Source organism: Cavia porcellus, unplaced genomic scaffold (genome assembly GCF_034190915.1).
Source record: "Cavia porcellus strain 051 isolate PalLab524CR breed Dunkin Hartley unplaced genomic scaffold, mCavPor4.1 scaffold_5, whole genome shotgun sequence".
In the NCBI taxonomy this organism is placed as follows: domain Eukaryota; kingdom Metazoa; phylum Chordata; class Mammalia; order Rodentia; family Caviidae; genus Cavia; species Cavia porcellus.
In genome coordinates this window covers 77,287,734-77,359,822 of record NW_026947488.1, presented here as the reverse complement: position 1 = coordinate 77,359,822, position 72,089 = coordinate 77,287,734, and the positions used below count along the sequence as shown (strand labels likewise).

The 72,089-nt window shown below is 36.2% G+C and overlaps 1 protein-coding gene across 2 annotated transcripts; it reads right to left on the bottom strand.

The window, feature by feature from the left end:
- Positions 1-23,234: 23,234 nt before the first annotated feature.
- Positions 23,235-47,179, bottom strand: LOC100722472 (arylacetamide deacetylase-like). 2 transcript variants are annotated; one of them, XM_003476297.3, is made up of 6 exons: positions 46,902-47,178; positions 40,171-40,393; positions 37,122-37,191; positions 33,924-34,095; positions 29,436-32,550; positions 23,235-25,725 (listed from the first exon to the last, which is right to left on the bottom strand). In XM_003476297.3, exons 1-5 carry the CDS (start codon positions 47,037-47,039, stop codon positions 31,954-31,956), a joined length of 1,200 nt encoding a protein of 399 aa, XP_003476345.1. In that variant the 5' UTR covers positions 47,040-47,178; the 3' UTR covers positions 23,235-25,725; positions 29,436-31,953. The 2 variants fall into 2 exon arrangements, with proteins under 2 accessions (XP_003476345.1, XP_063105266.1); XM_063249196.1 differs by lacking the exon at positions 29,436-32,550 and having other exon boundaries at positions 46,902-47,179.
- Between the last annotated feature and the right edge of the window lie 24,910 nt (positions 47,180-72,089).

Sequence of the window (72,089 nt, the reverse complement as noted above, 5' to 3'; positions counted from 1 at the left end):
GCAGAGTACATTGTTAATAGTGTATAGGGAATTAAAAGCCACATTACTCTTATTGCTCTGTTTAGTTTGATTCTATTTTGTTCTGGTATGTCTACACATACTAGATTTGAGGACACAGACAGCAATCCAAAAAATAGCAGGATATACTACCGTAAATATCCTTAATTCCCTGTTAATTTAAACTGAAGCCCTGTGTTACTTACCATAACTAATCTTATTTGAATCTGGTTTGTTAGACCACTGTTTTGTCTTGACTGATTTTATTCTAATTTGGTATGCTTTGATAGTATTAAATCTAAGAGTAGAGGCAGCTACTCTGAAGATGACAAGATATAATAAAATATCCACCTTGGTTTGATTATTAACTGCTTTTGAAGTCCTACAATGTCTCCAATGTTGTGTTTTTATTAAAATTGCTATGTAGTGCTATGTTCAATTATATTATGTCTGATGATATAGACAATTCTATTGAAAATAACAAGAGAAAGCATAGTAACTACTGTAGATCACCTAATATTGTGGCTTTATATGTCTTTTTCATTTCATGTTTTTCTAGGAATTTGTTTTGTTGTCTTGTTTTGATCTGTTTTTCCCTATAATAAAAGGATAGGCATCCATGTAGAGATTCACACATGTGAAGAATCTCTAAACAGTTTATGGGAACAGATTATATAATACACAATATAATGAACAGATACTCTGAAGAAGAAGAGACACTAAGATACCCAGTGTTAATTCTGTAGCATTATGATATACAATCTAGCAGTATTATCATATACTGTTAAGAGTGATATTAGTCTAGTCTCTTGTGTTTAATTTCAGCATACATAGATACGGAAAGCTCTTTCAAAGAGAATGAGAGACATTATTGTAGCCATTGTGTATTTTCCTAATGTCAAATCTTGAAGACCTAAAAAGCCTTCATCATCCTGTTCTGATTAGATTAGTACTATAATGTTCAGTATGCACTCACTGTGTGTGAAAGTGGGGACAACTATTTAGAAGAAAACTAGAGACAATATGATAGACAGTGAAGATCTCCAGTGGACTTGCTTTGAAACCTGTTTCTTAAAGTTGTTTCTTTATGATCTGTTTTGTTCTGTTTTGTTATATTTAGTCTTATCCTCTTTATAATTAAAAAATGTTAAAATAATTTTAGCTGTGTAAAATTTAATTATAGAAATTCTTATGAAATAATTCCAAGTTTCTTGCTATGGATAATATATTTTGGTTGTCATTTATTTTTTGTGTTTATTAATTCATGAATAGAGTAAGGTTACAATATTTTATTATTTTCAAAGAAAACAACTAGTGCAAATATTTTAAATTTCTTCTTAGCTCTTGGGTGACTCAGAAGTCAATGTCAAACTCAAGGTCCAGCCTTTCTTTCACTTTAGTTTCTTAACTTTGATTCGCCATCATATTGAGAATATTCACGTATTGCATTGGTGTACAAGTCACTTAGAGTCAGGCTCACAAGTGAGTATATTACAACAGACATCACCATAACTCATGTATTTCTCATTTTATTAGTTTCCTTCTAGAAGTATAGGACTGGACGCTTGTCAATCCTCTCTAACTATTAATGAACGTAAATTATATTCTTCAGAATATTTTTGCTCATAACTGTGAAAAACTCAGGACTCCCAATACTATACATATCTTGGACTGTCATCCACTTGATGCCCATAGTGATCCTTTGCTTCTATCCATTAGTCACTTTTATCTACCTGAATTATTCTATTTTGCATCAAAAATCATAGCTGGTAAATATCTTTCACCTTTGACTTTAAATTTACCTTTAGAGATTTCTGTTGTGAAATCTTTGGTGTTTTCTCCCATTTTAAAGTGCTGTGGCAGTAACTTTAGATTTTTCTATTCATTCTGACTAGGAATAAATTGTGGCCTTGCCAAAATTAAGAAAAGTATACAGTGTGGGGCAGAAGCATGGATGGAAGTAGATAAAATAGTGAGTGAGCCACTCATGAACTAACATAAATGTATGATTCTGACTTAAAGGCCTCCATCACATACAGTTGTACAACTGAAGTGTATCAAGTCATGGACATCATAAAGCTTACCAGCAGATGTAGCTGAAATGTGACTTGCTACTCTGATAGTTTTAATATGATTGTATAAGCAATTGATTTATTTTGGGCTCTGTGAAGTCAAACCTGTCTACCAAAGTGAATCTGCATTTCTGGCTGCAACCCAAAACAGGCATTCATACTTTGGTCTACCTCAGATCAGTAGGCAATAAATTTTCATACAGAATGTGCAACCCTTGAGTCTGAGACACAGTGCCTGACACCCATAGATTAAATGAGGAGAGATTTATTTTGGCTCAAGTTTCAGTCCATAGTTGTCTGACTCCAAGACAGAACAACCTGACAACATGCAAAGGGGCTTAGCAGAGAAACAGTTGCTCACAGGATGCCAACAAGTTGCAGTGAATCAAGGGAGGCTCAGGATTGAGATAGACTCAATCAAGTCAAGCCTACATTGACCCTCCTCTTCTCACTAGATCTGCCTTCTAACAGTAAATCAACTCTAATGCCCCCATAATCCAATCTCCTTCTAAACACATAAGGCTTTAGGGCCATTATAGATCTAAACCATAACATTTCACCCCTGACCTCCAAAGATTCATGCATACCTTTTATATAAAATATATTTAGTCCATCTCTAAGAGTCATCAAAGTTTTAACAGCTTCAACACTGCTGCAAAGTCAAAGTCCAGTGCCACCTCTGAGTCTTAAGGTGAACTTTTAGCTGTAAGTGTATATAAAAATCAAAAAGTTCAATAAATGCTCACATAAATGGCACCAGATAAGCATTTCCATTCAAAAAAGGAGAAATAGGGGATGAAAATTAATGAGAACAAAGCAATACAAAAACTCAGCAGGGTAAACAATAAATTCTGTAAGTTCAAAGCTATAGTGAATGCTTCTGTGAAATGTTATACAAAATCAGAGCCTTGTAAAAATATTGCGGCTTGTCCTCATCCATTTTATTCATGAGATCTGGCACCAAACTCAAGGCACAGCATTGAGAAAGCAGAGGGGGATAAGGGAGAAGTCTTGGAGGAAGATACATCCTTCCAGGCCATCCTCCAAGTGACCTCTTCCTATTAGACCCAAATTCTAATACTAAGCTGTAATCCAACACTTTCTCAAATGCCCACTTACGTGCATGAGGCTCTTGGGGACTATCTGGATCTAAACCATAACAATATCATTTTACTTTATGCATTTTATAGGTTCAGGTTACTTCCCTCTATTTCTTTTACATATTTTATATATTACATATTTGGAGGGAAGGAGTAAAATCTTTATTGAATTTTTAATATGTTTGAATTACAATACTTAACTTTATTGTGACTACTTCTAGCTAAATAATATTAAGGTATGGCAACCGTCCTACAGGCAGACTCTATATTTTTCTGTCTTTCTGCCTAGCAAGATACATTTTATATACAGAATAAACACAGTTTAAGAGAAAAGTCACTATAGTGCATAAACAAATAGCTTGAATCTAAAAGAATACAAAAGATAAACCATAAAAAGAGCAGTTATAAGAATATCACATGCATTTAGTAGCATCAAGCAAAATACATTTTCAAAAATCAGCATATTTAAAGAGAAGGGATCTAAACAATCTTTTATGAAGTGAAATAGTTTATCATTTTTAATTTTCCTCCTTACATCTCATGTATTTCAAGTATCTTGTTCTATAATTTCCATTCAGCATAAAGGATTTCACTGGCATTTTAAATGAAGTTTTACAAATTCTACATCTTTTATTTTTACTTATAATATGAGGACTCAGCCTTCATTTTGAAGAAGAATTTTTTCTTTCTTTTTTTTTTTTTTTTCTGGTCTTTTTCGTTTTTATCGGTACCAGGGATCGAACTCATGACTGCCTTCTTGCAAGACAGGTGCTTATGCCACTGAGCTAAATCTCCAGCCCCCGAAGAATACTTTTTTCTAAATTTTATTAAAATATTTTTCCTAGAGAGTAAGTTTATTTTATATGTATTTCCACAACACTCTGGCATTCAATATTTTTGATGAAAATCTAGCATTATCTTTGAAAATAAACTTTATGTGAACTTCATCAATTAATGTCTGCTGTCTTTTTAAAGGATTCCAATATGAAGTAACTTGTAACATACATTTAAAAATACGTCGTTGTTTAATACAAAATATTATGATTTCAAAAATCTTTACATGATTCCACTATATAAATGAAGAAATAAATCTGACATGGCAGAGAACAGCTATAATCCCAGAATTTGAGAGGCTGAGGCAGGATGATCACTGAGATTTCAAGACCAGCCTGGGCTATATAATGAGTTTGAGGGTAGCCAGCACTTCTCAGGAGAAAGAAAGAGAGAAAGAAGGAAAGAAAGAAAGAAAGAAAGAAAGAAAGAAAGAAAGAAAGAAAGAAAAAAGAAACTATGCCAAAGTGATATTACTTAAATTATACAAAATCAACTACTCCAAAGTTAATATTTAATCCTAGGTTTTCATCTCCAAAACCTTCCTTATTCACACTGGTAATTAGAAGTGAGTAGAAATCTCATGGAAGTTATTGTGTAATTCACCTGTTATATTTTAATTTTAGTGGCTTTCACTTAAGTTACTGTACCACAGTTTTTTGTATACTCTGCACTGAGATGATTATAAGTAACTTTTTATATCCTCTCTTACACAGCTTCATAAAGTTATAAAACTTTCTGGGAAATATTTCCTGTGCAGTTGATTTTTGTTCAGGAACTCTGTACCTACTTCTGTGTTTTCAAGATTTCCACCTACACCATCTTCCAACAACTTTAATGTTTTTGTTTTAATATTTAGATCTTTGACCCATTTTGACTTTAGCTTAGTGCATGTTGATTATCCAGAGAAATCAGACAAGAGAGAAATAAAATGAATGAGTATAAAAAAGGAAGAAGTTAAATTTTCATTATTTGCAAATGATACGATACTTTACATAGAGGATCCCCAAAACTCCATTGAAAGACTTCTAAATCTAATAACCAAATTAAGTAATTTATCTGGCTATAAAATCAACACTCAAAACTCGATAGCATTCCTGCACACAAACAAGAAACTCAGTGAAAGAGAAATAATGGAAACTACATTGTTCACAATAACACCCCCCAAAAAGAAGTACATAGGAATCAATCTAACAAAGGAAGTAAAAGATCTATGTATTTAAGGGCTGGAGGTTTAGCTCAGCGGCATAAGCACCTGCCTTGCAAGCAGGCAGTCGTGAGTTCGATCCCCGGTACCAATAAAAAGGAAAAAGACAAAAAAAAAAAAAAATCTATGCAGTTTAAAATGACATTACTCTGAAAAAGGAAACTGAAGAGAATTTCACAAAATGGAAACACATTCTTTGTTCATGGATAAGAAGAACAGGTATTATGAAAATGGCCATGCTCCCGAAATAGTTATGCAGATTTAATGTGATTCCAATCAAAATACCATTAGTATAATCTAGAGAAAACATTCCTAAAATTTATGTGGAATAAATTATCAAAGGCAATTGTGGGCAACACAGGCAAGGCAGGTGGCATCTCAATCCCTGACTTGAAATTGTGCTACAAAGTTACTATAATAAAAACAGCATGGTACTGGAATAAAAACAGACCTGAAGATCAATAGAATAGATTAGAAGATACAACCACAACTACAAACACACTCAGTCACCTTATCTTTGACAAAAAGGACAAATAAATTCACTGGAAGAAAGCCTCTTTAATAAGTGGTGCTGAAAAACTGATATTCCATATGCTGAAAAGGCCATTATCTAACTCAAGTGGTTGAATTTAAGGTAGAAACATTCCGTGTGGTAATTACTAATATTAGTATTGATATTTTGACATTTTCATATCTTGGTGTAAATCAAACATGAGATAATGTCAGCAATCAAATTTTCAGTGTATCAGGAGACTAATGATATATAGTTTATGGTTGATGAAATACATGAAAATACAGATTGTTTTCTTCTGAAGAGAAAGGTAAGACAAAGATATAATTCCACATTTAATAAAGCCTTTTAGTAGCATGGAAAGTTATGGATGAAGATGATAATTAGCTCTGTGTCTTTGATCAGTTATATTCTCTATTCAGTATTCTTCTTATTTTTGTAAATAGGATCAATTAATCCTCACAAAAAATGGAAAGAAATAACCATAGAATATCACTGAAATTAACTCAAATTATTATTTTACTTTATTCTTTGAAGAAAGACCACTGGTGTGTCTCTTACTGAAAAAGTTCTAACGAGACTTTGTCAGTTGTGAAAATATATCTAAATATCAAACAGAGAAATTTAATGCCAAATAAACTGGATTTAAACCATTTTAGGTGTTGTAAACATTACAAAAAATAAACAGAAAACAGTGTAGTAAACTATAAATAAAGGAGTAACCAAGCAGGCATAATTGAACAGCACTCAAGTTAAATTTGTCAGGCTGGTGGATGACAGCTAGTTTGATGCGTTAAACTTTGAGTCATTTTAATGTAAATTATGTTCTTTTACTTCTAAGAGGAGTGCATACAAAGGAAGTTCCAATGGTAACTGTGAAGTTTTATCCCTTTTCTCAGAATGATGCTCTCAAGCAATGTATTCCATGAAGTGCTTTGAAGCATTTTTTTTTATGGTAGTGCACACCTGTAATCTTTTTTTTAAAATTTTATTTAAAAGGAAAAAGAGAAAAACACAAAACAAAACAAAGCGGTGTAAGGGTACACGCAATACAGAACTACAAAAAAAAAAAACAGTAAGAAATCACCTGTTAATAGATTACATATTATCATCTCAGAAATAGTTGCTCAAATCACAGTATCAAAGAATACAAAGTGGACATTCAAACAGAGAGACTGCAAACAGCTGTGTTCAGTGATCCAAAAACATTAATATAGTCAGCTATTTAACACCCCTAAACACACTTGCTGTTACATCTGTTAGAGCTCTTTTTTTTCCCCTCTCTTTTTTACAACAAAATTTACACATTTTGGATTTTATTACTCCTTAGTTCTTATTACTGTTTTGGGGGGGAGAGAATAAAGTCAAATATGGCAAAACAAAGCTGTCAGTCAAAACCAAGGATAGACATAGCACATGGTGTAGAACAGAGTACAAAGTTATCAACAATGTTTATCAACGATGTCTCTTGTTTCCTTAAAAAGAATTGTCTATTTCATTAGATATTATAAAGTTGAACAAAACAGTAGAGAACAAGACCAATAAAACTTAGGCATTGTAAACATTACAGGACTTCCAAAGGAGACAATAGTCAAACCAGAATGGGCATCTTAGTGAATCTTATTGCCTTCAAAGTAGTTGCCTATACCCTCAAACTTGATACTATCATACAGAATGGAACAGAGTCTAATCAGTCAAAACAAGATTGTGGGAGTATTACAGGACTTCAAAACAAGTTAATAGGAAATCAAAAAGAGTTACTATTATATATCATGCTAATTTTTTAAATTTTTCCCCTTAATTAAAACAAACATAAGAAATAACAATAATTTTTTTAAAGAATAAGGGAGAAATTGAGATAAAACAGGACATAACAATATAACAATACAGGCCAAATCATGACTGTTTCAGCAACCTAGTGCTTCACCACCAAATAACCCGACTTAATAGTAGTTACCATAGTGTCTGTCTTTTTCCTTGATATATTTGGATAAAACTTCATATACTATAGCTTCAAATATTTCCATATCAAGAAGCCCAGAATAAAGCCTTTACAATTAATAAGTGAAAACTTTATAAGGCTTCAAGGCCACATAATTGGGAATCATGATTACCACATATTTTTATATATTTGAATCATTGCTTACATTAGGGAAACTCTTTGGTATTCACACATGCAAGATTGGTTTATTTCACTTATGAGTATGGTCTCAAGCTGCGCCCATTTATTGATAAATATCTCAATGTGATCCTTCTTTATAGCTGAATAATACTTCATTGTATAGAAATACCACAACTTTTTTATCCATTCCTCAGTTGATGGACGCTTGGGTTGTTTCCAAGATCTGGCAATTACAAATTGTACTGCTATAAACATAGGTGCACATATATCACTGTGGTATGATGCTTTCAGTTTTTCTGAGAATATGCCTAGAAGTGGAATAACTGGAATAAATGGGATTTCCAATCCCAACTTTTTGAGAAATCTCCAGACAGACCTCCACAAAGGCTGTACCAGTCTACACTCCCACCAACAGTGCAGGAGAGTTCCTTTTTCCCCACAGCCTCTCCAGCATTTGTTGTTGTTGGTTTTCTTGATCCTGGCCATTCTTTCAGGAGTGAGATGGTATCTCAGTGTGGTTTTAAGTATTTTATTTTCCTTTTTAGATCTCAACATTTTCTAATCTTGTTACAACAATACATATGATGTCAATAATATAAAATGAAAATAAATTAGTCACTTTGAACACGCCGTTTAACACTACAAGTTAAGAAAATGAGGAACAAATTTGCAATGACAATTTAAAAATCATTATGAGATCATACTTTAATTTTTTAGTCTAAAGAAATGCAGAACTCCTTCAAGAAATGGTTAACTGCTAGTATCTGGCAGAAATACGTCAGAGTACAGAAAAGAGATAAGATAGGAAATGCAGTAAACTATCAACAGTATCGTTCTCAGCCTTGTAAGGACATGATTTATTATTTGATCTTTGTAGACACACACACACACACACACACACAGAGATCATTGTGGAATAAAATTGGTATCAAAACTTTGTATGTACTACCTTAGTTAAATTGGTCTGTACCCAGTAATTAATTATTTCTGAAACTTGGACAAGCTATGTAACATTTTAAAACTCATTTTATATACTTATAGAGAAATGTTATTGATCTAATAGGTTTATAGTTATTTAGATTACATATGTAAATTACCATAAGATCTGGATTTTAGAATAGATAATTAAATATTCACTGTTAAACTTCCTTTTACTATCATTATTTTTTATAATTCTCAAATTTATTCTCAAAGAATTTCTCAAATTTATTATAACTCACTACTAGCATTTATCTCTGTTAGGTGATAATGTAAATTCTATAGAAACAATGGTTATTTCTTATACTCTCAATGCTTTAAAAACATATCTATTTGTTCTTCTGTTTACTATGGTGAACTTTAATACAACAGTTTTTACATTCAAAGAACAAAGATAAGCATGTGATCATTCACAGAACTTGCTTGGAACTTTAAACTTTGACTTATAATCAACATGATTGTTGCTGGATAACCTATGAAATTCCAAGCTTACTCTGACAATTCTAAAAGAAAATAAACAATTCTCAATTCAAAAGGGAAAGTAAATCTTTTGGTGAGGCTGGAGCACACTAGTTATTAAAGTCTTAAGGCACACCTAGGAAATTTATTTTTGTGTTCTGAAAGCAGAGAAGCATTGGAATTATAGCATGGGAAGCAAGTCACAGTGTCTTCTGATTGTGGTGGTCCTTGTGGCGTCTTGTATTCATAAGACTATCCCAGAAACTTTTTGAAGGTAGAAAAATACAACAAAACAAGGCAGAACAAAGCCACAAATAATGTGGTGAAATGGATACAGAACTTCAGGGCAGGATACCGAGATAACAGTAATAGGTATCATAGTATGTTTTATCATCTTTGCAATAGTTGTCCCTTGAATCACGTATAGCAAAATCAAACCAAAAACAGAACGTTATAAAACCTATCAAAACAGAATATTGAATAGAGCAAGACAATTGATCAAAACAAAGCAAAACAGTGAAAATAATATTTGACTTCAAAGAGAAAACAGAAGGAAACCCTCCCCTATTTTCTATATTGCATATGGTCACCCTCCCAAGAGATGCTCAGATCTCTGGCCTCAGGTCAGCATAATCAACCCAACAATATAAGCATTTAGTTGCTTTATGTGCCTTAGTTGCTATCAATTCCAGCTGTCCTCAACACCTTCCAGTTGCTAAAAGGGGATAGGGGTGGTGTAGGGGAGATGGGACCTTTGATTCTCAGTGCACACACTACACTGGTAGGCTCATGGGAGACGCTGACTTGTTCCCTGCCTGGCACGCCCACTGCTTGCCCACATCACCACCACCTCTTATCAGGAGGAAAGACTTGTCACTTTCTTCTATCCCAGATTTTGAGGAACCACAGTACGTGGTGCAACAGTTGTCTGAAAACTTTTGTACATTTGATAAATCTGGAATTTTATGAATTCAGATTTGCATGGAATTTTCTAAACTCTGGCTTGTATATGATGTGAAGTTAAATTTCTAGAATTCTGTTCATTTATTGATTCACTGCATTTATTGATTTAAAGTATTGTTATAGTAGTTGATTATACTTAGAAGAGTGGATTTTTAAAATTCCTTTCTACTTTATATTACAATTATAAATGAGGAGCCATTTCAGCAGATTATATTGCTGAATTACTTTGTTTAGATAGCATTAATATCATGATCAGAATCATCTTCTATAATTATTGTCTTATGTGTTGGTTGGCATGTAAATTCTGAAAATAATTTGGGGATCATCTTACATGCAGCACTAGTTACATATTTTTATGCACTATTCTCTAGGTTTCAGAGTACATAACAAGGTCACATCAGTAATTTTCAAAAAAATGTGAAGGCAGCATTGTTGGCACATGCTCAGTGCTACCCAAGAGAGGCGAAATATGCAGAATTACAAAGGTAAATCCTGCTGTGTCACGGGAGCTGGCTGCTTCCCAGAGTAGCTCTGGCACAAACAAGAAAGGTGTGGTCTTCCCTGGCAACTTTGAGATGTTTTTTTAGTATTTCAGTCACTTCACATTTAAAGTTTCCTTTTCAGAATTTAAGCAAGGTAGTCATATTTCTTTTATTCTCATTTATTAACTCTTCGATTCTTTGTTAAATCTTCCTAGGCAAACAAGGAATCAACTCCCAATGAATAGACAGATATTTTAGTGGGGGGATAATAAGCCAAAATTAAATGAATGAATTTCAGATGATAAGAAGTGACTCGCAGGAGATAAAAACAGGCAAGAAGAGGTGAACTTGGGCAAATAATGTAGACAGGGCTTCTGCATACATGTTTCGAGGAAGGAGTGAAAAAAATGAAAATATTCTATCAATACTCTAAACGCTGAGGAAAATATTTCCAGGATAGGCAGCAGCAAATACAAAACTCCTAGCTACACAATATTGACAAGATGGAAAAATAACATAAAGCATTTGTAATTGATGGGACTATTGTTGCAATTTAATTTGAAAAGGTAATATAACCTATTGTACAGTGTGTGTTATGCCCAAAGACAGTACATTTTGATTTAATCCTGTGTGTAATATGCTATCAAGAGTTTTAGGAAGTGGTTTATCTTTCTAATACTTGCTCTATTTGCCCTTTTGTTTAGGAGATATCTTAGGGGGTTTTGTTTTGTTTTGCTTTTTGTTTTCATTTTTTTGTTGTTATTTGACCATAGCTATAAATTTTACATCATACATCTATTTACTTGTGATTTTTTTCTTCCTCTGTAACTCTTTAGTTTTATGCTTTGCCTTCTAATCTTGGTTTATACATATATTTTCAGGTTTCTAAAAGGAGACATACTTTAAAAGTAATTTTAATGCATTTTTGTTCCTAAAGTACTTACTTTATGTTTACTGTGTTCAATTATTTCCTTGATCCTTGGGCTTTTTCTGATTAGTTTAGCTGCCTTCCTTTAAAATCCACATCAATCGATGTGAGTTTCTACTTACATGTTTTATTGAAGAATTATTGTATAAATGAAGAATCAAAGTTCCGAATGAATTCTGTTGGACTTATAATATCTGTAAATATCACTTCCTGGTTATGTAAAGTTTAGGCTTTTTACCTTTCTTGGGTTCCTTTTACTTATCTCTCAAAGGATAATGATAATGTTATCTATTTTAGATACAGCTAAAGTAATTTTACAGAGACCAGCATATACAGAGTGCTTGGCAAACTGTCTTAGTCTTGGCTAGTATAGAATGGCAGAAGGCAGACTGGCTTTTTCTTTCTCTCCCATTCATCCCTTTACTCTCAAACTTGAGTCCCTTCATACATTTTCCACTATAGCTATACCTTCTGACATCAGCAAGTGTCCCCTTATCTACAAAATACAATAGTACTTTTGCACAGAATAATTTTTCCTCAAGTATGAGGACCATCACCCCCAGAAGCATTCAGAAAAAAACACTTCAGCCTGAAAAGCCCAAGAAAAGCTACATTAAACACTTAGGGGCTGTGTGCCAATGAAAGACTTAAACAAAAAATATCACGAGGTAACTAAATACAATCCATGGTTTCCTCAGACAGGCACTATAGATATTGATATTTGGGAAACAATTGAGAAAAATCTTAAAATGGTACATGATAAAGAAAAAAATTATTCATCCTGAGATTGTGTCCATTTGGTATCTAGTCCATTCAGTAGTGGATCCCTTACACAGTTCGGTCATCAACTCTGCCCAGGCAAAGAGAAAGCAAAAATGTTCCCAGCAGAGGCTTCCACCCTCAAGAGGGAAGTTCTTCTCAAAGAGCTGACTTTCAAGGGACAGAAGTCTTTATGAAGTGGTTAGTTACCATCACCAGGAATACTGTTAGAAGAAAATAAGGTTTGAATAGGTGACAGAGTGCATAGAGAAGACTAGATTGGATGCTGTACATGAAGGAAACGGACATGAAATTTACAGTACTAATAAGATGAAATAAAATACAAAGAATTAATTGTAGGTAAAAGGTTTTTATTCCTTCCAAATTCCTATTATAAGACATCTTTGTTAGACTAGAACAAAATGTTCTAACTAGTCTGTTTATAATTACAAACAAAAAATTGTAAGTTATTATAATTTGATTTAGTCAAAATATATCTGACTGTACTCTGATACTATGAACAAATTATCTTACGTGTATTTGTTTGTCTTATGTGTATTTGGTTGTTTGTCTGTCCAGTCAGTAAACAGTTGTCTTATTTGAGATCAACAAATTTTTCTTTTTCTTACAGTTTTGGATTTTTGAAACATTTGTCTGTAATTTAAATTGCCTTATTGGTAAATGTCATTAAAATTAAGAACATGGTTCCACCCAAGTGGCCAATGGACTAAAGTAATATCAAGATTGATTTTATAAATGTAATGCATAATTTTGTCTGTGTATAGTAATGTAAGTTTTTTACTTGTCAAAAATGATGTATTAATTGTTATTATGTGGTTCTCTTAAGTTATAAAAAATTTTAAGATAATTAAACAAAAATTTCTTGAGCTATGGAGAAACTACTGGACAGGACTCCATTTGGTGACTAAGGCATTTGTTGCCTGGAAATAATTATTTCATCTTATTTCTTATTAAAATATACTTGGCCAAAACTAAACAAAAGTTTTCACATGGTTATAAGCATTATTGCTAATCTCACAATAAATTAAATATAATCAGGGCTTCAGATGTACACGTCTTCTAGGATGTAAAATTGGGATTGTTTTTGGTGATAAATATTTTCTGTCAAGCTCAGATGTTTGCCTTTCTCTTGTGATCTAGCTACTTATGATAGGAGGTCATCTGTCTTAGTTACTTCTTACTCATTGCTCAGAACAAAATAACACTCAAAATGAAGGAAGAAAAGATTTATTTGTTACAATTCTTGGAGGTTTCAGTCCCTACTCAGTTGGATCCAAGAGTGGCATGATGGAGCCACAGTTCATGGCAGCTGCAAGCAGCAAGGTAGAAAACCAGCAAGAGAGAGACACACATATTCTCACTGTTGCGTCATATCCTGGCTCCATCCCAGGCAGGTGAAATGCTTACAGCACCAATCCAAGTGCTAGACAACAGACTAATCATAAATGCTAGATTTGGTCAAATTGCATAAGATTTGGGGGCCACTGACATAAACCATGACACCAGTCAAATAATATTTTTTACAAAAGTTTATATGATGTGTATGATATGTATAGATAGATAGATGTCCGATATGTAGACATTAAACAGTCCAGATAATGTCACAAACTTCTTCAATTGCATCCTATTACAGGACAACAAATTAGATAAAAGCTTCTTAATGTATAAGAGATGATTGACTAAAAAGGTGGTTCTATACCTTTTGGATGGAGATTTCATATGCTACAAAAAATCTCATTATGATTTTTGTTCTAAAATATTGTGTGTGGTTTTTGATCTCAAAGTTTCTCTGAAAAACTATATAACTTGTCTGTTAACATTCTATAGGAATTCAATTACTAAACTATCTATAGTTCTTAACAGTTTTTTGCCTATACTTTATATTTCAAAGTGCTTGATATTCAAATAAAATTGTATTAATTAAGTTCACTGCTCATATTGCAATGCTAATTTCATTAATTTCTCTTCTGGATTATCACCAACTGAGGTGATAGGTTTAGAGACCAAAACTAAAAAGACAGATGGGCTAAGAGACAGCCAATATTTTGGGCCTGGCCCTCCAAGTTCTATGAATACTCAGGACATGAGGGAACCTTCTCTGTGACATCCTATAAGTTGGTGAGTCCCCAACCTCCTGACCAGGGAGATTGTTAGACCAAGGAGAGTGAAAATCAATGGTGTATTGTGTACGTAAGGAGAATCACCAATAGAGAAATGTCTTCCTTGCTTTCACAGAAGGTAACTTGGTCAAGCAATGGCCATGACTCACACAGGTAGCTGACACTGACAGAAGAATGGAGAGGCACTTTACACAGTTCCAAGGTAAATACTAAGGAGACTTAATTGACCTTGAGTGATAGCAAGATGTTAATTTTAATTAATTGAGTCTCATGTTAAGTTTATCTTGAAAATCCATCAGAAAAGTATAACCAAAGTTATATAAAATAGTGTCATAACAATAAGCTAAATACAGGAAGGGACTCCAATCACTAAATCCTTTTGAGAGTTTCCAGTTGCACTGGTAACTGACCACTCCTCTGGATAATTAAGAGCAAATTAAAATTGTAAAATTTATAAAGGTTCATCAAAAAAGGAAGATCATCAAAAATTAGAGAACCTATGAAAAAATACAAGACTTCAACAGTACAGAAATCTAAGAGACAGTGGGTTACAATCGTCATTCCAGTGCCATAAAACCAACTTGACTCGTTCCCCAAACTGCTTTTCCATTCTGATGCTCCTGTTTAATTTCTCAAAAATGCATTTAAACTTGGCTAGAGGCTGCCAAACATGAGGCAATGAGGCAGTTAAATCCAACCATGAATATGCTAGATTCTTTCTACTGGGATCCACCAGATCAACCTCATAAAGAGAGTCCATAACTGGTAACCTACAACAGGACTTTTACCTGAAATCATTAGATTAGCTCTCTGGAGTAAGCCTCTCCCTTTACATTGAACCTTTTCATGTTGAAGCACTTATGATAGAAACTATACCCAGTCTCTAATAACTGCAGTTAGGGATAGCTTTTCAGAGAAAAAAAATATTGTAAACATAACTGCAGTTAAGGATACCCCTTGAGAGGAAAAAACATTATAAACAACTATAAATATCACACTTAGGCAAGGATGATCGTTCAATATAAAAGACAATTATGATAAAAGGGTGATCCTACAACACAAGACAATTATGACCAAAGATACATTCACAAAAGGCCAGGCAGTAAGAAAAAGAGCACATCAATCTATTAAAAATCAAATAAATAAGAAAAAAGGAGGAATATGATTGCACCTCCACAAACATAATTAAACTTTGATACTTTAAAATATTTTTTTTTTAAAACTTGCTAACCAGGTACTTGGGATCGCCACAGGTCATCGGCTATCCTTCCTCCTCACCTTGCCAGTCCTGGGGCAGCGACAGATCATCAGCTGTCCCTCCCTCTCATTTCCTGGACCTGGGAAGTTCCTGGATTATCAGCGGCCCCTCCCCTCTCAAACTCCTCCCCTGAAATGGCTGCGGATATATAGATGGCTGTCCTTTCTCCTCACCCCATCCTGGACATGGGGTTGCCACAGATGATCGACTGTGCCTCCCTCATGACTCCTGAACTTGGGATAGCTCCTGATCATCACTTGCCCTTCCTTCTCACCCTTCTGGACCTGGACCAGTTGGGGATTATCAAATGACCTTCCTGCAAGATTCTCAGACCTGGGATGGCCACAAATCTTTGGCTGCTCCTCTCTCTGCCCCAGATATAGGATGGCAGCAGCTCATTGGCTGCCCTTTCTCCCACTCGACCCCCAGACCTTGGATAGCGGTAGATTAACCTTGATGGAGACTGAGTAAACATTCATCCTAGGCCAAGACCTTCATGAGAATACTATCGCAGGAGAAAGAAATTAGATGAATTATGTCACTAGAAGTAGTCTTTGGAGGATGAACCCAGTTGGGTCTTGCATGTTAGAAAATGAGACGTCTCCTCCAAACTTGGAGATAGATGATAGGCTACTCAGGGTCATCTTGGAATATACTGTCAAACAGATATTTTTCTGTATGAAGTACAATAAAATCTAAGTGTCTATACTATCATCAATCCTGGCCTTGTTTTTATCAGGATCTCATTCTATGTTTCCAAAGTGTGGCCTCTTAAATGAAAGGATGACATCAGATGATAATTAGAAAATTCCTTGAAATCTACTCACATACAGAAAAAATTACCAGTATATTTTACAACCACTTTTTACCTTGTGTGGGATATATTAAGAAAAAGTTGAACTTTTGAAGACTTAGCTTTAAAATCATCATTTTATTCCCATTAACATGCAATAATTTTAGGTATTGATGGAATTCATTGTGTTATTTCAAAACATGGGTACTACATGGTATATTCCAATCCCACAGCCTTGATTTAAGGCTTTTCCACATCCTATTAATCACTATTCTATGTTCTGATTGACTTCAATAGCTTCCACATATTTAATCTATCAAGTTTTAATCAATGATACTTGTTTAAATGTTTAAAAAAAAGCAACATAACTGAAAAATATCTTATAATAGAACTATAATAGGACTACAGTGAATTCATCAGATCAAATAAAGTAAAAATAATTATATCAAGAATAACAGAACAGTAATTAAATAATGTTGTAACTAACTATATTTCCTCCTATAAATGAAAATAATATGTTTGAAAATTTTTGAATCCTATTTTTTAGTAATTTACAAAACAATCTGTGAAATCAGCATTTTTACTGTGTTAGTGATCTGATTAAAATAAACTTGTATTAAAATTTGATTGATGTTATTCTTCATTTGCAATCGATTTTCTTCACTGTGGAGTTATTCCATTTACCTGATTCAAATACCCTGAAACTATGCTTTCCCTCAGAGTATGGTTATTTTGAAATCAATTATAAAACATTATTTTGATACACTGGTCCTATTAATATTCAGTAGATTCATCTTTTTATTTTAGGAAAAATAAAACAAGATTTCTTAACAAAATAATAAGGGAATATCATTGTTTCATATATCCTATATCATGATCTTCAAAGTAGAGTATCAGACATAGACCAAAAAGATTTTTACAAAGAAAAAACAGATAATATCACAAAAATTTCTTCATTATGATCTAAGGTAAACTAGTAATGTAAATGAAACAAATTAGCGCATATAAAATACTTTTGAAAGCACTGAATAGATAATTCTAAGAAGCATTTGAACTTCCTTGTTTGTATTTATATCTCTTCTATATTTTGAGTTTCTCACTTAAGAGAAATGATTCATTTATAACTTCATCTTTGCCTAAACTGAACTATTTCAAAAGATTTCTGGAGAAAATTTGGTACTTATGAAGAACAATTCTTTAAAATTGTAAGTTTTTATTGCTTTAGTATTTTTGACGTTGTGCACACATTTTATTTTTGGTTTTTATATTCTCTCAGAGTTGATGACATCCTTTCATCACATCTTAACAAAAAGCAGTACAAATTGCTATCATTAGAAATTCATCATGCACTTCTTGGTTGTTGACATTTTTGCCTCAAAAACCCTGTTACAGCATGGCTTTAGACACCACACGTCTTAAAGTCTGCTAAATCGACTTGTTTCTTCTGGAACTGAACTTCCAAAATTCATGAAAAAAAAATCAGCATTTCTTTTGTAGTATGTCATCATCTGCCTGTAGATCCATTTAAATCAGCTAAATGTTGTATTTTTGAAACAAATTTTAATTATTGAAAGATATTTGAGAAATTATTTTCAATTTTGAACCTTTTAAAACTATGAAGGCTACTATCAGAGTTTCTGCAGCTGGCTCTAATCTGCCAGGTGATAAGCGCGTGATAGAAAGAAAGCGTAAGAGGCAGAGTGGCAGTGCAGGGGGGATCCAGAACGACCAATTGCTCTTGGGAACAAAAAACCACAAGGCAACAAAAACCTTGACATTCATTTATTGAGGAGGGCATTATCAGATGACTCTGAGGGCAGTGATGATCTTAAACTAAGGAGGATTTTTCCTGAAGTATAATGGCATCACAGGACCACTAAAGGCCTCCTGGCCCTCACCTCAAGGTATAATTCGTGGTTCCCAACAGGCAACAAAAATTTGTGAGTATCGTTGCTGAGAAACTCTTTATTAACAGCTTAAAGACTCCATTTTATGTTTTGCCCTCAGAGTTAGGCCCAGAGCTTTTAAGGTGGGCATCCATGTCATCCACAATTTACATTCGTATTTAGGTTATTCTCATGGAAAAGAACTTAAACTTTTTTAAAATAATTGCTAATTCGATAAACTGTAGTTCCAAAAATCATGAGCAGTTTCCACATTGCTATTTTGAAAGTGAGAAAACCTATTCCAAAGAGGGGAAAGGGGCATGCCCAGATCACCAAAAAATATTAAGTAGAAGTCTTAATAAAAACGCATTCTTGTGAAACTGTACATACATAACTTAGAGCCATCTAGTTTTCTTTAGATTATAATTTGAATCATTGCAGTAAACTTTATTTAATGGTTATTGCCATAATGAATGCTGAGACACTACTTTTGAAAATGACATTCATTGCAGTAAATTATAATGTCTTTTAAGATTTTTTTCTACTTACTTCATTTAAGACTTCAGTTACACATCCAGGGTCACAAAGATAAACAATGCATTACACAACCAACTATTAAAACAGCAATATATCATCTTATACATACAAGAGTCACATGTAAGTGTAGATGATTAAAAATATGTGAAATAAGTTATAAAACTAAATCAAACAATACTAAGAATATAGTTTTGTGTTTATTTAAATCCTGAAAATTTAAGAACATGTAATAACAATGCTTATCTCTGAGTTACCAAAAAATGCCAATAGAAGGCTATCATTTTTATAACTTGAAGCTATTGGCATTTAACATTTAAGCAAATGAGTGAATGACACTGATCTGGTTTGTAGCTTCTTTTGCAGAGCAATCTCCAGTTACCATACACTATAGTGATACACAATTTGCCACATCTTCTCTCTGATATTATTATGTTTAGTTTTGTAAAAAAAAAAAAAAAAAAGTGACAAATGCTTTCAAAATCTTATCTATGGCTCATTAAAAAGTTGCAAGAAAGAATGGAAGAAAGGCAGAAAAGGAAGGAAGGAAGGAAGGAAGGAAGGAAGGGCAGAGGGGAGGAAGAGAGGGAAAGGAAGTGCTTCCTGTTATATTTCTTCAGATAGCATTTTTTGAAAATTGTTCCACAGATCTGATTCTATAAACTCTGTAAAAATAAAGTCTTGAAATACATAAAACACAGAATTCATGTAGTATTTTCATGCTTAAAATTTTAGGAATTAAAAGAATTAATAAGTTCAATTTATTCAGAGATTCTGATACATTCACTTCCTAGTTGGAATATTTTTCAGTTATATCAAATTTAGATATGTTTCTGCAAATCCACCTTATAAGAAATGTTTCAAGACAGTGTTATAAGATATGCATTATAAGACTGTGATATACCTTTACCATTTTAGCTTATGATGCAAAACAAGTTCTTAAAGAATTCAAGGCAGCAGACTAAGAACAAATGAGGAAAAACTATCCCCAATCTTTAATTACTTTTTTTTTTTTGCAAAGGTTTATTCCACACAGAAGAGCTCAGTCCTTCTTAGTAGCTGCCTTCCTCATGGCGACCAGCACAGTGGTCAGCTCCTTGAAGTATTTTTGGCTGAGAAATGCTTCCACACTCTTTTCTTGATGTATTTGAGGGTTCATTTGTCCTTGGAGACCTTGAACAGCTCCATGGTGCCCCACTCTCAGGGGACGAAGCCTCACAGCTCTCAGATCACGTCTTGCAGGAGCAAATTTGGCATGCTTGGAGAGGCATGCAAGGCTGTGGCTGTGCCTCTGTCTGCTCGTGTTCTTTGTGGTCTGCTCCTGTTCTTTGTCACCTTGTGGCCCTTGTGGAGTCCCATGGTGACTGGGTAGTACAGAACCATGGCTGCTGTTCTTCAATGGTTGCATCAGCAGAAAGATAAGTGCCATGTGGAACCCTGGGATACCTCTGTAATTATTTTTAACTGATGAAAAGTGGAAAGGGAGAGGCAAAGAAAAAAAGAAAAAGGAAGAGGAGGAGGAAGAAGAGAAGGGAAAAGGAAGCAAAGCCAAGGATAAAAGGTAAAGGAGGAGAAGGGGAACAATAAGAAGGGGAAAGAAGGGCAAAAAGGGAAGTGGAAGAAGAATAAATAAAATCTATATGTCTATGTACCTGCTTCTAAAGATTATAAGATGCATGTACTGGAAATGTGTACTAATGAAAATTTTAAAATACTTTTAAAATTTTTTATTTATGCTTAGTTGTCTTATTTCTTTTTCTTTGTACCAAATGTCACCTGTCCCTTTCTAAGTGTAAAAATTTTACTGTTTGTATAGTATTGGAAAATTGATTTAACACTAAAAATCTAAACTCATTGGATTGCACCCATTTTATCTATTTTCTACTAAGAGGAAGCAGAAAAACTGAGTAAAATTCATGAATTATGTTGGAATAATAAATTGTTACAGTTTTCGATCTTATTTTATATTAAGTAATCAATTCATTGATCTTTTATTTTCAAGAAAACTAGGACTATTAATCTTAAATAACATCGTACTTTCACAGCAATTAATAAAATAGCTTGTGTAATTTATCTTTTTTTAGTATTACTGTGGTATGCAATTATACAAAGCTGGGTCAGCTGGAGTACAATGTACATAGCAGGAAATAAAATTAGAAATAAATAACAGCCTAGCTAGCAAATAAAATATAATGACTGTTTAAACTTGAGTTTATAGTCATTGTCAGGGATTAAAAGATGAGTTTCAAAAATCATGAAAGACTAAACAAATCAAGGATTTTGCTTATTTAAGTGATATGTCTTCAATCACATTTTACAGTGATCTTTCTATTTTATATGTTCAGAGTAGTTTCTAAGAAGACATGGTAAAATCAAAGAAATAAATCACTATGCCACAGGATAACCAAAAAAAGATATGATTTAATTATTCAAATAAATTAAGGATATAACTGAAAGGACATGCTGATGTTTTATGTATTAAGTAAAAGTAAGAAGCAAATTTTGATATTAAGGTTCTCTTGGCAGTCATAAAAAGAATTTTGAACTTTTCATTAAATAAAGTGAAAAAGCCCATGAACAGTAAAACTTGACTTTGAGAAATCCCCAAATATTTAAATGTGGTCAGGTAGACCTTTTTTATACATCAATCTGGCATGGAGGAAATTCAAATTGTAATCCTGTGTAGGTGGAGATCATAGTTTAACAGGCTGTTGTAATCATCAACAGAAAACTCAGATTAAAAAAAAGACTGAGCCTTGAGAACAGAAACACTGCAAGCGGAAGACCCCTGTACACACAGTATATATGCAACTGACAGTGACTGGACATTTTAGCCCAGGAGCTAAAATGAAATCAGAGACCATAGCATGTGGAGCCAAGTGAAGTCCTTCAACAGAAAGGGAGCATTCAGATCAAACTTTGCTTTTAGGAAAATCATGAATAGAATAGAGAATTGCCCCATGAGTATGGCAGTGTAGTAGTCATTCTTCTTAAGAAAAATTTTACAAATTGAATTCAAAAAATTGAAAAGTGTGAACATAAGAAAACATGGTAAAAAGAGAAGAAAAAAAAAAAAGATCCACCCCACAACTTAAAAGAGAAGGGTCTCAATTTGACTCAGAGGATTCAGTATGTTGTTGGCTGGCAACAAAACAGATAAACTGTATCACAAAAGTATGGAAGAATGTAGCCAACAGCTTCCTGGTTACTGGGAAGAGGATCACAGGGAAAGAACACCAGGGAGAGGGATGCAGTCCAATGTCCTGCATTTACACAGCTTCTTTAATTAGATCCTATTTTCTTTTTAACAGTACATTGAGCTATAAACGTCAGTGGATTAATCCAGTACTACTGCTAAATACCATTCGCTTTTCTGGGAATTTCTTAACCCTGTCAAATTGATAGTTAAGAATAACTGAACTAGAATGGAAGACTCACATACTACCATTAAGAGGCATCAATAATGATATTGTTGAGGGATTCTGTTCTTTAAAAGGGAGGAAATTTCGGCATGTCAGTAGTTTCCTACCACCATATTTAGCTCCACAGGTAGATGTGCACAGTGAAATTCTGACATGTAGAGAACAAAGACACCTGATGATGCTCTCATTGATCACAGACTACTCTATAATGAGGAGAGGAAATAATATGAAAGCAGTATAAAAAAATCAAATGTTGGTTTACTTTATGAATTATGAATATCTCAGATATTATAAAAATGAGGACCCAATTTGAAAGAGCTTGAGTATTTACGTGGAAGTGGCATATTATTGATCATGATCATTCATGCATTTCATTCAAGGACCACATAGTAAGATTATTAGAGAAAGAATGCCCAGGAATGGGGAGTCTAAGCTGGTAGATGGACTTTCTTAATTATTACTGAGATTATCAATGCCGTAGTGAGATACTGTCAGTAAACAAAGATCTTCTGAAGCCTAAAGAGGAGCAAAGAACAACTTGGGTAGCATTGTTATGTGAAGTTGTAAGTTGTTTTGAAAATGGCCCAGAATAGGAAGGGGAGGGAATGATCTTCAAAAATCAAGGGACAAGGAAAACTGCGTTCTCACCTCCAGGTCTTATGGTGCTAGGAAAAATACAGAACGAAGTATCTTCAGGAAAATACTGGTTTTCAGTTATTAGATCCTGAAGAAAATGAAAGTTAAGAATGTGATAGCTCGGACCCCGGAATAAAACCCAAGGAAGCAAGAAATTAAAATTTGGAGAGCAAAGGCTTTATTTTAGGCCAGGCCCTAGCAATGCAAACCCCAGGAGCCAATTTGGAGACTATGCACCTTACAGCTAGAAAGGTTGGGTTTTAAAGCTGAAAACCACAGGAATGTTGTAATCGCTGACACAGGTAGCATCTGGGCTTTATAGAACTTCCTGTAATTTCCTTGAAGTTAAGCATTTCTTAAAGAACAGCACATTTTATTACAGATAGCCAGAAAAGGGGTAGGGGAGGAGGTTTCAGGAAACTGATACCTAAGGCTTTTACAGCTTTCTCAGGAAATTGAAACTTAACTTAGAAAGATAGGAAGGGAAGGGGAGGGCTGAGCGGTACATACAAAACAGAAATGAGGTGCAATGGTTAAAACTAGGTTACAACATTCTCCTCTGATGTTGTGACTGAGGATCAAAACTTTGACCTAATTTTAAGGATTTTGAGGTATGGGCTCGTAGGTGTGCTGGCGTAACATTATCCACTTTATGCCTTGCATTTGTTGTCTGACATATGCAGTTATTCTACTGAGTATATAAGGACCTACTGTGACCAGGAGCAGTACCCCTAACAATGGTCCAAGCAAGGGCATGAGATAGGGCAGGATTTCATTCTAGACACTCCATAAAGAGTTTTCAAATAGCTCTCTCCTTCTTTTAACTAGGTCTTCCTGTAGTCTCTTGATTTTATCCCCTTCTGTTTTGGAGAATTACTTCAGCCAACAAGTCTATTTGGTCTTGAATGACCTGAATGGTACTAGATAATGCCTGCACATCACTAACGATCTGGTTGGAAAGTTGGACAGAAACCCCTACCCCTGCTGCCCCCATACCTAAGGCTCCTGATATTCCTAGGCCTACCAATAAAGGGATAAATTGAACTGCCCCCTTTGATCAGCCTGTGATGTAATCTAAACTAGGAATGAGGACAGGCTCATCCCCCAGTAGGATCTCTATATCAGGCAATAGGACAGCTGTTACACATATCCCTGTCCAGTTAGTTGGGAGGAAAGTATAGGCCATATTTCCTCCACAAATAAATATTTGCCCTTTGGTGGGATAAAGGGAGGTAGTCCAGTTAACTATGGAACTACAATTAGTAAATGCAATGAACCCCACGTCAGTGTCAGAGGTATCATTATGAAAACCTCCTTGGAGACAGAGTCCTTGAAGCCTACTGGTTGTACTCTAAAGGGGTACCAGTACTAAAATTTAAGTAATCTTGTTCCTCCAGTGTAGTCAGAGAAACATTGGAGGGGATTGCAAGGGGCATGGGGGAGCCCTGTGCCATGCATAACCAGCAATCTTCAGCCAAAGTTGGGTTGGAAGCATTTAAGGCTTTATGAGTGGCCTCTAGAATATCAGAAGTTTGAGCATCCAGATCAACTCCCCACGATTTAGGCAGCATCAGGGGGTGGTAATATATCTGGGGAAACATTATTTTTATTAGCTGCTTGACTCATTCCTCAACCATGAGTTTTCTGATCTTATCTTGTGGGCCACCCCCATCAGACACATGTATAGGGGCCACCCTTCTCCAGCACACTGATTTACCAACCATGCCAAGATATGAGGCTTAGGCATACTTTGAACTTCCTATCATTGTTGGATTGGTGGACCAATCACCTCCAACACTTCCAGCCCGTGTCCTCGTAAGCTCAGCAGTGAAGTAAGTTTTGCTATCTATGCCTATACATTCTTGTACAGAGTCATAGCAGGAGGAATGCATTTCAGACTACTAAGAACAATTCTGAGGGCATGGCCCTGGCTGGCTGCCTTTGTTAGGTATCACACAGGGCTTTAACATACACATCCACCTTTGAATCAAACCCCCTGTAACTGAGGGTATAGCAACAAGGAATGTTAACTTGTCCCCACAATCTGTCCGAAGACTGTATGCATACAATTTATCATTTGTGCGGGAAGGATCTCGATCCTTGTTTCCTACTGTATGAATAATTCCCCCCCAGTTGGTGTCTTTACCTTTAGTAATATAGCCCCCTCCACAATCACAGGGGCTCCCATACCAAGATCTTAACAATTGTTCTTTGCTTACAGGGGGACCAAAGCCGCCATGCAAGGTTGGCATCAATGTTAATAAAATCAAAGCAAGCAAGTTAAAACAGTTCATGCCTGGCATAATCTAAATATGCTTTAGTCAATTTTAACTTTAAGGGGTTACCAGTCTGCTGTACAGTCAATTGAGAACACTCCTCACTGTCTGTTGCTTCCAATGGTTTGACATGGGTATGGTGAATCCATGCAGTCTTTTGTGCTACCTTGATGGTGGTGGGAGTGCTGAGCACCACGGTGAAAGGTCCTTCCCAGTGGGGTTTGAGGGAGTCACGGTGGTGCCACTGCACCAAGACTGGAATCCCTGGCTTGGTCGGTGCTTTGAGGGGTGTCTCTGAAGGCAGATCTGGGTGTTTTTGTCTAATCAGCTGGTGGATTGAAGTCAACACGGGTTGGAGAGTCTGCAGGGACTTAATGAGATCTTGATTAGTTATTTCAGCTAGTTTATCTTCTGACAATCTTGGAATGGCAGAGACCTCCCAAACATGGATTCAAAGGGGGAAATTCCAGAAACATATAGGGTACATCTAGCTCTTAACAGTGCAAAGGGAAGAAGGCTCACCCAATTATCACCAGTTTCTAAAGACAGCTTAGCTAAAATGTCCTTGAGAGTTTGGTTCATACATTCTACTTGCCCTGAGCTTTGTGGCTGGTAGGCACAGTGGAGTTTTCCAATTAATCTTTAATGCTTGGGCTAACTTTTGGGTGACTTGGGCTATGAAAGCCAGGCCATTATCGGACCCCATTGATAGTGGGAGGTCAAATTGAGGTATGATCTCATGCAATAGCTTTTTAACTACCAGTAAGGCTGACTCGGACTTAGTAGGGAAAGCCTCTACCCAGCCAGTGAAGGTGTCTACTAATACCAAGAGATAGCGGTGCCCCTGTAAACCAGGCTTTACCATGTCCATGAAGTCTACTTCCCAATGTTCTTCTGGAACAATTCCTCAATGTCGGGTGGTCTCCAGCATAGAGCTCTTGGCTGAATTGACTAACAAGCACTGTGGGCATTTGGAGCTCAAAGAGGTGGTCAGTTTGCAGAGTTTTGGAATAAAAAAATCAAGTTCTGAACAATTCTGCAAGTTTAGTTCTCCCTAAATGAGCAGTTTGGTGAGCCTGGTGTAACAACTCCTGCCCTAGTGCCTCCGGTAACAGTACTCGTTTATCAGGTAACTGGTATCAGCCCCCTGGGGTGAGGGACTTCACTCCAAGTTGAGATGCTAACTGTAGGTCTTTCTTTGTGTAGACTGGTTCTGACAAGATCAGAGGGACTAGCATCAGAGCAGTTACTTCCTTGGGTGGCCCCTCTGATGTGGTTGCTTTTTTTCGAGTGGCTTGATCTGCCAAACTGTTTCCTAAGGTGACAGTGTCATCTCCTGTCTGGTGAGCCTTGCAATGAACAATAGCAACTCGTTGAGGTACCCAGACAGCTGCCAGCAAGTCTAGAATCCATGGAGCATTTTTAGTCTTAGTCCCAGCTGAGATCAAGAGACCTCGCTCCTGATACATGGCTCCATGTACATGTACAGTAGCAAAAGCATATCTACTGTCGGTATAGATGTTTACCCTCTTTCCCGTGGCTGGTTTTAGCACCTCAGTCAAAGCAATGAGCTCCGCCTTTTGGGCAGAGGTGCCAGGCTCTAACCACTTAACCCAGAGTACCTTCTTTTCGGTGGTCACTGTTGCCCTGGCCACTCGTTTGCTGTTCTGGATAAAGCTGCTTCCATCGATGAAATAGTTGTGGGCATTTCCCAAAGGCTGGTCGGTAAGATCAGCTCGTAAGTTCTGCTGCAGTTCAAGGATGTCAGCACACTCATGGAGAAGTGTCCTTTGTTCCTCTGGGTCATCATCAGGCATAAGGGTGGCTGGGTTTAAAGCTGAAGAACTCTTGAATGCCACTGACTTGAGTCTAGAAGCAGGGCCTAACAGTGTAGAATTCTGGGGTTCAAAAGCCACATTTCAGGAGGAGTTTGGATAAGAGTCTCTAAACTGCAGGAGATCACCACAGAAATCTTCTGTCCAAAAGTGAGGTTTTTTTTGTTTTTTGTTTTTTGTTTTTTTAGCCTCGTTAAGTAACATTGCCACAGCAGCTAGGATTCTCAGGCAGGAGGGCCATCCTTCTGTCACCGGATCAAGTCTTTTGGAGAAGTAGGCTATAGGCCTCTTTCAAGGGCCAATGTCCTGGGTTAGGACTCCTTTGGCAATGCCCTTGAGTTTATCTATGAACAAGGTGAACAGCTTGGTAACGTCAGGGAGTCCCAGGGCTGTGGCCTCTGTCAAGGCCCACTTGAGCTGCTGGAAGGCCCGTTCACATTTATCAGTCCAGTTCAGTGAGTTTTGAGTTTCTCCCTTATGGGAGTCATATAGAGGTAAGCTTTTCAGTAAAATTTAGCCTACAGTATCCAACCTTCCCCAGAAAGTCTTGTCTGTTTTTTTTTTTTTTTTAATTCTCTCTCATAGAGCAATTCTAACAACTTGGTTATCTTTTTGTTGGGAGCTTCTTGTAAATTCTCTCAGTTCTCAAAGACCTTTTGTGCTATCTCTATTAACTGGCTGAGGGGCATTTTCTCAAATCTCTCAAACCTTTGCAATTTTTGTCTAACATGTGGGGCCAACTGAGTTGCAAAGAGAACAACTGGTGATAATTGGGAAACCTCCTTACCTCTAGATGTCCAATCAGGGAGGGACAAAAGGAAAACATGGTTTTGGCATTCTCAATCAGAGAGCAGGCTTCATCTGGATGGCACACCACTTTTCATCCCAGGGTGCCTCGTGGCAGGCTGTTGTTTTACTGAAATTACATTCTTAACAAAAAAGGGCTTTTTTATAGGTAACAAAATTGTGCTGCATAATCTCCCAGATGTTCATAGCACATGCAAGAACTTGTATCTTATCTCTATAATCACCTATAATCTCATTTTAATGGAAACATTTTGCAGCAAAGGTTTACCAATCTTATGAATACTTCTACTAAAACTGATCTAATACTGTCAAATTCTGAACACATTTACTTCTTGCCAAATCTGTTATTTGCAGTACTATAAACCAAAACAAATAAAATTCACATCCTCTTGAGCTTTTTACAACTTACATTATACCCCCAAGTTGAGCTGTTATCTTCTTCCACATTCTGGCACAGCCAGACATTTTTTCTTGAAGACAAAACCACTTTCTTTGTCCCTCTTTTTCTTACTATTACCAGTCAATTACCTTTCCTCTCGCTTCTCAGATAACATTAAAACTCTCAACAAAACCCTTGAAGTCATCTTTTAGTAGTCTAAAACATGTTTATTTTATGTCTTTTCACTACATTAAAATGCTGTATTGTTAAAAAAAAAACTGTAACCTTTTAACTGGCTCAAATATAATATGACCTGGTTTTTACTTGGTAAAGTTGATATGATTCTTAAAAACCATAAATATACATATATATGTGCACACATGTTTACATTTTAACCAGAAAGAAAAATACTCTTTTTAAAAAGGCATGCCAAGGTTGCAAGTAATCAATTGAGGATTAAAACATTAAACAAGGCACCACAACATTAAAGACACGAACAAAGGTTGCTTCGTACACAGTTTGGTGAGATATAGGAAATAATTTTTTACTATGAACCTTGAGTCTAATAAGCTATATGGATCCTGCAGCAGAAATGGGCAGCAAGCCCCTAAGTTAGTCACAAATTAAAACAGGCAGACAATCCTAAAGTACAAAAACACTGAACATAAATATCTAAATCCCTTTGTCCATTTTGGGCTTGTAGAAGGGGTTCCTAGAAGAGAATGTTCTGTTAGATTTGGGGTAACCAAAAGGAGAACAATTAGACCAAATGGACACACAAATAGACATGCAAGACAAGACAAGCTGCAGCAAAATTGCCTTTGCTCAAAATTGGTCAAATTTTGGGATCTGGAGGAATTCACAAATTAACCAACAGAGTGGTTCCCAACCCAGGGCAGAGTCACAAATGGATGAAGTTCGTCTGGAAAACTATACAAACGGACCCAAAAAAACCAATTGACTCTGTCCTCAGGAGGTCCCTGCTTCCCAAATTGAGGGCGTCCTCTCCCCAAGAGTACAAACTGACCACGGCCCAAACAAACCCTCCAGAGTACTTACTTTCAAATGTTCAGAAATGAGTCTGGGATCTTGCTCCCATCCCGGGCGTGCCCCCAAATGTGATAGCTCAGACCCCAAAATAAAACCCAAGGAAGCAAGAAATTAAAATTTGGGGAGCAAAGGCTTTATTTTAGGCCAGGCCTTGGTGACTCAATCCCAGGGAAGACTGGGTTTTAAAGTCGAAAACCAAGGGAATGTTGCAATCACTGACACAGTTAGGTAGCATCTGGGCTTTATAGAACTTCCTGTAATTTCCTTGAAGTTAAGCATTTCTTAAAGAACAGCACATTTTATTACAGATAACCGGATGAGGGGTAGGGGAAGAGGTTACAGGAAACTGATACCTAAGGCTTTTACAGCTTTCTCAGGAAATTGAAACTGAACCTAGAAAGATAAGAAGGGAAGGGGGGGTGCTGCATACAAAACAGAAATGAGGCGCAATGGTTAAAACTAGATTACAACAAAGAAATTCCTTCACCAATTTTGCTGGCACCATACTGCTAAAATTGGAATTTAACTATAGCAGTATTTTTTCTTAGAACTATGTTTCAATTTGTTTTTAGAAAGCAATTGAAAGTAGAATTGCTGAATGATTGGAATGCTGGAAACTTTCCTTTCAAAGCAGTTTCCCTGTATGGGAATTTCATCATGACACTCAATTTTATTAGATATAAAACTAACCTTAAAAACATTATCAAACTTACCAAGACAGCATCAAATTTTTGTAGTGTTAGTTTTGTAAACTTCAATAAATTGTATTCCCACCATGTTTATCTTGTTTGCTTTATGCTGTCTTAAATTTAAGTATGTATGTGTGTGTGTTAAGCCAGTGTGAGTCTGTTATTGAGATAGGTACCCAGTCCTTTTTATTTCTTACTTTGAAATAGAATTTTAACAAATTGCTTTTTCTGTCCTTAAACTTGCAATTCTCCTGCTTCACCTACCCAAGTAACTAGGATTCTAAGCCATGTGGGACAAGATTTGTAATTGTGAATAACATTTACCAGTGGTAGGTATTCTGTAGCCAAGTTATTTGCCTCTAGGTATTATGTTAATGACAACTTTTACTTTGTTTGAGTAAAGCAATAACAATTGCCAGCTGTAGATTAATGTAAGAATTTATGCATGGTAATAAAAACATCTTATGCTTGTACACAGTGCAAAGAAAAATCACTGGAGGTTACATATACATATTTTATTTCTAGTCTTTGTATTTACTATTAACTCAATGTATTTATATGTTTATCAGAAAAATATTTATCCCAATGTTGTTATTTAACAAGATATTTCTACAGCTATGTGTGGTATCCTCTGCTAATTATTTAGTATTGCTTAGCATTATTTTGTTTTTTAGTATAATAAAATGTACTTTTCTCATGTGAAAAACTCCCACTTTGAGAAATATCCCACTATATGATTCTATTAACTGTTTATAAGGAATTTATTGGTTTTTGAGTTTCTGGGATTACTACAATTTTCCTAATAAAATAAAATGACCTCAAATGTAACTGTTTCCTTATTCTGTCTCTGTCTAGATTATATATATATATAGTACTATATATATATATATATATATATATATATATATAGTACTAAAAATATAATAACCAGGACTGCAAATACAAAAATAGACAGTAAGGATGGTACACAAAGAGAAAAAATGGCTAAGTACTAGAAAATCACATGGATAGAACTCATCTACCAATTGAGGAATACCTGTTGATAGGATTTTTTGTGATTTTGAGGCATTATATAGATCATGCTCAATACAAATATTCAGACTGGTCTTAAGCATAAGCCATTTTATTTTTACTCTGCATTGTTAAAATAACCTTTTCACAAATAAAATTTTTCTGACTTTTGTTTTATTGCAAATCACTTAGTTCTACTTGTATATTCTGTGGATGCTAGTATTTTCTGTCCTAAAGACCACTTCAGACTTCTCTGAGCTTCAATTTCTTTACATTACAAATACAAAGCAGCTAATTCCTCTGGTGATCGTAAGTATTGAACAGTATAATTCTTGTTACATGGGTTACAAAAGTGCATCAAGGGAAAAAATTACAGATGTAATAAACCAGCACTGTCCTGTGAAAACTATTTTTGCAAAGATTTGAGATTCATCCTGTATCAGTTACTAGGAGTGTTTCAAACCCTGTACATTGACTAGGATGTTGATATTAAACAATAATAGACAATCTTTCTTATATTTCTGTTATTACACTTATTAGTGGTTACCAACACACAGAAAAGATATTGTACAAGAAAAAATGTTTTAAAAAGTAAAATTTACAGTACACAAGGAGGGGTGACAGGAATAGCACATTTACAGTGCGAAATGTTGAATGAAATCATTCAGAGTAACAAAAAGGACAGAAGATATTTACAGCAAGAATTATTATACTACATGTGGAATTTCAATAGACCTTTCCAAACCATACTGGTTTAATTCCATGTGAATTTTATGATGCTTTAATGTTTAGTGCATTTTAAAAATGTATCAGGAATATATGTTTTGCTATAGATTTTTGTTTAGCCAATTAATATACTGATTTATCAGTCTATGACTTATTTTAAGTTGCAGAAAGAAAGCTGCTCCATGGAATCCATCCTCAACATGGTTATGGGTCACTTGAACTCCAACATTCCGAAGTCGGGTGACATACATGAGTCCGTCATCTCTCAAAACGTCATATTGACAAGTGAGGACATACGTCAGGGGTAAACTACGCAACTGGCTGTCATCTGCCAACAAAGGAGCTGCCCTCACATCTAGGAACCCAGGATATTTTTGAGATAACTCAGAACTACCATAAGTTGGGTTGCTATAAACATGTCCTTTTCTAAATCTCTCAGGGAGCAGGGAACTCCAATTAACAAACTTGAAGAGATGACTTGATTCTTCAGGTACATGCTGATTGGAAAGCATGGCTTTTTCAAGTGACCTGTCAGTTGTAAAATATTCACTCCAGAACCTGACCAAGAGGGACTTAGATAGAATTGGCATATGTGCATTTTCTTGACATGATGGTGAATCTAAATCAAGAGGTTGAAGTGCAGGATAAATTAAAGCCTGGATCTTGAGTTTGGTCTTGACTTCTGGGTCACGTGCAAGCTAAAGAGGAGTTAAGGTGATTTGAGCAAATTATTTTCTTTGAAAAGAGTAATACAACTGCAATAAGATAGTCTATGTATAAATTTGGCACCTCAAAAAACTTAAAAATTAAATTATATACTCATTTCAACAAAATTTGAAGTGCTTAAAGCACGTTCTAGAACCAGATGCTCCGTATGTATGCATATGCTTGATTTAAGGACTCAAGTGCATCGTCTGTACTGTATCTTTTGAGGATAAGGAAAAAGGATTGAAAAAATCATTAATTTATGTCATAACTTGTCAAATAAGAATGACAATATAGAAGTGTAAATTTAAACGTATTCCTATTCTGTTTGTATAAAAATGTATTAACTTAAACTAATAAAAGTTTAGAAATAAAACAAAAGAATCTAAAGTATTTTTGATTTTGCTTTGATCCCAAAGTGACATGCTATTGTAGAAGATTTAGGAAGACTTTCTTTGTGAAATATTCCATGAAAATTTTCTTCAATATCAGGTTCAATATGTTGATATTTGATAAGATCAATGGTCAGAAAAGAAAAGTGCACAAATATGAAAGTGATACAAAAACGGTCTATAAAATCATTTCTTAAATAACATTTCAAGTTTTGAGACTATATTCTTTAATATGTGATTTTATATGTTTTCTAAATGAGATTGTGTTAATAAAATCTTATATATAGTTTATATATAAAACAATAGGTCCATAATATAGCCCAAAAATTTAGAGACTTGTCTATATTTTAATTACAATTTTTGAAATAGATTTTGAATATTTTGAAAGCATTCATAAAGATCATATCATGTTATTAGATATTTTAATATGAACAAGTGGCCTCAGAACAACTCAGTGAGTTTAAATGGTTTGCTTTCCTTAATAGATGAGGAAATGAATGCTTAGAGATACTGAATGTACTGGTCAAGAGGACATTTATAAGAACCTGTATCTCAAGACAATACAAGTTTTCCAATTTCTAATCTTCCTTGAAATAATATAAAATTTTTGAATGGGCTGATAATTTTCTCAAACTAGTCAGATCATTTCGGTAATGAAGTGCTACTCCACAGATGATCATTGAATACATTTCAATCTCCAAAAAGGTTAACAGTCAGTTTCTGTTTTCATTCATTTGACTAGTAGATTTCACTAACACATAGCATAGTTTAACTCAGTGATCTCAGATTACTGTCAGCTTCTTAAGAAAGTAAAAGAAACTGTGACAAGAGCAGAAACTTAAAGTTAGATGTAATAACCAGTTTAGTGTTATTCTCTTTAATATTTCAAATGTTTCCATTTTATATTTAATAAAATGTATCTATCTGCTTAAAAGTAGACAATTTTGAAAAAACAGAAATGATGACCATCATACCTGCTGAGTCACTGCTGCAGCTAAATTTCCACCTGCACTGTCTCCAGAAACACAAATTCTCTCAGGATTTACATCATAATTTTCAAGAACATTTTTGCGTAAGAACCACCGTAAAGCATTATATGTATCTTCGAATTGGATTGGGAAATGATATTTAGGTGCTAATCTGTAACTGTGGAGAGAAAACATGGTTTTCTTGTCATTGTTTTAAAAAAGATTAATTAAATATATCTGTCAGAAATTCACATTTTGAATTAGTACTAAAAACAGCTACCTAACCACAAATCATGAAAATGAACCTTGCCTGTACACAGAGGTCTGCAATTTATTCTCTTTAACTCTTGAAGTATCCATTAACATAATTTAGCAGCATCAATTAATGTACATTTTCCCTTAAAATGCATAAACTTCAATGCCATGTACAACTCTACTCTTGGATGTGATTGTTGAACACACTAGATTTGAGCCTCATGCACATTGCTGCATGCTTCTTTCTTCCACTGTGGATTACACCACATATCACTCGTTCAAAAGATAAGTAACTTCAATGAGATGAGTTATCTAAAATAGTTGAATTTAAAGATCCAAAAAGTAAAACTACTGAGACGGACAAGAGGGAAATTAGTAATCAGTGGGTTCAATCAAGTAAAATGAATACCCTGTAGAGATCTGCTTTACAATCAACAATGACACGTGTGCATTTAAAAATTGATTTGGAAAGTAGATTTTGTGTGTTCTTATCCCAGTCAATCAATAGTAAATAGGTAACAAGTAAATGCAACCCAATTTTTAAAAGCCAGTGGGTTGGGTTGCTTTCCATCTTGTCTTTCCACAAATCACTTTTGCTAAATATCATTTTGTATCTAGTATTTGGTAAACATGTATATCCTTGTTGATATTTGCCTGTGGCATTGATGTGAGCAGAGTTATAAAATATGTGTAGTTGTAGTTAGTAATGTCTAAAATATTTGAAATCTATTTTTTCTTCAACTACCAGTTTATAAAAATCCTTTGGTGTTTATTCTTACCAACTATTAAAGTTTTAGTACTTTTTCATTTTAGCTAAATTATCAAGTATGAGGTACTACAGAGCATTTGATTTATATTTTCTTGGTATATAGTAAAAGTTCAGATATTTATTTATAATTTGAACATACTGTTCTGTATAGTCTTTCTCCTCTACTTCAATAATCCATAGGGATTTCTAAATTTTGAATAAGAAAAATATATTTGTATTTTTGTATTTATACAAATATACACAGATATTTCAACACTAATTTTCCTAGTTAATATGAAAACTTAATTTTAATACAAGCACTTTATCAAGTATAATTTATATGCCATACAAATTAATTGAGGCATGTAATTTAAGAGTTTTTAATACATTTAAAAGTTTTACGATGATCACCACAATTAGTCTGAGAACATTCACACCACTGAAAAAGATTAACAAATAGAATAACAGCACTGTACTCCATGGTAGACATTTGTTACTTTCTGTTCCATCAATTACCATCCTGTTGTATCCATTAATCTGTTTCTGAAGGTTTTCCTATACTAAACATTTCATTAAAATGAACAATACAATGTGTTGCCCTTTGAGACTTGTTTCCTTCACATAAAATAACATTTTGTGATTTACATGTATCAGTGGTAGTATTTCTTCTTACTGACAAGCAACATTCAATTGTGTGGATTTATGACATTTCAGTTTAGCATAATCTGTTAACAGACATTAAGTAGTTTCTACTGCATAGATTTTATGAATAATGCTGTTACAAATATATTTTTATGGATACAGTTTAATTGGCCTTGTGTAAGCACCTAGCACTTGAAATACTGAACCGTTTGCAGTTCTCCAGAGTGTCTAAGCCATTTTACATTCCCACCAGTGACATGGGGGTTGCGATTAATTTTTTCTTATTATAGCTATAATTTGTAGTTATTTTTAAATTGTAGTTATTTTAGGAGCTGTGAAGTAGTTTTGATTTGCATTCTCCTAATGACTTTTGATGTTTAGCCATATTTCCTGTGCATATTGTTCATTTTAATTATAACAAACAAAACTGTCCATTTTGCACTGAGACTTCTCATTTATCTTTAACGTTGATAAAATAAGTGTATATTCAAAGGAAAGGCATGAACTTTCACAAAACTTTAAAAAATTTTCCCTTTAACCATATTGAAATCTGTTAGTTATTTCAATGAATCAATTATAAATGTATGTCTTAGAGCTTCATTTGATGTGTTATAATTAGACTGTTTAAAGTTGAAATACAAATCACAGTGCAACCATAGATTCTCCTAATTTTAGAAGATGTAATTCTAATTACTTCATTTACTGAAAATTAATTATCAGTAAATATTGAACATAAGTATGTTAATATAATGATGTAACTGTACAACTGCATATGAAAGCATTATTCATCCACTTTTCCTTCTGTGTCTGTAATTTAAAATTAGTAACTAGACACTTCCTACTTTTTGTTTTACCCATTTTCATCTTGAGGTACACATTAACCTTTTACCTCTGGATTTTTCTATCCTGGACATTTCATAAAAATGGAATCATACAATGTGTGGCATGATTCTATTATGTTCACTCCTGTTTTACTATCTCAGTTTTCCTTTCAAACACAGATTATTGAACTAAAACATTATTTCACAGTGACTCACTGACTTGGTTCAAAGTGAGAATAAAATTTAATGTTTTAGATCATCAAGGGATAGACACTAAGATAAACCAGTTTCAAAAGTATTTTCACTGAGTTTTTAAAGTGATCGTATACTGTATCAATAATTTGTTTTGCTTTTACAAATAATCTTCTTACTCCAAGAACTTTCATCTTAAACATTATAGCTGAAAAGTAATCTAAACCAAGAAAGCATGTACAACAATAATTCAATTTAAACTTATGTAAAACAAATCTTTAGTGTCAATTTTTCGTGCCCACTCAACTAACACACATCAGCCTATTCGTAGGTGCACAAACACACACACACACACACACACACACATAGGCAAAAACACTTTTTTTTAGTGCTGCTCAGGGTGGAGCTAAACTTTTCTTTTGATTACCTCAGTGTCAGCTGAGAAATATTTATATTTGACAAATCATGCATCAGTCATTCAAAACAACAGAGGGAATTTTGGTAATTAAGATATTTAGGCACAAAATAAAAAAACAGAGGTCTTACTCAATTGATATGACAACAGCATCCAGTCTCTCTGCAGTCCATCTTGAGAGCAAGTCATAACTATATAAAGCTTAAATGAAAGAATTAAAGTCAAATATTAGTGAGAATTCACATAATAAAGGTTTTTTTTTTTAAAATTGACTGTGCTTGCTTTAGATTGGAAATTCTCTACCTATTGAATACCAAAATTACAGAAAGAAAAATTTAATGCTGTGCTTATCCTAAGAAAACTTCCACTTGTAACTGGTTGCAATTTCTCACTGAATTTTTTTTAATTGCTCTTCTTTCCTTATACTTCTTTTAATGAACATTTTGTCATTTGTCCCTCAGCCAGCAGCACTGATTTGTTTGTTTTACATGATATATATATATATATATATATATATATATATATTAAAAAGAAGATAAGCCACTAATTGGATGCATGTGTGGATAGATATGTGACACAAACAGATTTTGGATCATATTGAACCATCAGTATCTGCATGCAAAACAAGTCACCTAAACATAAGATGGATAGAAAGGTGCTGCCTTAAAAAGCTGGGATTCTCTCATTTTCTGTTGTATCTGTCCTGCTGAGGTCTGGTTTGTCTCTCCTCATGCCTGTCTAGGAGGAAGATTATTCATTCTTTTATTCAACTTTTCCTCCCATCCACATCTAATTAATTTTTCCTCTTCATCTATTTCCTCTGCATTATTTGTTCATTAGTCAACAACCTGTTATCCTCTGCATGCCATCCAATTTTAATTCCACTCACTTGTTTTGTGGTAATGAAGACTGAAACCAATGTTTATACTGAAACCAGTCCGTACTGAAGATTGAAACCAATTTTTGTACTGTATATCCAAGCTTTTAAAATTATTTTTATATTTTTTTATTTTAAAGAGAATAAAACAAAACAGAATAAAGCAAACCAGAACATGACTTGTCTTGAAGTTCTCTAATACTTTCATTCTTTCATTTTGTAATTTTAGTCTGCTTTCTATTATTTGATTTTATGATGTGTGAAAGTATGGACAGCTATTTTGAAGAAAACAAGAGACATTATGATAACTATAGTTCATTTCATGTTATTTTGTTTTGTAATCTTATAATGCTTTCATTCTTTTGTTTTGACTGGTTTGTTCTGTTTCATTTTGTTTGAAAATTATTTTATTTTAAAAAAAAATAAGAAGTTTACTAAGTTGTCTGAGCTGGGCTCAAACTTGTACACCTCCTGTCACATCCCCCAGGGCATTTTACTAATTTTTTATATCTCTTCCACATAAAAAGCAAACAAAGCTTAGTTAACACTATACTGAGATAGGATGTGCTCATCTGACCTGCCCCATAACTAGACCACCAAGCCCACTCAGCCACTTCTGATTACATCCAGCTGCTTTTCATAGATGGTATTGTCTACCCATTCCAGAGTCGGGGCTTCTATTTTCCTAAAAATATATCCTGTTTTAGTAACTTGTTCCAAGGACTATCTAGCCTAATCAAGGACAAGGACATAAATGATTTTATCGACTCCTTCACCTCAAATGCCTCCCGACACTCTCTCCCACCTTATGATAAACAACCCCTCTAACTGACTTTGCTCAGTTTGAGTAACAACATACGACACAATCTATAACTGACTCACTTACAAACCTTACATAACCAAACCTCAAAGCTTACAAACCTTACATAACCAAACTTCAAAGCTTACCAAGGGTGGGGGATTTGGAACTGTCTTTCCACTGGTCCACCAGCATAATAAATAAGTTGACATCCACCTCCTCAGTGCAGGATGTCTTTCATTCAGTTTTTTTTTTTTTTTTTTTTTTTTTTTTTTTTTTTTTCTGGGTTTTTGCAGCATCACCTTTGGCTTCCTTTTCATTTTATGACCTGACCGCTTTGATCACTTTTTAATCCTTTTCTCATTGCTTATTCTTCCTCCCAAGATTACCTTTGGGATCTCCCAGGATCTGTCCTCATTTTCTCAGTCATATTATCAGAAACAGGATAATTATCTCATGTGCTTCTTTTTTCTTTCCCTCCTTACTTTGTTCTCCTAAATTCTCTCATCATTTGACAAATTTCAATCAATTTTAAGCATTTAACATTTCTTCTCTGGACTAATTATGCTTCCCTTCTTCCTTTGTCTATATTTATATTTCATTAACTGGGGGTAAATCTGTTAATATCAAGCATGCATTTGCAACTAGAATCTGCAAGTATACTCCACAACTAGAACGTTATACAATACTTCTTAATCAAATTACTGAGCCTAACGTCTTTATCCCAATTTTCGACTTCCTTATGTACTCTTCTTTTCATTCTAAGTCTAGAAATCTAAGGACTGCAACCTTTGTGCCCAATCTTGATTACTGTAACCTTTATTCTCTACATTTGTCATTTCGTGATACATTGTATTTTTCACTTATGTATCCACTATTTAGACATTCAATTCAATAGAATTTAAGACCCAGAAAGAATTTTGTCTGTTCCAAGATCCCTACCATGTTCCTAGAAGAAATGCAGGCACAAAAGGCGTATATAAATAAAGTAATTAACATGTTACTGAGGTCCATAAAACCAAATGACTAAAATAGTGCTTGCATGTTCATAAAGAGCTCAATAATAGGAAGACCTGTGCTTTGTTAGCACTACTTAGCATAAAGAAGAAAGTCATATATGGGTGAGAAATAGTGACTTGAAGGTTTAAGTAACATTAAAACTTGCCAGGGATTGGGCTGGAGATTTAGCTCAGCGGCATAAGCGCCTGCCTTGTAAGCAGGCAGTCGTGAGTTCGATCCCTGCTACCGATAAAAAGGAAAAAGAAAAAAAAAAAAAAATTTAAAACTTGCCAGGGATCAAAGCAAGAGAAGAACAAAACACTGCAGAGACCTTGCTAAACAGCACAGTATGTGGCCTTACTAATACATTTGCAAAGTACTCCAGGGTCAGATGTCTTTCAAAGAATTCATCTACCAGGGCTTCCAGAACACCAACCACCACCATGAATATAAAACACAGCCCTTCTTTGTGCAGGGTCAGATGTCTTTCAAAGAATTCACCTACCAGGGCTTCCAGAACACCAACCACCACCATGAATATAAAACACAGCCCTTCTTTGTGCATCCACCTTCCTCTTTGGTACATATACACGCACAGGAACATTATCAAATGTTGTCTCAGTCACAGTGACATTTTCATCTGAAGTTGGCGGGACTTCTAAAAAGGCTTTACTTAGCGCAATTAAATCAGCAAGATGGTAAAATCCCAGAAACTCGAAGAATGAAACCTCAAAACAAAATTTACAAATGGTCTTAGAATTCAAATTCTGAATTCAAAGAAATTTATACAAATATAAATGCTTAACATTTAAATAGATCAATTAAGATATTATTTTATATATGAATCACCTTTATGCTTTTAGAAGAAAAGGAATGCAGTTATTATATCTACAGTAGTTGTTTAAAAGAAGGAAAAGTAATTATTTAGTCCTATTTCTCAAAATATTTCAGATTATTTTCTAAGCTTTGGGGTTGTGAATAAGAACAAGAGAAAGATACTTCTCAAGAGCCACAGAATTATAGATAAAAGGTAGGTAAGTATACGGATATAAAATAAGATAAATGCTATGATAGAGACCTCTGAACCAGGTTTAACCCAAGTCTTTGTAACGTGATCCTTGGGGAAAAAATCTTTCTTAAGAATGTAACTGAAAAAAAGAAGAAGAAGAAGAAGAAGAAGAAGAAGAAGAAGAAGAAGAAGAAGAAGAAGAAGAAGAAGAAGAAGAAGAAGAAGAAGAAGAAGAAGAAGAAGAAGAAGAAGAAGAAGAAGAAGAAGAAGAAGAAGAAGAAGAAGAAGAAGAAGAAGAAGAAGAAGAAGAAGAAGAAGAAGAAGAAGAAGAAGAAGAAGAAGAAGAAGAAGAAGAAGAAGAAGAAGAAGAAGAAGAAGAAGAAGAAGAAAAAAAACTGTTCCAGCCCGATGTACTAGTCCAGAAGATTCTTGTTGATGATGGTTGGAGAAACACTTTTAGATTTTGTTGGTAGGGAAGGAGACTAGGAGATGGCAGAATAAGGAGCCAAGATGTGAAAGAGAAATAAAATTGATTAAGATACGGTATCTATACACACCAATTCCTCAAAATGAATGCAATGATTATATTTAGTGACTATGCATCAATAAAATATTGCAAAAATAAACACATTATAAAGTAATGCTGGTGTGTATGGAGCTGAGCCTAAAGAAATGACTGGAGAAACAGGAAGAGCAACCTGCTTGCCTGAACCCCTGTGTTTCCATCTTAGAATAAGAATGTGGGACAGGTATTTTATTAGCATTAGCCTCAGTAATACACCCTAAGTATGGGTAGAAAGCATAATATTAGCAGACTGATTTGAGAGAGATGGAACATAAGCCCATGGAAATTAAATACTAAAATCAGTCCAAACATGCACGGCTCAGAAATAATATTACAAATCCAATTCACAATTCTGGAGGTACAGTGTTCATTTATAGCATAATTGCAAAGCATAGCAATGCTTCATTCATAGCACAAATGTAAATGCATCTCTCATGTACATCTTCAATAAAATATCTCACTAGATTCTCAGTGACTGCAGAAACTGAGAAGCCATGTAAATCCTTCATGGGATTCCAGATGAATCAAAGAAATTGCAGTAAACAAGAAAAGATCATTCAGGGGTGAGAAATTATATTAAAATACACTTTAAATCTGTATCATTTGTGAGCTCAGATAATATTTTCTTGTCATTAAGAAGTGAAAGCTGAGAAGACTACTGCTGAGAAGAAAACCTCAAAAAACAGGATATATATTTGATTAAATGAATACTAAAATATAATTAATAAACTCAAAGAAAAAAACTGAAAATAATTCTGCATAAATACAATGCAAATTGAGGAAACATGAGAAACATAAAATACTTCTTAACTCTCGTAGTACAATATTATGCCTAGAATAAAATTAAAACTTACTGCCACTGGGCATAAAGTAATGTAATCTAAGACATTTTACTCCTCTCACTGAATTGTAGCACTATCCCATGAAACACAAATGTTTAATACAATTTCTTCAAGTTGTCAGTATTCTGTAGTTAAGAATTATATACTTTTGCTGTATAAGTTTCTTCAGTATTTAGAGTGATTGTTTTCTTTTATTTATATTTTATTGGTACAGTTGATGTATATTCAATGATCACATTCATCATAGGGAATTTGTACCTGTACGTGACATACCTTCATCTGTCTTTTATTTTTCCCTCCAAATGTCTTCCCCTCTCTTCAACCCCTCTGCTCCTCCTTATTTGAAAACTTTGGCTCCCATTTTATCATTCTTTTCTCACTTTTTCTTTTTCATTTTTTCCTAACCCCTCCACCTTCCTAGTTACCATTTCTTTTTGAAAAAATTGTTTCACAATACCTGCTGTATAATTTGATTGTTATTTACACTTTTAGTTTCTCATATGCAAAAGAAATACAATATTTTACACATGTGTGTCCAATTTATTTCACTTAAGAGTATAGTCTCAAAGTACGTCCATTTAGCAATAAATATCTGGTTTACCTTTATGACTGAATAGCACTTCATTATATTAAACAATCACATCTTTTTTATCTGTTCATTTGTTGGTGGGCATTTAGGTTGATTCCAACATGTAATTATTACAAACTGTGCCACTATAAACATAGGTGCATATATATCACTGTGATATGATGCTTTTAATTCCTTTGGAAAGATACCAAAAAGGAGAATAGCTGGATCAAATGAGACTTCTAGTCATAGTATTTTGAGGGATCTCCATTGTGATTTACCCTGTGGTTTAACAAGTCTGCACTCCCAACAACAGTACAGAAATGTTCCCTTTTGCCCACATTCTTGCCAGCATTTGTTATTGGTTGACTTTTTGATAATAGTCATTCTTTATGGAGTAAGATGAAATCTCACTGATGTTTTAATATGTATCTCTCAAATGAAAAGTGATGTTGAATTTTTTGTCATATATTTATTTGCCATTTATACTTCATCTGAGAAATGTGTATTCATCTCAGATGCCATTTTTTAATTGTGTCTTTTAATTCAGAGGATCTGAATTTTTTCAGTTCTTCATGTGTTCTAGATATTAATCCTTTTAGGAGAACCTGGCTAAAATGTTTCCCTGTCTGTGAGTTGTCCGTTCATTCAATTGGTGATTTCTTTTATTTTTCTAATGCTTTTTAATAAGATGAGGTGCCAGTCATAGATTCTTTGTAGTAATTGCCATGAAATCTGGGGTTTCTTCATGAATTCCTTGCTTACATCAATGTCTTCAAGTGTTCTAACTTTCACTTTTTCAACAGATTTTGTGTTTCTGTATTAGTATTTAGAGTTGATTGATTTTGATTCTATTTTATTCATGGTGATAGACATGAACCTAGTTTTATTGTTTGCCATGTTGAAAGCCCATTTTTCCAGCATCATTTCTTAAAGAGGCTATATTTCTTCCAGTGAAAGTATGAGACATCTTTCTCAAAGATCAGGTGGCTAGGTGTATTTGGAGTTGTTTCTATATCTTTTAACTGATTCCATTGATCTCTGGTCTGATTCTGTTTTTTTTTTGCCAGTACCATATTGTTTTTAAAACAGTAGCCCTGTAGTGTAACTAAAGTCATAGATTGTAATGTCCCTTGCCTTGTATTTGTACCCCAGAATTGCTTTTGCCATTCTAGGTCTCTTTCTGATCTGAATGAACTTGCTGATTGTTTTCTGTAATTTTGTGAGGTACACTAATAGTATTTTGGTAGTATTGTGTTAAATCTGTATAACACTTTTGGGAATACAGCCATTTTCACTATGGTGTTTGCTACACAAGACCAAGAGATAACTTTCAACTTTCTGATATCCTTTTCGATACCCATTTTCAGAGTATAGCACTTTTCTATGTAGAGATCTTTTACCTCCTTTGATTCCTTCTAGGTTATAGGAGCTGTTGGATTTGAAGACAGGGAGAATAGTGGTGTTGTAAGGCAAGTGGGTGACTTTTATAAACCCATCAGTTAACAAGCATTGGACTTAAGGCTTGAGCCCCTGTTGATGTTTAGGGGGTATTGGGTATTGGGGAATACAAGAGAAAACTGAGCGGTACATGAGGGAAGTGAATACCAGAGTAATGTTGGTGACATGAGTGGGGTTGACTGTAGTGTCAATGACGGGGGGAGGAAGGGGCTGATACAGCAGCACATGATGGTTGGGTTGGGAAAATAAGAACCATGGGAAAAGAGAGAAAGTATAAGAGAAAGTGAGATTGGGAGCAGATTTTACCAAAAAGGGGTACACGACAGGTTGGGATAGTAAGATGGTTTTAAGGAAAAGGGTTTGGAATCTGCAGGGAATAGGTCTGTTTGGAGAGGTCATTTAGGTTTTCCATCATGCCATGGCAAAGACTGTAGACCCGGATGCCAGCCTGAAAACTCAGGAAGAACTCTACAGTAAGGGGAGGGGATGGTGAGGTAAGGAGGGGATGGTGATAGAGGAGTAGTGAGGGAAGGGGAAGTGGAGGAGAAGATGGAAGCAGAGGTGAACAAGTAGAGCTTTTGGGTATGGTGTGGGTCAAGAGTGGAAGGCATATTGTCTGTAAGGTCAGCACAACTGTCAGGTTTTGGCAGGGGTTTGGCAGTGTGGAGCAGGTCAAAAGTATTTGTGCTGTCCCACAAACCTGAATGAGGGAGGGGTCACCCTAATAGCAAAAAGTCTTGAAGATAAGGAATCTGACCTTTTGCCACCATGGTAGCAAAAACTTTAAATCATGGAAGGTGAAAGCCATTATCAAGCTTGTAATCAGGCCAAGCCATCTGGCAGTACAAGCTAATTCATGGGCTGTAAAGTGCCTCTGAGACCAACAGTGAGTGCTTACTTGGAGACTGGAGGTTACAGAGTGAGTAATTGTCTCAATGGGCACCCAAGTGGAGAGTCTTTCACCTGGAGAGAAGTAACATTGCCCAAAATTGTGAATGAACTGGAGGGTCACAATTTAATCACAATTAAAAATCTAAAAACTAAGTCACCCTCTCATAAGGAGTCATTACCCCTTCAGGGAGTGTCAGTGAGAGAGAAAGTGATCCTCAAAACCTATGCCCAGCTGTGGTTACTGGTAGGACAAAGTGGGGAGCCCTGAAAGGCAAGGTCCAATAGGACATAGAAGTGTCCCTATTCATGCCTGTGATTTACATGACAGGAACCCCAAAGTGATGAGTGGGTCACCTGTTTAGACTTGCAAGGACTGAAGTGGGTTGGTATTGGATGGAAGCTAGTAACAGCAACAGTGGAGACAGAAGGTAAAGAGGAGAAAAGGCTCATTTAGGTGAGGGGAACTCAAAGCAAGGGTAGCCTCAAGGAGCTGCACTTCTCACCTATCCGAGTCATAACACCATCTGTTAAGATTTTGTTGCTACAGAGAGTCAAATAAAGGAGAAAAAGGCCTTTATTTCAGGTGTGGGAGGCCTGCCAAAGAGATACAAGCAACCTTGCGTGAGAACAAAAAGTGGAAGTACTTTTATCAGGTCTGATCAGCAGAGGAGTTTGGGAGGTGGGCAAAATAACATTGTAACAGCTGATTTGAATGAGTGTCTAAATGTGCAAAACAGGAAACAGAAAGGTTTACAGCGGCTGGGGTTAGAGCTCTTTTTGCAGTCTTGGGATTGGAGAATGTTTGATGCACATGCAAAAGGCAAGTGGAAGGTTTTTTTCTGCATCTAGAAGAACACACAGCAGTTACTCTTGAAGAGACACCCAGATGGATGAATATCAAGTTAGAGATAGATAAGCTCCAGCCTGACAGAACCTATCAGATTTCTTCTTATACACTGCTCTCTAAGCCCAAGGTTCTTCCTATTCATAAATGGTTCATTAATCATAAATACAATAGTCCTGCCTTCTTTACCTGATCACATTACTTGCTTTTCCTGTCTTATTTCCTTCAATGTATTTCTCATAATGTGAAATCATTCATTCATTTGATTCTAATTTATTATTTTCCCTCACACTAAAATTTATATTTTGTGAATACAAACTCTGTGTGCTTAATAGGATTTGGCAGAGATTTGAAGAATTGAAATAATGAAAAATAAGAAAAATTACAGCATCCATTTTATTTCAATTTTGAAAGGAGAACTATGAAACTCAAGTGAATAAAATAGTGAAAGAAATATGGCAAAATATACTCTAGGTGCCAGAGAGGCACCCTTGCTTGTTTTCTCCAACCAGCAGCCAGTGTCTATGAAACATTAGGCTATACATTTCTGTTTTTACCTATATTTTCCTGCCAGAAATCAAGGCAAATGCCAACCATTCTGACAATGCAGTTTTTCCTTGAAATATTATTTATATGTAATTTTCCGTACTCTGAATCCCAAAATATATTCCATGAAAGTCCATATATAATACATTTCTGCATGATGAAAAATCTCTGATTTCTGTATAAAACTGAATGCCAGTGAATATAACCTCAAGACAAAAATGTCAATGGACAGCAACTATCATGACATTAGTGTTCCACAAACACAGTAATACTTCAGTAAAATCCACTAAATGAATTATTTAACTTATTTCAACTGATGAAATTTTTTATTTAACTTATTTCAATCTATGAAATAGCAAGCAAGCAAACAAACCATTTCTAAACAGTAAATAATCAAAAGCCATAGGACTTATTTTAAGATCAATAAACCGCCAAGAAAGCAAATGTCCCACAACTCTTCAGAGTAAATTACTGCATATGGACATCAGAATTCATAAATTTCAGACTTACCAAATTTTGAAAAGTTTTCAGTGGTGTGTTGATCAGCATTAGTCTCCAGGGCTCCTCAAAGTTATCTGGGATAGGCGTGTAAGTATAATATGCTACAAAGATTCCCACAATTAGAAGGTACAATGACTTTCTTCCCATGATGCAATCTCTGTGCTTCTATCCTCAGAAACACAGAGAGTAAGCTTCCTAGGCTTGTCTTAATAATAGGTTCTATAGCTGCTATGCCATAACCACACCCCTTAGCTTTCTCTTTACAGTTTAGAAGTACTTCCTTTTAGGGTTGCCAGAGTAAGGTTAAAATGTAACTGCTTATCCAAAACTAATCTTAGTGATCATGAATGCAAAGTTCAATGTGTGATAGAAACTTGGAGAAGCTCTCTAAATGCTCCTATTCTTTTGTTTCCTCTTTAAAATTTTAAAATCGTTAATACTAGCAAATTTATTCACAGAAATCATCCAAGTGACATAAACAGTTCTGTGAAACAGTGTAACATGAAAAACAGAGCAACATATAAACATATTTTTACAATGTACTGAGAGTATAAACAATAAAATAAAAACAAAAACTATTACTCTGCCCATACAGAATTTACTTAAAGATTCAGGAAATAGACATTTTGCTGTTAGTTATGATAACTATCGATGGAGAAGTTAAAAAATGGGAAAATATTAAAGGGAACAGTACGAGTAAATGCTCCTAACTATTCTATGAAGCAGACCATAGCCTAAGTTATTTTCACAATAAATCTAAATAAGTTAAAATAATAAATCTATCACGTTAATACTGTTATTCTTCCATAAAGGAATAAAATGAGTATCAATAGGATAAGAAACTTGGCTATAGTTATATAGTTTTACATGGACAACCAGAAAAATTTAGGTAGCTGAATACTATTTATAAATTTTAAAAATAAGTGTAATCCCCCAACGTGTGTGTGTGTGTGTGTTTCTGTGTGTGCGTGTGTGAGCGCATGCTTTACAATAAAAATACAAAGAAGAAATACTTCATTATGTTCTTACAAGGTTTTATTTTATCTATCAACGATGTTTTATTTTTCTATCACATTTTTCTACATTGTGACATTTCCCACTTAATGCTTGAAATTAACCATTCAATGAAGGAGTCCTGATTTCCTTTACAAGGAAGTGACAGTGGGGAGCAATTTAGGAACTTGCTCTACTTATGTTAGGGCACAACTGTGTAAAAAGCAAGAAGGAATAGATTTTTAAATGTGATCTTTTATCAATGTTTAAATTTAACACTATGAAGTTTTGTCTCATTTTTATATGTAGTTTTTCTAGTAAATGCTTAACTTTATTAATTGAAATCATGCTTGATATTGCAAAATAGAGAACCTGAAAAGCAAATAGTAGATATTATCAAGTACTTAGTGGACTACATTTCTCTAAAAGAATATTCTAAGATAACAAAATTTGATAAAAAAATTTGAAAGGTACCTCTGTTAACTTATGTGCAATCATTTTGAGTATATGAGCACTATCATAAGAATTTTTAAAATGGCTTAAAATTAATGTAGTGCACTGTGGTCACTCACCACACTGATTCAGTGACAGTTTAGAACTGTGAACCTTTTGAATTTTGCCTGATGACAACTCTGTTTTGTTATCTATTCAAGTCTCCTGAGTCTATGTTTATTTTTTGTAATATTGAAATCCTTAAAATAGGTTGAATCTATTTCACTTGTCACTCATTTGTCTCTAATTATTATGCCTTTACAATTGAGGGATACCTTGAGTTCTTAACTAACATTATACCAGTCTTATTTCTTTCTATAAATTCATAATCAATAATGGTGATTATAGCTGACATTTGTACTATTACATTGTTATGTCTTTTAAATTTCCTTATGAAATATCATGAATTAAAACTCCATCTGCATAAAATGAAGAAGTTGCTGTACAAAGTTTAGTTAATTAACTGCAAGGACAAATGCAAGATACAATAACAAGCCAAATTAAAGTCCAATAAAGGAAAAAATAAACATCAAAGGCAAATTAGTGAAATACAGAATAAAATAGCGAAACCATCAATGAAACCAAGTAAAGATTTTCATTATAAAGAAAAAAGGTTAACAAACTCTTCAAACTCCAAAAACCAGGTAAGACTTTAATTAATTAAAATAGAAAAGAGAATATTTAAAAGATACCACTAAAATCCACAGAACTAATAGGTGTTATTTTGATAGTTTGTATACCAATAAATTGGAAAATTTGGAAGTAATGCTGAAATTTGTAGTTGAATATGACCTACAGACTTTGAACCAATAGGATATAAAAAGTGAAACAGATCAATAAAAATAAATGAGCTTAAAGAAATAATGAAGTCTCAAAAAAAAAAAAAAACGAAATCCCAAGAATAGACTGATTCTTTGCAACATTAAACAAGATATTTAAATGTCTAATGCTCTTTAAAATCTTCTACAAAATACATAGAGAAGGAATGCCTCTAAACTCATTTTACAAAGCTGGTATCACTAGAATACCAAAATCGGATGACAGGCCAAAAATATAGATAAATAACTTTAATGAACACAGGTGAAAATATTCTCAATAAATATTCATAAACTAATCAACATCACATTAAACACATCACACATAATAATCAAAATGGTTTTACTGAAGTGATGCTAGGTTGGTTCATATACCCGAGGATGAAATTCATCTGGTCATCTCAATAAATGCAGGGAACAAATTAACAAAATCCAATATCTCTTCATGGTAAAATTCCTAAAGAACATAGGCATTGAGGAATTTTACCTCAACAAGATAAAGACTATATATAAAAATCATATCCAACATTATGCAGAAAAACTAAAAGTATTTTCTCTAAAATTAAAGACATGAAAAGTGTATATTCTTGAAGTATATGGTAACTTCAATTTTGGCCAGATCTAAAAGGGATACAAATATAAAGGCAAGAAATGAAAATATCACTACTTATAGAAGATATGGCTTTATATATAGAAACCCTAAACTCTCCTTCAGAGAATTCTCTGAAGTGATGTTCAAAATACCAAGTCAGAAAGCAACATACAAATTCAGTACTTGTTCTGTAACTGATAAATAAGAACTCTGTGGGAAAAAAATGAGGAAAATAATACTGACATTGGGAAATAGAATTCTTGACCTACTATATGTCTGGTACCAGTTCATGTTCTGTAATATGGAAGAATGAATGTTAGAAACAATGAAGGTTAAGAGCAGAATATACTTATTTAGATAAATAAAGCTTCTATCTGAGAGACAGGGGCAGAAGGAGGTCCTGAGAGGGTTACCAAAGACTTTGCCTTTTTAGAGACTTTTATAGAATCAAACCATGAGATAAGATGGGTTCAAGGTATAAAAAACTGAGAACTCACAAGGCAGATGGGCATGAGTTGAGACAAGAGGTATTTTCAATAAGATTAATTGCTCAATGAAAACTGACCAAATTGGGGGACAAATGTGGAAGCAAGTCATGTAGTAAGAGGGCGTTCTTATGGAGCAGTGACTCTTCCTGTAGGGGGTTGGGATGGTGGCTCCTGGCTTCCTAAACATGATCCATACCTATCTAGAATATCAATCGTGATGTTTACACTTAGGGTTTTCTGCCTTTTGTCTTAATATCTGGCCCACAGTGGGGTGTGTCTGTCTCCTCCAAGGTTCCAAGACATCTGATCCTCTGATGGTTCCTTTGAGGGCCTAGCCCTATCTGACTGCCTATAAAATATTTCTAACAAACTCAGCTGCCTGTAACAATATGATCTTTGTCCCATAAGCATCTATACTGCTTAGGGTCTGATCTATGCAGTTTTCATGCAGTGCCCATGCTAGGCTCATGCACCCTGTTTATACTATGGGGAGATTCCAGACAGTCTCAGAGGACCTGATAGATATTTTTGTAAGAACACTGAAGGATAGAGACTAAGAAGGCTCCATTCTGGATTCCCCAACTCTGTTAGGGGGCCTCTATCCTTACTACCTAATAGAATCAAACTCTTGCTTTATTAATTTCTGTCTCAATTCGTTGTACAAAGATAGCCTGTTTAACAAATGTCATTCAGAAAATTGAATATCCACATATGGGAGGCTAAAACTTGATCCCTAATTCTCATTAGGTACAAAAATGTTCAAAATGAAGCAAAGACAAATTTAACACAGAAATTAATAGAAGAAATACTTCAAGAATGGGCACAGGCAATAATTTTCTGAGTAAGATTCTAAACTTTCAGGAAATAATAGAGATAGTTGAGAAATGGAATAACATCAAATTACAAAGCTTCTGTTCATCAGAAGAAACAGCTGTAAGAGAGAAACTCAGCTTTCATAGAAGGAGAAAATCTTTGTCTGCTACTCTTCTGGCACAGGATTGATATATGAAATATATTTAAAAATTCTAAAAGTTAACACCACAGCATCAAGTAATCCAATGTATAAATTAGCAACTAATATGACAAAAATCTCTCAAATTAAGAGTTAGAATTTGTGAGTAATTATGCAAAAGAATATTCAATAGCATTAGCCATCAGCAAATCTAAATCCAAACTACATAGAGATTCCATCAGACCCCAGATAGAATGGCAATGCTTAACGATATGAGAAATAATAAACAATAGAAAGGATTTGAGGGAAAGGAAGAGTTATATTCTGTTAGTGGAAATGTACAATTTTAAAGTCCTATTTAAATTGGTATGAAGTTTCTAAAAGAAAACTAAAAATAATATTACCGTATGATCAATTGCTTTGAACATATCCAAAATCACTCAAGTCAACATATGACATACCAATGTTTGCTGACATGCAGTTCACAAAGACTATAGGGTCAGTATAAAGGCCAATCAGTTGATCAAGGATGAAAGAAAATTTCACATAAATAAGAAACAGAATATTAATCTAAAAAATGAAATCACAATTTGCCAGAAATTGGATGGAATTGGAGGACATGTTAAGCAATATAAACAGAGTCAGAAAGACACATCTTGTGTACTTTACCTTTTATGTGGAGTCTTGAAAACCAAAAATGATAGAGGACATAAAACTAAAAGGAAAACTTTTAGCCAAGAGGAAAATAATTGGCAGAAAGGAGAGAGGAGATTAACAGAAGGCAATAGGGATATAGATATGATAATCTTATCATATGTACATTATGAAAATGTGGAAAGCAAATCCAATTTTCTGTATAATTATTACATCACTAAAAAGTGTTAAGTACCTTTATATATTTTATTTAGCAGGAGTTGAAATAAATATTTTATGTATTCATTAGAAATATTTACATAAGACAGTAGAAAATAAAGATGATGTGAAAATTTTGAAGTAACATCAGGTATTTAAGATAGAAAATCATTTATCCATGACTTACTGATATATATTTTGAAAAATCTTTTGTTTTTAATCTATAACATTTAGCCTAATGTAGTTTCTTTCAGAATAATTTAGTCCTAAATTAATTTCATTATTACATAGAGGAATAAGCATGCATTACTTATATAGCTACAGAATTATTTTAAAAGAATTCAATGACAGTTACACATAAAAATAGTGATGTTAATGATAGCTATAAGGTAAAATACAATTTGATGCTTGTGGTATTTAGTGTTTCACTGACTTTGCAGGTCTAGGGCTGGTAATCTGATCATCTATTCAAAGGATAATGGTATAGTGTGGATCTATAGAGGATCTCCTTCTGAAAGTGGTAGACACTGTTAATTCCCTACTGTCTTGTTCTGAAGTCCTGTATCACTTTCAATGTTCTGTTGGGTTGGGTTTTATTCTGTTTTGTTTTTTTTTGTTTGTTTGTTTGTTTGTTTTTTCTTTTGTTATATCCGATGGCATGGGCAGCTATTTCAAAGATAGCGAGATATATTATAGTAGCCATTTTGGATTTGCTATTGTCTTGTTGTGAAGTCCTCTATTGCATTCATTGTTTTGTTTTTATTGGTTCTACTCGGTTGTTTTGTTTGATTTTTACCATGTCTGAAAGTATCTGCAATTATGTTGAGGACAACAAGAGGCATGATAGTAACATTATTGATATCCTATTGTTTTGAAGTCTTGTTTCACTTACACTCATTTGTTTTGATTGGCTTTATTCTGTTTTATTTTTCTGGTTTTATTCTTTTAAAATAAAAAAAATAAGGGGCTGGGGATTTAGCTCAGCGGCATAAGCACCTGCCTTGCAAGCAGGCAGTTGTGAGTTCAATCCCTGGTACCGATAAAAATGAAAAAGACCAAAATAAATAAATAAATAAATAAAAATAAAATAAAAATAAATAAAAAATAATGATGCTAAATAAGTTTATGTTTAAGAACAACATATTTTTATATTTTAAAGTTACTAGATTATTTTGAATTTAATATATATTTTACATAGTGAATTATATTTATTTTCTATATATTTCCATATATACTTGACACACATATAATTACACATATTTATATGTAATTATTTATACAATGTAAGCACCTGTATATGTGTTATGCATATATATACACATTTATAAGAATTAAGTTTTGATTAGTTTTTCTTGAAATTAATGAGTTTAAAATTGGAAAGTGCACTGCTCCTTTTAACAAATGTATAATATTATAAAGAATCTAAAGCTCTAATGCAGTGCTCACAAAATACCAGTGCCCATCTTCACTCAACTAGCACAATCTGAATTTTAGAAAAATCCAAATTGCATAAAAATCCTAAAGTTCCCTTAATGAGTAAAAGACCCCAAATAGCCAAAACAATCCTGAGTGAAAAAGAGTAACATTTGAAGCACCACAATTTCTCATTTCAAAATATATTACATTGCCCTACATTGCTCCATTGCTCATAGTACAGACAAAAATACAGACATGCAGATAAGTAAAACAGAGTAAAATACTCAGAAGGAAAACTACATATCTTTTGCCAACTGATTCTTGTCGCAGGTTCCAAAAATACATATTGCAAAATTTTTCCACACATGGTGGTGGGAAAACTGAATGTCAACATGAAGAAGAAGAAAGGTTAATTCCTATCTCTCTCATCTACAAAAAAAAATCAACTCAGTTTACAAAAGAACCTTAATGTAAGCTCTGAAACTACTAGATAAAAATCTAAGAGAAACCCCTCAAAATATTTGTACAATGTTTGTTTTTGATTAGACTCCAAAATTACTGTAAACATTTAACAAGGGAAATTACATTAAATTAAAAGCTTCAGAACAGTAAAATAAAAATTGAACAGAATAAAGAAAGACATAGAAAAGGTTTGCCAGCTGTTCCTCTGCCAGAGGATTCAATATCCAAAATAAAGTACTCAAAAACAACAAAAAATCAAGTAATCTAATTTAAAATTGGCCAATGATCTATACAGACACTTCTTTTTTAAAAGCATTAAAGTGGCCAGTAAATAAAAAATAATTAAATCATACTAGCCATTAGAAAATGCAAATGAAAAAAATTCTAGCTCACCTAGTTAGAATGGTTATTACTAAAAAAAAAAAAATAACAAAATGAGTACATACCTACACACTGGTAAGGATGTAAATAAAAATAAATATTTAAATATTATTAGTGGGAATGTAAATTAGTATAGTCGCATGAATAGAAAGTCTCTCACCCAAAATAAAAGTAGAATTTCAATATCACCTACATATTGAATCTGAGGAATAAGTCTCAAATATATGAGCTTGCATACAAGATACATCTGCATGCTCATGTTTATTATGGTGCTATTCAAAATGCCTAGTATGTTGAAAATCAGCCTTAATGCCTGTCAAAAGATGAAAGATAAAGATAGTGTGGTTTATTTACACAATGGAGTATAATCCTGCTGTACTGAAGTTTTGTTATTTACCGGAAAATGGAACTGATAAAACATTAAGTTAAATAACTCAGAAACACGTAGGTAAGCATTTCGTGTTTGTTGCCACATGTGAAAATCAAACAAGAAAACAGCAACAACATGCATATCCTGAAAGTAGAAAAGAGATTACTACAGACTGGAAAGATTCCTGGGGAGGGGGGATGTAAGGTGAAAATGTACAGGATGGATATGATCAATGCACAAAATATGTACCTATGAACTCTCACTGTGCATCCTGTTAATGAATAGGATTGATATATGTTAATAAGTTACATAATTTAAAAAGTATTTTACAAATTCCTTGGTATCTTTCTAGTGGAATAAAATAAATATGTCAAAAGAACAACTTTTCTGATTATTCACTTCAATTTATTCTGACTTTCTGCTCTATAATTTTGATTTTGATTTTAAATATCAAATAATCAACAGAGAAAAAATAAAAATATCAAAGGAAAATCATGACTGGCTCTGACAGTTCTATATTTCATTTAACTAACATATTATTCCTAGATCAGTGATGGCAAATCTTTAGAAATGAGTGCCAAACTGTAACTAAAAATCCAGTTATTTATGACAAAAGTATTAACACTGCAATTAAAACTGAGTAATGAGTTTTAGTACAGAAAAAAACTTCATATATTAACATGTTTTTTCTTAAAAGAAAGACAAGTAACGTGTGCCGTATGTTCACCACTGCTCATTAATGATAAGAAGTTTATGTCTTAGAATTCAAAGATTTGAGGCATTCTTGGGCCAATACATTGCTATGAAAATTATAGTTACAGTATAAAATTCTATATCAAACAAGCAATTTAGAATTGTGCTTCCACTTATTAACTCTTTGGAGGATAAGCACTGGATCTTTGATTAATCAAAGAAAAGAAAGAAATCCCAGGGAAGCAGGAATGGATTAAGATATACAAATCAATAAACGTAATATATCACATAAACCAAAACAAGGACCAAAATATCACGATCACTTCAATAGATGCAGAAAAATTCCTTGACAAAATCTAACATCTTTTCATGATAAAAACCCTGAAGAAGATAAGTCCACAGGTGCCATATCTCAATCTGATTTAAAAACATTTATGCCAAACCTTCTTTCAACATGATATTAAGTGGGGGAAAACTGAAAGGGATTCCAGTTAAATTCAGAAGAAATACAAGAATATCTATTATCACTGTTTAGCATTTTACTTGAAAACATTATCAAGAGCAGTTAGGCAAAAAAAAAAAAAGGAAATAAAAGATATATATATATAAGAAATGAAGAAGTCAAATTGCAATTATTTGAAAATAGCATAATTCTTTACATAAAAGATCCAAATAATATACCAAAAGAATCTTAGAATTAAACAAAATTAATTATTATCTTACTACTTTCTTCTGAAACTCTATTGTTATTTGCACTTTTTCTCTTAAAAAACAACTTATATGTTTAGCTATTTATTGAAAACTGAGAACATTTAAAGAATTTAAATTTTGAGAATAAAATGCGATGCTTTGATTCAGAATTTAATACAAACATTGAATAAAATATCTCAAAAGAAAAAAAAATCTGACAGAACACAACATCAACACACAAAAATCAGTAGTGACCTTATTCACTAACACTAAACCCATTGAGAAAGAAATTGGAGAAAAATATCTATCACAATAGCACCAGGAAGAATTAAATACTTAAGAAATAGTCTAACTAGGGAAGTGAAAGTTCTTCAAAGTGATTACTACAGTACTCTGAAAAAAAGTTAAACTGAACAGGCAGATCTAATATAGTCAACATGGTCATATTTCCAAAATTGATGTACAGATTTAATGCAATCTCAAAATTCCAACAACTGTCTTCACAGAACTGGAGAACACTACCTAAAACTCATGGGCAACCAGCAGAGACCAGCATAGAAAAAACAATTCTGGATATAATGAGCAAAGCAAGAGGCATCACAGTCTTAAACTTGAAGTTATATGTATTAAAAAGGCTAATGTGATTTAAAGAAAAAAAAAACAGCATGGTGCTGGGATAATAACAGACATGAAGATTATAGAACAGAACATAGTACGCAAAAACCACCCCAAATATACTTACCTATTTGAACTTTAACAAAGAACCCAAAGGCATATATTGAGGAAAGATACAATTTTTAATAAATAGTGTTGAGAAAATTCACATGAAGAAAGTTGAATCCAGACCCATATATCTCACTATATACTAAACTAACATCAAACTAGATTTTTAAAATGTCAGAACAGAAACAGTCTGCAGGAAGACAAAATAGGTAAAACTCTTGAAGTCATAGGTATATGGGAGGTCTTTCTGATCAGAATCCCAGTTGCACAGAAAACAGGAAAAAGAAATAAATGGGGTCATATCAAATTATGAAGTTTATTCACAGGAAAAGAAACAACCAACAGAGTGAAAAGTCAACAGTCACAATGGGAAAAATTTTGGAAGCTATTCTTTAGGACAGAGGAATAATCTCTAGAAAATATACACAACTTAAAAAAAAAACACCAAAATAATAGACTCAATCAGAAAGTGGACATGTGAAATGAATAGAAACTTGACAAAAGAAGTAGAAGTGGCCAATAAATACTACATTAATGCTCAATGTTGTTTCCCATGAGAGAAATGAAATTTAAACAACACTGGGATTTCATCAGAAAGAACGGTAAGCATCAAGAAAACAAATAGTAATCAATGCCTATGAGGATGTTGGAAAACAGAAACCCTCTGCATTGCCAGTGTGATGGAAACTGTATGGAAATCAGTGTGGAGATTCTGGAGAAAAGTGAATATAGATATTCCATTTAACCCAATTACTCCCTTCTAAGCATCTTCCACAAAGATATAAAGATATTATATTACAGTGAATTTGGCATACTCGCATTTATAGCACCATAATTCATAATAGCTAAATCTTGGAATTCGGATATATATATATATATATATATATATATATATATATATATCCACAGATGAATTAATAAAGAAATGTGGCATTTAAACAGACTAAAGTAATACTGTGCCATAAAGAAATATCTTGAGTCACTTGTACAAAAATGGGTGTACCTTATGCCCAGAATTTTAGCTGAAATGCCTCAGATACACAATCTTAAACATCATATGGTTTCTCTGATATGGGATACACAAAGTATAAATAAAGAGAAAAATAAGAGATATTAAGAAGGAGAGATAGATCTTTCTCAAAGGGGAAGAAAGTCAAGAGATGAAGGAGAGGGGAGGAAGAGGGTAGAAAGGAAATTAAGTTGTGATATGTACATGTACCAGCACCACACAAGGAATGTAAACATTATGTACTTCAAACATGTACAAAAAAATAAAAAGATGAATGGAGGGAGGGAAGTGAGAAGAAAGTAAAACACGATGAAAAGAGAGATAAGATAAATTATTCATATGTATTAACTCCCCAGAAGGGATATAAACTTTGTGTACTACAAACATACACCAAAAAAGAAAAAGGAAAACATTAGGAGAGTTGATGGCAAATGCAAAGAAAGCAAATATATACCTTAAAAAATACTGCTTTTTTGGGAGAAAAAAAAACAAGCTGAGAAGTCTTGAGCTGATTAAAAATAAGCTTAAGTAAGTGTGGAAAATGCACTTCAGAAATACTAGTATTTTCACAGCTGAACCAAAGGTAGAAAATTTTAAATTGATCCAGTGCTGTGCCTCAAGTATCAATAGCCGAAATGAATAGTCGACTTACCTTCAATGAAAGCACCTTCCAGTCATGATGACAATTTTTATCTTTTAAATTTACTACCTATGCTCTTTGCTTCATTATGAAATGTATGACATCCTTAAGAATGCATCTAACACTAAGAAGGTGAATGTAGTGAGAGACATAATTAGGAATCATTTAAAGTATTTGCCCTCACAAGAAAAAAAAGCTCCTATGCCTCTCAACATGAATGAAACCAAAATCAAAACAGATCAAAGATTAAGTATTAAGACAAATACTTAACCCCCTAGAAGTTAAGATATGTAAAAACTGGTAAGGTTCTTGAAGTTATAGATATAAACAAGGACTCAAAAATGTACTGGCACAACAAATAGCAGCAAAAGATAATAAGTGTGATCATATCAAACTGAAAAACTTCTGCATAGCAAACGATGTAACTTACCAAGTGAAGAGAGAACTATTGTAGCTTGACATAACTGATGCCATCATGAGCCCTACATTTAACTAGTGCTCTGTATTTAACCCAGGAAAATAGAAAATTACTTAGGATATAAGTTCCATGAGAAAAGAAGAATGAGCTATACCCGCAGCAGAAAAATTAAACTGCTCAATAAAAGAAGCAGGATACAGGTGCCAACCAAAAATTAATGTAAGATTCTAACTAAATTGTTTCAAACAGGATTTCTTTTGTGATTCTCTCTTTTAAACACTGTAACTTTCCAAATAGGTGCCACTTGTTTGGACTCTGAAATAGAGAGGTCTGTATAAAAGTGGTCCTGAGCTCAATTAATTAGATTCCAAATTTATCAATTTGGATTCCTATATTGTTGTTCACAAACCCACCTCACTTGGGGCTCGTCCTGGATTACAGGATCCAAGCCTCTCTTTGAGGTGATTGTTCCTCAGGGGACTGCCAAGAGACCTCTCCCCAAAGGAATCTCTTTATTTCAAAGAGAAACCAAAACCCTTGGATGCTAATTCAGAGCGAGCAGTCCAGAGTCCAACGAATAAGATTGTTCTAGTTTTTGGGGGGTGCCCCTTGGGTGCCTTTGGAGACACGAGATGCAACATTTAAATCTCCAGGGCCTTTCCCTGACCAGACTTTGCCTGGGACTTGTTGGCCATTAAGTCAAACTAGTTTTTGGTGTCAGCCTGTTAGTCTCTGTCTTTTTTGTCTTATTGATCTTGTTTGTCTCTGGTTTAATGTTTGTTATTTGTTTCTTATTCATGTGATTGGATTCCTCTGCTTTTGCTTCTTGTTGCTCCTGTAATGTGTTCTTAACTATTCTCAGGAATTTCTTTAGAGAACCACTTCCTACAGTAAACCTGTTTACCCAGGGAAGCTCCAAACTTTCTTGCACATTTAAATGCCCAGCTTTTTTAATCCCTTGGCCTCCAGAAGGGACATTTAACCTCTGTTTTTGTCTACCTCAGGTCTACCAGAACTCTGGAAAACAACAGTGCTGCCACTACAGCTGCTGCTGCTGACACTGCTGCAGCTGCCCCACTCATCAGATAGAGGGGTACTCACCCCATCCTGCAGGCCCCACACCCACTGTGTGCTGATGCACCCTGAAACCTGAGGCCCAGACATTTCTGGGCTCTCACTGCAGAGCATAGCTTGGCCCCTGTTCCTCCTTCCTGTGCACTGAGCAATCAGCCAGAGCAAACATCTTAAAGGTTTCCTGCCCAGAAACTCCTCACACAGCAGCAACAACACAAGAAACCAGACAGTGGACACTGAGAGGAGCCAGAGCTTGAACCAGAGCCAAAGTCAAAGTCTGTACCACATGATGGGAGCAATGATGGCCTCCAGTTCTCTAGGGCCAAGAACACGGGCAGCAACACAGTTTCCCTGGTGGGCACAAGGCTGGCCAGGTGTAGTGCCCCTCTTTTGGGCTTCCACCCCAGGCTCCTCAATTGCCCTATCCAAGGTAAGGAGAACCTCCTATGAGTTCACCAGACTTGTTTGGGTGATTTTTAAAAGAAACTGCTTGGAAGCCAACTAACCCATCTAAACAGAGGTAATTAGGGACCTGACAAGACTCCAGCTGCATTCTTGGAGCACCTTCTATACACCTATTGATCCAGAGGCACTGGAGAATAGATGCACCCTAAATATCCCATTCATCTCCCAGTCAGTCCCAGATACTAGAGAAAAAATTCAAAGGCTAAAAAGATTCAAAAGTAAGGCACTCTCAGAGATAGTGGAGATAGCCCAAAATGTCTTTAACTACCGAGAAAATCCGCAGGACTTAAGCAAAAGGGTGGCAAATGTCCCTCTTGCTCTAGAAAAAAGAAAAATCCCAAAACCAAATATGACTCAGGGAAACCCCCCTAAATCTAACATCCCGACTAGCCAAAAACTAGTGTGTGCATATTGTAAAAAAAAAAAATAAATAAATAAATAAATAAAGGACTCTCCAGAGCTCCAGAAAAAGACTGCCTTTACTCCAAAAGTTTTGATTAAAAACTGAGTCAATCAGAGTTCTTTCTGCCCCCAGGAACCCTGGTTAACTATTACTTTAGGGGGTCAAAGTTCAGCTTCTTGGTCCACACAGCAGTGAGCTATTCAGTCCTACAACAGCCAGGAGCAACTGGAAAATAAGGCTTACCCAGGGACTCAGGCCAGTATTACAGATTTAAGCTGAGGGTCCTTAACCCACATTTTTCTTGTCATGCCCAAATGTACTTATTCCCTGATCAGACAAAACTTGCTCCACAAGTTACAGTCTCAAATCTCTTTTGAGGCAGCAAACCCCTCAGTGACTCTTGGGGAAAGACTAGAGAACTTCAGAAAGCTAAATCAGAAGTGACTACTCTCATAGCCCACAAATGAGCCCCTCAGAGCCGCCCCCCCCAACTTGGTGTCCAAAAATGGGACAAGACATGTCTTTTTAAAAAAAGCAGCACTGATTTATTTTATCCTGGGCCCAGCGACACAGTACAGTTGGAATTTGCAAAAGCTGTGTGCTCAAAACTATTCCAAACTTTTTGTAGAAAGCACGATTTACAAAGGGGTTATGGACATGGATCAGGAAATGAGAAAATCCTTGATTGGCTAAGGAATGAGGAAGACTTTTGTTTCCCTTTGCAGAGGACAGAGAGGTCTCCCAGGAATTTACAATCCTTTGTCAACCAATCTTAGCACTTAATTTTAGATAACATCTGTCATTTGCAGAGGGAGCAATGATTAACATATCAATTAGGTCACCCAGGAAGATGGCACATACAGAACAGTATGACAGTACTACAGGTAATTTTGTCATATAACTTGGGCATTGGCAAACATAATACAAACATAATGAAGCTCTTTTTGTTAGTGTATAACAACTACCACTCTTCTTTCTGCTATTCTTTTTACTTGCTCCCTGACTGAAGGATACTTCTTTATGGCAGACTCAGCTCTGGCAGCCTCCCCTCCAACTTCATTGTTATAAAAATGGCAAAAAGAGATTCCTGGGGTCTGGGCAGAATCCAAACCACCAGGGCGTGCAAACAAATAACCTTGAATTGTAGCCACCCTTAAGCCTGGAGCCACTCCAATCTGAGTTGTCCAATATCCTTTCAGCTTACAGGCCAAGAAAGGAATTTCCAAGCACATTCAAAGGCTAAAAGAGGCCAATATCTTGATTCCTTGTAAGGCAGTCTGTAACACACCTTTGCTACCTGTCCAGAAGCCAAGGTCTTCCGACTATCAGCCTGCCTAAGATCCCTGAGAGGTAAATAAGAGTCATGACCCTACACCCCAGTGTTTCAAACACATGTACTTTACTCAGTTTGCTGCCTCCTGTGCACACCTGCTACTCCACACTGGACTGAAGGATGCCTTCTTCTCCCTACCACTGGTTCTGTTGTACTCTAAGAAAAATAGCTTCATTATATTTGTAATATAGCAAATTACCTGTAACATGGCCTTACTGTAATGTGTTTTCCTTTTCCCTCTGGGTGACCTAATTGATATGTTAATCAATACTCTTCTCTGTAAAGAATTGTAAAACCTTACCTAATTGATATGTTAACCATTGTTGCCCTCTACAAATAACAGATGCGGTGTCAAGATAAGCTAACAGGAGTTGTTAATTATTCCTAGGCTTCCCCATTCTCTGCTGAGGAAAACAGGATTTCTTCTTATCTAAACTTGCTTGTATGCAGGGAGACTTGCTTGTTAGCACAACCCTTACCTGACGTTGCTCTCCCCAAGGAATGTAATCTCATCATATTTTCTGTTCTGTAATGCTCCGCACTGCCTTCCCCCTTTCCCTACCTAGTGGTAGTCTGTCATAAAATGTGCTAATTGCACTGTTCTTAAGAAATGCTTAACTTCAAAGAAATTACAGGAAAATGTGTGGCTTAACCCTAATGCACCAAAGGGTTAAGTTCCAAATCCTTGTAAAAACTTAATTACCTGAGATAATTAAGTTTCTACTTTCTTCTCCAAATGTTATTGCAGATGTGCTATTCCAAGATAATGCTTATCTGCAGGATGGGAGTAACTTGAAAGGCACCAAAAGCCCCCGATATTTTCAGAACTAAGTGGACAGCTTTACAGTTTCCAGATTTGGGTCAACAGTTTAACAGTTCTGCAGGTTTCTTCTTTTGTCCCCCCCCCACACACACACACACATCCGCTTTCTCCAGCTTTTAAAATCCCCTTCTCCAGTCTCAGGGGTGCGCAGTCTCCAAATTGGCTCCTGGAGACTCGTCGCCAGGCCTGGCCTAAATAAAGCCTTTGCTCCCCAAATTTAATTTCTTGCTTCCTTGGATTTTATTCCAGGGTCCGAGCTATCACAGTTCCAGTAAGTCAAACCTTCTTTGCCTTTAAATGGACAGACCCTAAGATGGATGAATCAGGACGACTAAAGTGGACTCATTTACCTCAGCATTCAAAACTGTGCCTACACTGTTTGATGAGGTCCTGAGGAGGGACCTGCAAGATTTTTGGCCAGAACATCCCTCTGCCACAGTGCCTCAATATGTAAATGATTTATTGCTGGCCACTACAGACTTGTCTTCCTCTCTAGAAACCACCGAGGCCCTACTGAGAGACTTAGACACACTGGGCTATTGAGTTTCTGCCAAAAAGGCACAGATTTGCCTGCCCAAAGTCACCTATCTGGGCTATATATTAAAAGAAGTAAAATGGACTTTGTAGGTTAAAGGATTGAGGCTATCTTAAAAATCTCTTCCCCAAAGACTAAATATCAAGTTACAAAATTTCTAGGTACTCTGGGCTTCAGCTGATTGTGGATCCTGGGTTTTGCTAAAAAGTCCCAGCCACTCTATACCTCTACTGGAGGAGATCCATCTGGACCTTTAACCTGAACTGAATTAGAGAAACAAGCACTCAATGATTAAAACAGGCTGTCATGAATGGTTAAGCCCTTGCTATCCCTAACTTAGCCAAACTTTTTCAATGGCATGTAGCTGAGAGTCATGATACAGCAAAAGGGGTCTTAACCCAGTTTCTAGGACCCTGGGAGAGGCCTGTCACCTATCCTTTCTGGAGATTAGACATCACAGCTGCAGGGTAGCCAAACTGTCTACAGACAACTGCAGGCACCAAAACCAAGGAAGCCTCTAAGTTGACTTTTGGCCAGAGACTCCAAATAGTAGCCCCACATGCTGTGGAGACACTATTGCAGTTGCCTCCTGATACATGGCTTTCCAATGTTTGCATTGTCCAAAGCGAAGTCCTTTTACTGAATACTGACCACATTGAGATCCTGTCTACTTCTTCTCTCAATCCAGTGACTCTCCTGCCTGATGATGACATATCAATGCTGATATATAACTGTATGGATATTATTGACTCAATCTCAAGCCTGAGAAGTGGGACCTGACTGATGTCCCACTTGCCCAGCCTGAAGCCATCCTTTTCACAGAGGATAGCAGTTATCTCCAAGGTACTTGAGTGATCAGTGTTATGATGACCTCTGAAACTGAAGTAATGTGCACCCAAGCTTTATGGTTGGGAACTTCATCTCAGTCGGCAAAACTGATAGCATTTACTCAAGCCCTAAAATGGAGAAAATAACTGATATACTTTTGCTACCTTCCCTGTGAATGGGGCCATTTATCAGGAAAAAGAGGGAGTATGATTGCACTTCCACAAATATAATTAAATCTTGATACTTCAAAAAAATTAAACCTTGCTAACCATGTCCATGTACAGGGATAGCCTGTCCTTCCTCCTCATGCCGCCCATCCTGGGGCAACCAAGGATCCCTCGCTCTCATCCCGCATATCTGGAAAGGCCCTGAATTGTCAATGGGCCCCCCCCTCAAACCTTGCCCATGAGATGTCTGTGTATCATTGACTGTCCTTTCTCCTACCCCTACCCCTGGACCTGGGGCAGCCACAGATCATTGGCTGTCCCTCCCCCTCAACCCTTGTACCTGGGACAGCTGCTAATCATCAGTTCCCCTTCCCCATTGACCCCTGAATTTGGAAAAATTGTAGATCATGGGCTACTCTTCCTCCTTGTCCCCCAGACATGGAGTGGCTGCTCATCCACTGCTGTTCTTCCTCCTCACCTCTCTAGAACTGGGGCAGCTCTTGATTGTTGGCTGTTCCTCACCCTTGTCTTCGGGACCTGGGAACACCTTGGGTCCTAGGTTGCCCCTCCTTCTTGACCTCCAGATCTAGGAAGACCCTGAACAATCAGCTGCCCCTGCTTCTCCTCCTTTGGACTTGGGAAGGCCCTGTAATGTCAGCGGCACCTTCCCCTCAATCTCTGCTCCTGGCATGGCCATGGATCATGGGCTACCCTTCTCCCTCACTCCATCTCTGAACTTGGGGATGCCACAGATATTTGGCTGTACCTCCCTCATGACCGCCGGACTTAGGACAGCTGCTGATCATCACTTGCTCTTCCTCATCACCCTCCTGGACTTGGGGCAGCTGGGGATCATTGACTGTCCTTCTCAAAGGATTTTCAGACCTCAGACAGCCACAGACCTTTAGTTATTCTGCTCCTCCCACTCCAGATATAAGATGACTGCAGATCATTGGCTTCGCCCCCTCCCACTGGACCCCCAGACCTTGGACAGAAATAGATTAAACTTGCTGAGCTGATGGGAGATTCAGTAAGCCACTCTTCCATACAGCAGACCACATAAGGTTTGCACCAATGTGCTGAGTTCCCTCTCAAATAGAGGATTTCAGTGGGTAAACAGGAATAGTAGCAAAGCCCCCCACACTGACGTAGGACCTAAGTGTGGGAAGCCACCTATGATGGCGCCCATTTCCTGCTTCCGGGTTCTTCCCAGCCTGAACAAGCCCACCAAATTGTCATGTCTGCCCAGTTACCCGTGACGCTAGCCTATCAGCTTGTTAGACGCGCTTCTCTGTGATTGGATACTGCTTCCCCTTATAAGAGGCTGTTCCTGCCCCCAACGGGCGGAAGAGGAACCAACATTGAGGGTGGCGGACCTTGTTAGGTCCGGTTCGCTGTACGCAATAAACTTTGAGAGCTGATCCTGCTCGAGTCTGGCCTCCTGTCTCCCGCGGCTCCGGTCATCTGGTGGCCCGTACGGGGAAAAAGGTAAAAGACTCAGCGACGTGCCTCTTCGGCCGGGAGGTGCGATTGCTGTCGCCTGTGGTACGACGGAGGACCTGGCCCAATAACAACGGAAGGCCCCGAGCGCCTCTTCTCTTCACCCTGATCAGCTACGTGAGATACAGCGGTTCCCGGGACAGGTGAGTACTGGATCGCCTGGGTTGGGTGGACGGACCTAACAGATTTTGAGCGCCACACGGGTGGACGCCTGTCTTTTTTTTTCTTTTCCCTTGCATTTGTTTCGCTTTCGCTTCGCCATTGTGGGCAACGCTGCTCACAAACCCCTCGCTGACTCCCTAAGAGTCCTGCTGCGGACCCGAGGCATCTACATAAACCGGGTCACCCTTTTGAGATTTCTGGATCGTGTTAATGAAATTGCCCCCTGGTTTTGGCCCACGGGCTCTCTAACCCTCCCGTCATGGGAGAAGTTAGGAGGGGATCTTAGATGCGCCCGAGAAGAGGGACGCTTGGATCCCATGGTTTTACCCCTGTGGGAACTGATTAGGGCTTGTCTGACGGACGAACAAACCCCCGGGCTTTGCTCAGCCCGACAGGCTCTTGACAAAGCTCGATCTGAGTGCTCGGAGGAGCCCGAAGTCACACCTGACTTTGGGCCTCCAGAGAAACACAAGGGCTCCGAAGCTCGCGACCCATGGTCGCCCCCTTCAGGGCGCCAGGCCCTACTGCACCGCCGTGGCCGGAAGAGGAGTTGCTCCCTGGGCTGCCACCTCCACCCGTGGCCGCCAGAGGGCGGCCACAACCTATGGCACCGCCCTGGTTAGAGGGAGAGCTACTTCCTGGATTACCTCCTGCGCCCCCTTCTGGGGGAGGAGGAGGACGTTCCTTCCGTATGTGGTAAATGCTCTCCAAGTTCTGAGACGGCGGGTCCCATTAAACCCTCTTCAACGGTAGCCTCCATATTCCTAGGTATTCAACATCAGTTATGGAATAGAACCTCAAAAGTGTTCATCTCACATATCAGAGCCCATACTAATTTACCTGGGCCCTTGGCGGAGGGCAATGCCTTGGCAGACTCGGCCACGCGCCCGATATGGCTCTTCACCTTTCCCAACCCTCTGGAAGCAGCCCAAAAATTCCATTCTCAATTCCATGTTAATGCCCGCACCCTCATGGCGCGCTTCATCATCACGAGAGCACAAGCATGAGAGATTGTACGGTATTGCCCAGCATGTGTGATCTCTTCACCCCAACAATCTATTGGCATTAACCCAAGAGGACTTCGCCCAAATCATATTTGGCAAATGGATGTTACACACATCCCAGAATTCGGAAAACTTAAATATGTTCATGTTTCAGTAGATACCGCCTCCCAGGTTATGTTTGCCTCGGCAGAACCCAGAGGAAGGGCCACCCACGCTATTAATCATTGCCTGGCAGCCTGGGCTGCTTGGGGAAAGCCCAATATACTAAAAACAGACAATGGTCCTGCCTATACCAGCAAAATTTTTATGACATTTTGTCAACAAATGGAGGTCACTCTTAAACATGGCATTCCTTACAACCCCCAAGGACAAGGCATCATTGAGCGATCCCATCGGACACTCAAGGGTGTCTTACAAAAACAAAAGGAGGGAATAGGCCATGGCCTAACGCCCAAAGGAAGAATATCATTGGCACTCTTTACAATAATCATTCCCCTGCCATGGAACATAGCAATCCGTCCCCAACCGACAAAGGGCTGGTTAGATGGAAAGATGTCCTTACAGGACAATGGATGGGCCCGGATCCAGTGGTTAGTTGGACCCGAGGTGCGGTTTGTGTCTTCCCACAGGAACCAGGCTGCGAGCCGCTGTGGGTCCCGGAAAGATTGAAACGAGCAGTAAACTCCCCACCAGTTCCTGATAAAGCACAGGAGGATAAGCCCGCGGACACAAGTCAACTCGACCCTTCTGGGACCGACGCTCAGCACCCGAGACCATCTACAAACTAAAATGTCTGGTTTGGAGCTTTTTCTATTCTGTGGGTTCCTATTAATCACCCCTGTTCGCACAAATTTGACCAACACTGTTAAAAATATGACAGCTTGGCTGCAAGACACCTACCTACCTAAGTTTCACAATTTGTCCCTCATAGTCGGTCAGGAACTTGACAATATGGACGGTATCCAACTAGGTCCAGTCAGGTTCGATTTATCAACTTTAGGCAGTGTTATAGCCAGTTTGTGGGAACGCGTCACCTCCTGGTTCTCCTGGCCCAAGCTGACTACTTGGATCCTGATTGCCGTGGCCATCCTAGTGGGGCTTGTGGTTATTAAATGCTTGTTAGATCGCCTCATACAAACTCAGCAGCAGGTTAAGATCACAGCCATGGCAGCCATGCAAATGGCAGCAGGTGGCCCATCAGGCCAGCAGGCCGCCGCATATCTCCTTCACATTGCAGAACATCAGCTATAAGAGCTGAGTGGGCAAGCCAATGACGGGTAAGACGGGAAAAGCCCTCCCGGTCAACCTAAGACAGGCTCCACTCAGATATACATGGCCTATAAGGCCAGGGGTCCCTCCCGGAGTCAAATTATTGGCATTGAGATGCGAGACCAAGGGTACTGCAGTGCCATCCGCCCCAAAGGTTGGGGGGAAGGCAGGAATGAATGTCTATATGCATCCAGGTTCGGTTCACAAAAGCCTGGCCCTGCGAAAAAATGAACCACTCACCTTGAGCATGGTCCTGGCGCAAGGATATGCACAAAACAGGGTGATGCACAGCAGGGTATAGACCTCTACATTCTCTCATGCCTCGGCCTACAAGGTAGGCCCACTCCTAGGTGTCTAACAGCAACAAGGTCATAGACACCTTGGAGGGACCCACAGACCATCCTAATTTAATAAATAAAAAAGGGGGAGATGTGGGAAGCCGCCTATGATGGTACCCATTTCCTGCTTCCGGGTTCTTCCCGGCCTGAACAAGCCCGCCAAATTGTCATGTCTGCCCAGTTACCCGTGACGCTAGCCTATCAGCTTGTTAGACGTGCTTCTCTGTGATTGGATACTGCTTCCCCTTATAAGAGGCTGTTCCTGCCCCCAATGGGCGGAAGAGGAACCAACGTTGAGGGTGGCGGACCTTGTTAGGTCCGGTTCGCTGTACGCAATAAACTTTGAGAGCTGATCCTGCTCGAGTCTGGCCTCCTGTCTCCCGCGGCTCCGGTCACCTAAGCAAGACTGCCAAGACTGTAGATGAGTCCTTCCTCCATACAGAGAACAACAGGTGAGTTTGGGACAGTGTCAATAAGGCCTCCACCATCCCAGAGGAAAACAAAAGGGTTTACAAGACACACAATGATACAGGAGGTCACAGCAGAGGAAAACACTGTAGTCAAGTATGTCTGGGGCCTTGAAACAACCTGAACCCATGGTAAGAGGAGGATTTACATCAATACTCTTAGACTGATCAGCGTAGGAAGATTACAAGACTCACCTAAAAGGTCCCGCAGGAAGAACTCAGATGATTGGCCCTCCCTTTCATGAGGGACCAAGCAATTGAACAAACATCAACCACACAACAAGACCCTAAGAAATATACTATGGACAGGAGAGACTAGTAGTATTGAAAGACCAAATACTGGCTCAAGAGGTGAAAATGGCAAAATATAAAAGCAAAAATGCACTCTCAAACAGCTAGTGGATCAGTAACAAGTACAGGAGACATTGAAATAGAGCACATTAAAAGTTATACATCTGAAATTACTAATAAGATAACAAGTGAAACAAAGAAACAAATTCATGAGGCTATAGAAGAAATTAGATTATAAATTGAAAGGGTTTTGACACAGGCTGGACACTTTAGCTGGAAAAGCCAAGGGGCTCTATCTCCCCCACCCCTAGAAATCTACCTCTGGCACCAAACTAGTGCCAATGGGCTACCTGTGCATCCCTAATGCCCCCTCAGGCACCACCCCTATCCTAAGCTACATATAGGCCCCCTCTCCACGTGTTCCATGGAGAGATCACCAACCCCAGGGTGGAGATGCCATGCCCCAGGGGATCTGGGGTGTCTCTCCCTGCATTGTCAAAATAAAGGTCATTTATATTTCATACTTCTTATCTTTTCAGCCACCACCAGTCCCCCACAATTCTATCATATGGTTTCCTGACCGGGAATGGCAGGTGAGAGACTCCTGGGGCTTTCCTGTTTGAGTCCCCTGCCATTGAGGACCAGGACCAGACTGCATCCTGCATTAATTCCTCACTTCTACACTCAGGAGCTGTAAGCTTGTCACTGCTAGTTCGCAAACAACACTGACCCAATTTACCACAGGTGAGCAACTCCCCAGAGATTGCCACTGGGCCAAGCCCCAGGTGGGTTTTCTCCTCCTTTCTGTGGTTTCCTGTGACACTCTCACATCCTTAGACAGCCCAAGGCAGGGTCTTTCTGGGCCAACCTGTGTCCACTCTCATAGACTCTCATGTCCTTTGGGTGTGGAGAGCCCAAAGCAGAGTTTTCCTGGACCAGCCCACACTGAGAGACTCTCACATCCTTCATGCTCACCCTGCCCACACACTGGGCATGCTCTGCCTGCTCACCGGAACACAAACACAGATAAACAGCAGCTTGGTGGCTCTGACATGCTATTTTTTTTTACAATTTGACTCCACTCAGAGATGCTATTTTCTTACAATTTGGCTCCGCTCAGATATGCTATTTTTTTTTTTTTTACAATTCTCAAACCATTTAATCAAGGTTAAATAAGCCAGCAATATATAGGACTTTGGCTGATAAATGGGGAAAGTGGCTGCCTGGTAATTTTACCAGTCTTGTTTATCAATCAAAGCCTTAGCTCTTTTCCAAAACAAAAAAGGTGGTAAAAACACATAAAATGCTTTAATATATTTTAGACTACTGAAAGAAAATCACTTCAAGTGTTTTGTTTAAAGTTTTAATGTTGTCTGAAAAGTGAGAGGATGTAAATTTTAGCTCAACTTGAGGGTATATAGTAAGTTGTAGAAGGTTCAAGAGGATGTAAATTTAACTCAATTTGAGGGTATATACTAAGTTGTAGAAGGCTTGTGATAACTTGGACCCTGGTATAAAATCCAAGGAAGCAAGAAATTAAAATTTGAGAAGCAAAGGCTTTATTAGGTAAAATCCAGGCCTGGTGACGAGTCTCTGAGAGCCAATTTGGAGACTGCGCACCTCACAGCTAAAAGTCAGGACTTTTTATCTTGTAAATCCACAATCAGCTGCTGGTCACACAATGTAAGGAGGGGGATGGGGTGTGACGCACTACAAAGCAGAAATGGCAATTGCAAGTCTCCCTGCATACTAGCAAGTTTAGATAAGAAGAAATCTTGTTTTTCTTAGCAAAGAATATAGAAGTCTAACAGCAATTAACAACCTTAGTTACCTTACTTTAGCAACACAACTGTTCTATTTGTAGAGGGCAACAATGGTTAACATATCAATTAGGTAAGATTTTACAATTCTTTACAGAGGAGAGCACTGATTAACATATCAATCCTTTGCCCAGAGGGAAAGGAAAACACACATTTACAGTAAGGCCAAGTTACAGGTATTGCTATGATACAAACGAAGCTATTTTTGTGAAGAATGTACAATCTAATACAATCTAATGCAATTAACACAATTTGTGACGGCTACCGGGTAGGGAAGACCCGGGTTGTCAGGAGCTATTGCCTCAGGACTTTGTTTTATGGCCTTTAGAGAGTTAAAACTTAGCCTAGTTAGTTTTGAAGGGAGAAGGGGAGGGGAAGCAGCAGGTGGGCTTATACAGAACAGACCTTACTGTGTGATAGTTAGGGGGCCTTAGGTTATAACAGGCTCAAGAGGATGTAAATTTTATTTGTCTTGGTTTATAGTACTGCAAATAACAGGTTCCAAAAGAAGTAAATGTGTTCAGAATTTGACAGTATTAGATCAGTTTTGGTAGATATATTCATAAGATTGGTGAACCTTTACTGCAAAATGTTTCCATTGAAATGAGATTATACTCCAAAAGGGGAAGGCAGACTGAAGCCTTTTTTGTTAAGTATGTAATTTCAGTAAAATGATGGCCTGCCACATGGCACCAGGGAAAAAAGCAGTGTGCCATCCAGATGAAGCCTGCT

Excerpts from the sequence above, each read along its gene's own strand:
- LOC100722472 (XM_003476297.3), bottom strand. The coding sequence starts at position 47,039 with ATGGGAAGAAAGTCATTGTACCTTCTAATTGTGGGAATCTTTGTAGCA. Across the intron at positions 40,394-46,901 it reads TGAAAACTTTTCAAAATTTG|GTTTCATTCTTCGAGTTTCT; the intron begins GTAAGTCTGAAA and ends TTTTGTTTTGAG. Across the intron at positions 32,551-33,923 it reads CTGCAGCAGTGACTCAGCAG|CTTGCACGTGACCCAGAAGT; the intron begins GTATGATGGTCA and ends ACTCCTCTTTAG.